The sequence below is a fragment of the Tasmannia lanceolata genome, unplaced genomic scaffold (assembly GCF_043159265.1).
Source record: "Tasmannia lanceolata isolate RefF3 unplaced genomic scaffold, GAP_Taslan_0.1 ptg000012l, whole genome shotgun sequence".
In the NCBI taxonomy this organism is placed as follows: Eukaryota; Viridiplantae; Streptophyta; class Magnoliopsida; order Canellales; family Winteraceae; genus Tasmannia; species Tasmannia lanceolata.
The window spans coordinates 11,227,399-11,299,487 of record NW_027518689.1 but is presented as its reverse complement, the minus strand read 5'-3'; the positions used below and the strand labels follow the sequence as shown (position 1 = coordinate 11,299,487).

The 72,089-nt window shown below is 43.8% G+C and overlaps 1 protein-coding gene across 1 annotated transcript; it reads left to right on the top strand.

The window, feature by feature from the left end:
- Positions 1–47,558: 47,558 nt before the first annotated feature.
- LOC143887620 (serine/threonine-protein phosphatase PP2A catalytic subunit-like) lies at positions 47,559–69,096 on the top strand. The gene is made up of 6 exons (XM_077391728.1): positions 47,559–48,110; positions 55,439–55,553; positions 62,501–62,609; positions 62,702–62,779; positions 68,351–68,542; positions 68,644–69,096. Exons 1-6 carry the CDS (start codon positions 47,858–47,860, stop codon positions 68,815–68,817), a joined length of 921 nt encoding a protein of 306 aa, XP_077247843.1. The 5' UTR covers positions 47,559–47,857; the 3' UTR covers positions 68,818–69,096.
- Positions 69,097–72,089: the final 2,993 nt, after the last annotated feature.

The window sequence follows — 72,089 nt, the reverse complement described above, 5'->3', positions numbered from 1 at the left end:
ACGAACTCCGCCGGGAACTACTCCAACGATTGCCTCCTCCGGCCCCAGAGAGACCCCGGACAACACAGGACCAGACAGAAGCCTATGACGAAGGCAATGAGGAACAACCAGGGGAGCGTCACCCCCAGCGAAAACAAGCGTCGACCCGCCGGACACCGTCCCCATCAACGAATAGCCCTCAGCCCCCCGCAGCCAGCGGACACCAGCGAGACAGTGGGAAGCAGGCTACGCTAAGCCGCGCCCCCCTATCCAAGCTGCCCGTCTCCAGGAACCAGCCCTGGCTCGGGCGGAAGAAGTGGCGATCTTAGCGCAACCACCCGGCATAGATCCAATAGCCGACCTACAGAGGCAGATTCGAGAGGTAAAACTAGAAATGAAAAAGCCCTACACCCATGGCATCCTCGACGAATGGGAAAGAGAAACCGCATCCCCATTCACCTCGGAGGTCTTGAAAACCCCCGCAGAAACAAGCATAGACCTCTCCCGCTTCGGTCTGTACGATGGAAGCACGGACCCCCTCGAGTTCCTCCAAACCTTCAAAAGGGTAATGACGCTCCGGGGCGCGACGGACGGATTCATGTGCAGAGCCTTCGCCTCCCTGCTAAGAAAAACCGCTAATGACTAGTACATGAGATTGGAGCCCGACTCCATGGCATCGTTCCACGAGTTCGGAAGAAAGTTCAGCGCAAGGTTCGCCAATAACCGCCTCCGCCATGATCTAGCAGACGCCCTCCTAGCCCTCCGGCAGGTAAGAAACGAGACCCTAAGAGACTTCATGTTAAAATTCAATGCCGAATTGGCCCAGCTTTCTAACATGGACGTCCAAATAGCAGTCGCCACGCTAAAGCACGCCACCACCGACCCGAATCTCAAGCTGCATCTCACCCTCAAGCCGCCACGGGACCTGTAGGAACTTGAGTCCAAGGCTGATAAGTTCATACGAGCAGAAGAAGCCTGCACCCGAGAGCAGAATCAGCCCGGCCCCGATGAGAGAAAAAACGACGGCCGAAGGGCCATAAGGCCACGCGCTGATGAGAGGCAGGCGGGCCGGAACCCCGTCCCCGTCTTCGAGAGACTGGGAAGCGCCCCCCTAAAGTTTCCCCTCTCTCACGTTCTACTAGCCATCAGGGATCAGGGTCTCCTGACCCCCCCCCAAGAGAATGGCCATAGACCCAAAGAAGAGGTCCGCTAGAAAATTCTGTGAATTCCACGGGGACCACGGCCACGAAACTGACCATTGCATCCACCTCCGCCTCCAGTTGGAAAAGCTCGCCAAAGAAGGGCACCTAAACCAATATCTTAGGAGCCCTAACAAAAGCTCGCGCGAGGTCCAGCACCCAACCGACGAGCCCAGAGGTAGGCATCGGTCACCTAATAGACGCCGGTCCAACAACCGTCGCCGATCCACAAGCCGACACCGATCCCCTAGCAGGCATCGCTCACGAAGCAGACGCCGATCCCACAGCAGACACGACGCGCACCGCCACCAGCGCCCCCGGAAAGAGGAGCCCCCCGAGGAGCCGAAGGCCCGCGAACAACCACCCACCATTATCGGCAAAATCAATATCATCACGGGCGGGCTGGCAGCGGGAGGGCCAACAACCGCCGGTCGGCGGGCATATGCGGAACGAGTATTCTCCATGGACCTGCCTTCCAAAAAGGCCCGAACAGATCCGCCCCGTGAGGACCAGATCATCACTTTCTCCAACGACGACCTCGACGGGCTACAAGCCCCGCATGACGACGCACTGGGCATTAGGCTAGTCGTCGCCAACTTCGACATAGGAAAAATCCTAGTGGACACAGGAAGCTCCGTCAACGTGCTGCACCTCGGCACTTTCGAAGAAATGAAACTGGGCAGGGAAAGATTGGGACCCGCGGAGTATTCCATCTACGGGTTCTCCGGCGCGTCCGTACGGGTCGACGGCAAGATCGACTTACCCGTGACCTTTGGGACGTACCCCCTCCAAAAAACCATCCTGACCACCTTCCTGGTTGTGGATATACCTTTTACTTACAGTGCCATTATTGGGTGACCCGCTCTCAGAGATTTGGGAGCATTAGTCTCCACCCCCCACCTCAAAATGAAATTCCCCACCCCAGCCGGAGTAGGGGAGGTCCGAGGACAGCAAATGGTAGCGCGCCAGTGCTACGCAGCAAGCCTGAGAGGAACCAATGCCCCGGCCGAAAATTTCACGATCGATAGCGAAGACCCCCGGCAGCGGGCCCGCACAATCAGAGGAGAGCCCGCCGAGGAGCTAGACTCCATCCCCATAGCCCAAGACCAGCCGGAGAGACAAGTCCGGATCAGTTCCCTACTAAAAGGCCCCCTGCGAGACCCGATGATCAACTTCCTCAGAACGAACAAAGACATGTTCACATGGTCCGCTAAGGACATGCCCAGGATACCCAAGGAACTGGCCGTTCACAAGTTAAACGTGAACCCAGCCCTTAAACCCGTCCGACAGAAAAAACGGAACTTCGCGATAGAGCGTCAAACTCACATAAAGGCCGAAGTGGAAAAACTACTACAAGTCGGGTTCATCAGAGAAATCCGGTATCCCGAGTGGCTGTCAAACGTCGTCATGGTCAAGAAAGCTAGCGGAGGATGGCAGGCCTGTATAGACTTCACAGACCTAAACCGGGCCTGCCCAAAGGATCCATATCCCCTCCCGCGCATAGACCAACTCATCGACGCCACATCCGGGCACGAACTTCTCACCTTCTTGGATGCGTTCTCAGGCTACAATCAAGTCAAAATGCACGAGCCAGACATCCCGAAAACAGCATTTATCACCGACCAGGGCATCTACTGTTACACTGTTATGCCTTTCGATTTAAAAAACGCGGGCGCCACCTACCAGCGGCTCTTAAATAAGCTATTCCAGGCGCAAATCGGCAGGAACGTAGAGGTGTATGTCGATGATATGCTGGTAAAAAGTCTCAAAGCCTCCAAGCACATCTCCGATCGTTAGGAAACTTTCAACACCCTACGACGAGCCCGAATGAAGCTAAATCCCGCAAAATGCGCCTTCGGGGTAACTTCCGGAAAGTTCTTGGGGTTCATGGTCAGCCAGAGAGGGATCGAGGCCAACCCCGAGAAGATCCAGGCCATCCTAGACATGGAACCCCCGACAACAGCGGTAGAAGTACGAGGCTCACGGGTCGAATCACGGCCCTCGGACGATTCATGCCCAAATCGGCAGAAAAGTGCCAACCCTTCTTCAAACAGTTAAAAAACATACGGGAATTCGAATGGACCCCGGCCTGCCAAGAGGCCTTCAACTCCCTGAAGCAATACCTTCAGACACCACCCGTACTCGCCAAACCCGAGCCGGGGGAAGAGCTATTTTTATACCTGGCCGTCAGCCCCACGGCGGTGAGTGCGGTGTTGGCCAAGCAAAGCGACAAAAAGGAACACCCGGTGTACTACGTGAGGAAGACTCTCCACGGTGCAGAAATTAGGTACCTAAACATAGAGAAGTTCGCCCTCGCAGTCGTCAGCGCCGCCCGAAAGCTCCGCCCCTACTTCCAGGCCCACCCCATTGTCCTTCTGACCGACCAACCCCTGAGGAAGATTCTCCAAAAACCAGAGACCTCGGGTAGGATGGTAAGTTGGGCCGTCGAGTTGGGAGAGTTCGACATACAAGTCCGCCCGAGGCCAGCTATCAAATCCCAAGCCCTCGCTGACTTTATAGTAGAATCCACGGCCCTGGCCGCGGAACCAGCGACAATGGAGAGCGGCGAGAGCCCCACCGAACAGACGGCTCGCAGCTACGTGGCGCCGGACTCAGCGGAACAAAGCAACGAGATTCGTTGGACCCTGCACGTTGACGGCTCAATGGGCAAAAAAGGGCACGGGGCGGGAGTGGTCCTCCACGGCCCAGAAGGATTTACACTAGAATACGCCCTCAGGTTAGATTTCAAAGCCTCCAACAACGAGGCTGAATACGAAGCCTTACTGGCAGGACTGAGTCTAGCCGCAGAGCTTGGCGCGGGAAAGTTAAAAGTCCATAGCGACTCCCAGCTCGTCGTCAACCAAGTGAACGGAATATACGAAGCCAAAGGCCACAGAATGAAGAGATACCTCCATAAGGTAAAAGAAAAACTGCAGGGAATAGGAGAGGTAGAGATCCTCCAGGTACCGCGAGACATGAACAATCGAGCGGATGCATTATCAAAAATGGCCGCCGAAGAGACCCATGACTTCGGCACCGTGCTCACAGAAATACTGCCCCACCCCAACATCGACGAGGTGCAAGTTTTGGAGATTCCACCTGGACCAAACTGGATGGACCCCATCATGAGATACCTGAAAGACGGTATACTGCCCACAGATAAGCTGGAAGCCCGGTGCCTAACCGCAAGAGCCGCCCACTACGTGGTCCACGGGCCCAGGCTCTACAAACGGTCATACACGTGGCCGTATCTCCGATGCTTGGTGCCCTCCGAGTCAGACTACGCACTACGAGAAGTACATGAAGGGATCTGCGGAGACCACGGGGGCGGCAGGACTCTGGCTCAGAAAATCGTGAGGCACGGCTACTTCTGGCCTACGATCCTCAGGGACGCTAAGGAGTTCGTCAAAAAATGCAGCCCATGCCAAAGGTACGCGACCACCCCCCGCCAACCGGCCACACCATACACCGCGATAGTAGGGCCCCTACCTTTCGCCATGTGGGGCATGGATCTACTCGGACCCGTCCCGAAAGCCCCCGGGGGGCATACAATGCTGTACGTCGCCATCGACTACTTCACCAAATGGGTCGAGGTCAAGGCCGTGGCAAAACCCAATTCGAAAGCAACGGAGAAGTTCTTCTATCACGACGTGGTTTGCCGCTTCGGCATTCCAAAGACACTTGTTACAGACAACGGTCCCCAGTTCGCAAGTGCCGAGTTTAGCAGATTCTGTGATAACCTAAGCATCGAACACTGTTTCGCCTCCGTAGCACACCCACAGGCCAACGGGCAGGTAGAGGTAACTAATAGGATCTTGCTTCAGAGCCTCAAGAAGCGATTGGGAGAAGCCGGGAAAAACTGGGTGGAAGCGCTACCTAGTGTCCTCTGGGCCTATCGAACGACACAGCGGACCGCGACTAGAGAATCCCCTTTTAGCTTAACCTTCGGGGCAGAAGCGGTCATTCCGCTAGAAATTGGCCTCCCCAGCTTCCGCACCGCGAATTATGACGAACAGGAAAATTCCGAGCTCCTCCGGAACACCCTCGATCTCGTGCTCGAAAAAAGAGAACAAGCTGTCCTCCGAACCACCTCCTACCAGCAAAAGGTGGCACGATACTACAACGCCCGGGGTAAAAAAGCGCTCGATAAAACCCGGAGACCTTGTACTACGGCGTGCGGAGGTATCCGACCCCCGCAACACCGGAAAACTCGCACCTAAATGGGAATGACTGTACAGGGTCGTTCGAGCACTCCGCCCCGGGGCCTACCAACTAGAACGCCTCGACGGGACCCCAGTCCCCCGAAGTTGGAGCATGGACAACCTCCGAGAGTTTTACCAATAAAAAGATAGGGTAAGTTTCGTGTTTTCCTTTAAAACTATGACGAGTGTTTTTGTTTCCTTTTTGTGTTTCTAGAAGCAAAGATGTATTTTCCCCAACAAATTAATAGAAAGGAATTTCTACCAAAGCAGCGCGTATCTCCACTCTCCGGCCCACGATAAATAAGGGACCCGAAAGAAGACAGGGAGTGAGACAGAGGTAGCATCGGGGCCGATCCCCCCGAGAATACCCTAAAACGCTCCCCGTGAAAAAAAGACCTCCCATTTAAGGGCAGGCGGGACCCATTAACCCCGAACTGATCACTCGAGGGGAAGATAGTCCTTCCACAAAAAGACGCCCTACGGGGTGCACCCAAAGAGCAATACCGAAAGCGCAAAGAGCTCACAGCACATCATATATATATAAAAAAATTAAAAAAATTAAAAAAGGGGGAAAGATAGCTCAAATGTTATTACAGACCAAATGCGACAGTAAGACCAAAAAAAAGGGGGGAGAGAGCAAACTTCCCGAGGCATCCGAACATTACTGAGACCCCTCGGAAGTCTCGGCCACTACGGGATCTACCAGGGCAGCAACCCCCTCCTCAGCTGACCCCGGCACTTCCGCTGGTACCGTCGGAAGACCCTCCGGAGCACCTCCCTCAGCCTCATGCATCAGCGTGTCAAGGGGGAAGGAAGGATCGACCTCGCGGACACGCCGCCGGCATTCAGTAAAGGCGTCTATCTCAATATCAACGCTGAAGGCGGCAGCGGCCCTGAAAAACTCCTCGGAGTCGCGCCACTCCTCCCGCGCCTTTGCCAGCTCTGCACCGAAGGTCTTTTGGGGCACAACTAACTGATTCGCCGTGTGATTCCTCACGTCCTCGGAAACCCCGAGTTCCGCCTTGAGTTGGGCAACAGTGTCCTCCAGCGCCGCCTTGTCGGCCTAGCCCCTCTCTCGGTCCTCACTCAACTTACGGACTCGGTCCTTAAAAGCGCCAATCTCGGACTCGTCCTCAATCATATACTGCAGCATCTTCCTGCCAAAAACTTGGGCCTACAAGAGCCCCCACCACAAGCAGAAAACGTCAGAAAAGTTGCCGCAAAAACAACAAAAAGGGGATGGAAGGAAAGCAAAAACAAAAGGGTCTACCATCTGATACTTACGCAGGACAGCGAATGAAGGTACCGAGCCCCCACGACCCTACGGTCAAAGCTCTCCAACTCAACCTCGTCACCAGGAAGGCCAGCCATCAACCCGAACTCCACCCCAACCCGGGGATTTGCAAGGATGTTGTCCTCTACACCGACCTTCCAGTCGGGCTTAAAAGGTTCCCCCCTCGACCGATAAAATTCCGGAGAAAGCTCCATCCGCTCCAGAAGCACCTTGGTCATAACCGACCCTTCCAGCCGACTCGGCATATCCTCCACGAAAGATGCAGAAGGACAGGCCCCCCGGCTAGTTTTTTCCTTACCAGCACCAAAAGAAACCACTCTCTTGGCAGGGGGCTCCGACTCCCTGGGAGGGGGCCTGACCACACGCTTCGCCCCGGCTGACCGGCCAGAGGAACTCCACGGCGCGGATGAGGGAAGCCTTGTTTGCGTCCGTTCGACCCTGGCCGTGGCCATAAAGTCTGAAAGAATCCTCTTACGGGCAACCGGACCCTCGGTCGCCGCCACCGCGACCCCCTTTCCCCTATCAACGCTGCCAGGAAAAGACGTGCCCACTGCCCAAAACAGAAGCATAACAATAACTCAGCAGGAAGCAAATGGCGAGCCAAAAAAGAAAAAAAAAACAACAAAAAAGAAAAAGAAGGGAGGGAAGCAAGGGGGGGGGGAGAGACCAACCCGGGGAAAAAGGCTCACCACAACGGCTGGCAGAACTCTCCCCCGCTCCCTCACCCGTACAGCGGACCTCCCGCTCTACAGTGCCCGCCAAACCAAGCCTCCTCAGGCCTCTCTCCCACTTAAACTCCGAAACGTCGACGGGCTCCCCAGAAACAAGCTTCTCCAAATCAAACCTGCTACAGTCAGACTCGTCAGGAAGGGCTTTCCTCCGCCACTCGACAGAACGCCTCCAAGAGTGGGGAAAGCCCCAATCCGCGTCCGACGGAGGGATGATGAATACGAACTCCTCCTTCCACTTCTTGATGGAGGAAGGCAAGTTCGTCGCGATCTTCACCTGGGGACGCTGGGTCAGGTACAACCAGCCGTTTTCCCCCTTCACTAATGGGCTGAGGGCCACGCAACTCCGAAGCAAAGGAAGGGTAGGCTGAACCTTGTGAAGGCCCGCCTTGGCCACAAAGGCCAAAAGAGTACGCCAACTATTAGGCGCCAGCTGGGAGGGAGCCACCCGGTAGAACTCGAGGGCCTCCACTACGATACCCAAGAGCGGGAACCTGACCCCCGCCCGAAAAGCCTCGACATTAAAGGCCACCTCTTCCTCCGTGGCACCCTCGCACACCCCCTCCCTAGAAGAAGGAACCCTAATCCCGTATTCATCGGGAATGTGAAACTCCCTTCTAATCTTCTCCGCCGCTCCCTCTCCCAAAGTGCTCTTATAACCAGCCACCAGACCAGGGCGAATGACGGAACCAGACCGAATGTCCCTAATCTCCGCCTCACGAGCGGAAGAAGCACGAAAGGGAGATTCAAGGGGAGCGGCCCCCAATGACGACCCAGAAGGCCCGGAGCTATCCTCCAACTCCCTGGGCTGCTGCTCGTCTCGGGAGCCACCCTCTCCACCCTTTACCAACCGCCTCCTTTTCCTTGGCAAAGCCCTCTCTACTACTTCTACTGACTTGGAAGACATCGAAAAATGACCAAAACGACGGACGAAGTAAAATGCACGAAACTCACCGAGGCAGACACGCAGGAAAGGACAAAAGGCCAAAGGAGTTGGTGAAGAACAGCGCCTAGAAGAACCAGCGGAGAAGGGAGCCCGCCTCACCCGAGAGAAACAAAGAAAAAGCAAGAATGAAATCCCCCAAAAGAGGTCTTAAAAGGAGTTAGGGTTTCGACACGCGTCGATTAGTCCCCCTCCCTGTCTAATCCGATGGGACGCGGACACGTGGCGCCAATTGGGAAGTTCGAGGGAACCGTCAAAACCGAAACGCCACTATCCCCTGGCTGAAAGGACGTCACTACCCCCCGCCGCTGAATGGCTTCCCTAGTAAGCCATCTATCCATCGCAAGGGCCCGCCATACAAATCCACTAGATGGAAAAACCCAAGTACACGAGGAAAGGCTCGGAACCCGTCGCAAGGGCCCGGCATACAAATCCACTAGATGGAAAAACCCAAGTGCATGAGGAAAGGCTCGGAACCCGTCGCAAGGGTCCGGCATACAAATCCACCAGATGAAAAAACCCAAGTGCATGGGGAAAGGCTCGGAACCCGTCGCAAGGGTCCGGCATACAAATCCACTAGATGGAAAAACCCAAGTGCACGAGGAAAGGCTCGGAACCCGTCGCAAGGGCCCGGCATACAAATCCACAAAATGGAAAATACAGCATACGGCAATACCACCAAACAAAAAATATGTCAAGCACGGCCAAAGGGAAACAAACACAAGATACAAGCCATGAACCAAAGAAAAAAAAGGGGGGCCATTCATAAACTACCTCCTTCTGGCCCGCAGGCCTACAAAAGGGGGGAGTAAAAACGAAAAGGCACGCAGGCCCGGGCCCCCAAGACCCCGACAAAAAGAGACCCCCTCCAAAACCCTGCTCTTCCCACCAACTCCAGCTCAGAGCGAATGGCCGCTAAAAGAGTTCTCCGCATCGGAGAGCTCCCTATCACTCTGCTCCTCCTCCGAAAAGCTCCCCCAGCGGCGATTCTCAGCAAATCGGGCCTGGTCGTTTAGCCAGCGCACCCGATTCCTCAACAAATCATTCTCCGCCCGCAAGGCCGCAATCTCCTGATCGATGTCAATCATCCGGCTGCAAACCGCCATTTCCCTACGGTGGACATGGGAGAAGAACGACCGGTGGCGATGGACAAAAGCTTCATGGGACTCCCTCTCGTAAAACGGAGGAAGGGGAGAACGCGGGGTAAACCCGGGAGGCGGGTTCCTCTCAGGAATCGTTGGCCGGGGCCCCAACCCATCGGGATTACTCTCGGGACTGCTGGGAGGACTCCCCTCGGTAGCAACTCTCCCCCTACCACTAATAGAGAGACCCTGGAAAGACGACGACATCTACGACTGGCCCGAAAATAGACCAAGAGAAAGCAAAAGAAGGGAAAAGAAACGAAAAGGCAATCTGCACACAAGACAGAAGGACTCGCTCCTTATAAACCTTATGAAGCCAGTGGGCAGGAAAACGAAGCAACTTGCCAAACGGCACCACGGTTCCTCGGGAAGGAACCACCGGGCAAAGCAGCGCGCCTTCTCGCATTCCAAGGCCCTCATAAATGCCTTCGTCCCGATATTCTTTGACCAGGCAAGCAAACCTGCTACCTCGATCCGCCCAACGGACGGAGACGTGATGGGACGTAAAAAACGGTGCTGCTCTCGCCACGCGTCACCCATGCACCCATACAACCTAATCTCCATTGAAGGCGATGGGAAACGGCAGGCCCAAACTTCGCGACCACAAATCACTTCTGACCCCTCCCCAAAAAATAAAGGGGGATGGGCCCAGAAGCAGGAAGCCAAGCAGAGGGGTCCGACCTCGACAGCGCCAGAGGAAAAACTCGCGCTTCGGCCTAGGGCCCCGGCGCGAGGCCACGGCACATGAGACGACCTAGTCCCCCGCAACAAAGACAATTTATGACAAACAGATGAAAAAAGCAAACACAAAGAGACACGACACAAATACATAAAGATTGCCCATTCACATCCTCCTGGCCCACAGGCCTACAAAAAGAAAAGGGAAACAAGGAACAAAGCACAGGGCACGCAGGCCCCAAAAAATCCCCAACAAGGAAGGGGAAAGGCACGCAGAAACACAAGAAGAGCCAGAGGTTAATCGGAGAAAGACTCCTCTCCCGAAGGGTTCCCCTCCTCCTCCCAAGAACTCTCCAGCAGGGGATCCACCTCATACTCAAAAAGCTGCTCATTGAGAAAGCGAACCTTTTTCTGCAAAGCCTCGTTCTCCCGCTTCAACTCCTCAATCTCCTTGCCCATCTTCAAAACACGGCCACGCAGTTTCATTCCCTGGTGATAGGCTCGGGAGAAAAAAGACCACTCCCTGGCGACACGGGACTGAGACGATTTGTCCTCCCTGGGCAAGGAGGAAAGGCGAAGAGGGGGGAAGCCCGAGGAAGGGCCCGGGTTCCCCCTAACCTTCTTCCGACGAGCCGCGAGATCCTCCCCCGGATCGGAGGACAAGTCGGGGTCACTCGACGATTCCTGGAAGAGGCGAGCCTTACCCCTAACTCGCGAAGGAAAACCAGACATGTTGTTGAAGAAGGCGCGAAAGGACACCTACTGCAAAGCGCCAGGGTGATCCCCCTTTTAAACTCAAGAAGGGAATCCTGGTGCCTCGAAACAAGGCAACCCATTTAACGAAGCTACCGTTCCCCGGGGACGGCCGCAGGATAAACGGCGCGTCTCCTCGTACCCCGGAGCCCTCGTAAATATCCTCATCATGACTTCGCTCGAGCAAAGGAGTAAGGGGGAGTTATGATGGGACACAAATACGGTTGCGTTCCCAGATATCGCCACGTGTCATCCATGCACGAGCAGAGCCCAACTGATGGGGCACAAATACGGCTACGCTCCCAAATATCACCACGTGTCATCCATGCACGAGCAGAGCCCAACCATCATGAAGAAGGGTAGGCAGGGAAGAAAGGCGAAGGGGGGGAAGCCCGACGAAGCGCCCGGGCCCCTCTTAGCCTTCTTCCGACGAGCCACGAGATCCTCCCCCGGATCGGAGGACAAGTCAGGGTCGCTCGACAACTCCTGGAGGAGACAGGCCTTGCCCCTAACTCGTGAAGAAGAGCCAGACATGTTGCTGGAGAATATACGAAAAGAACCCCTACCGCAAATGAAAGAAGAAGAGCGACGAGGAGCCACAAAAAGACACCAGGGTAATTCCCCTCTTTTAAACTCGGGAAAGAAATCCTGGTGCCTCGAGACAACGCAGCCTCCCTAACGACGCCGTCGCTTCCCAAGGACAGCCGCCGGATAAAACGACACGTCTCCACGCACCCCGGAGCCCTCGTAAATATCCTCATCATGACTTAGCTCGAACAAAACATTACTCCCTTGGCCCATTCAATGGACCAAAGGAGTAAGGGGGAGTTATGATGGGGCACAAATACGGCTACGCTCCCAAATATCACCACATGTCATCCATGCACGAGCAGAGCCCAACCATCATGAAGAAGGGTGTTGGAAAACGGCAAAGACCACACATTCATGACACATGTCGCTCTCTCACCACCTAGGCCTCATCATCACAAATTAGGGAAGGAAATGGCCGCCAAAGCCACGCGCGCCGGCGAGGCAGAGGGACGGCCCAATCCTGCAAAGGAAGTGTTTCCCTCCATAATGATGAAAAGGGCCGCACACCTCCCTTTAAAAGGGGAGGGAAAGGAAGAAGGAGTGGAACCCTTTTTTTTTTCTTTTGACCCCGGAAAAAGCAGGGAATTCACCCATCCTCCACCCCGCAACACCGAAAAAAGAGGCGAGGCAACAACAGAGGAGGCCAGGAATCCCATCCTGCCCTCCCTGCTAGTCCCCTCCGACTCACTCATTTACGCACCCAGAAATGTCCCCGCGCACCGGCCCTGGTAACCCTGGTCAAAACCCCCTCCCTTTCTAGCTGTTCTGTATATTGACTGGTCGAAGGATCTGACTTGGGTGTCGAAGTGGTTGTCCGGGACCCACCCTGGACCCCCTGACCCCCTTTTGTTTGTGATTGCAGACCCCGCGGAGGCCCTCTACCGGCCGCGCGATCGCAGACCCGGATCCAGACGCCATCATATTGGCGTCATCTGTGGGACTCGTCGAGTAACTGAACGCCTTATGGCGATGAGAAACCACACCCAACAGCCAGAAACAGGGGTAATAACCAGGAGTCAGGCCCAGCGAGCACAAGCCAGCTCCTCAAGCTCCCAGAGCGAAACTCACCGCCTTCGGACCAACCCCGACCCTCCTCCAGCACGCCGCAGATGGTCCCCACCATGGAGATGTTCAACGAACTTCACAACGAACTACTCCAGCGTTTGCCTCTCCCGGCTTCGAAAAAGCCCGGGACGACACAGGAACGGACAGAAGCCTACGACGAAGGCAACGAGGAACAATCAGGGGAACGACATCCCCGGCGAAAGCGAGCACCGACTCGCAGAACGTCGTCCCCATCAACAAATAGCCCCTTGCCCCACGCAGCCGGGGGACATCAGCGAGGCAGCAGGGGACAGGTTACTAATAGCCGCGCCCCCCCTGTCCAAGATACCCGTCTCCGGGAACCGCCCTTGGCTCGGGCAGAAGAAGTTGCAACCTCGGCGCAACCGCCCAGCTTGGATCCAATAGCGGACCTGCAAAGGCAAATCCGAGAGGTAAAACTAGAAATGAAAAAACCCTACGCCCACGGCATCCTCGATGAGTGGGAAAGGGAAACGGCATCCCCGTTCACCTCAGAGGTCTTAAAGACCCCCGCAGAAGCAGGCATAGACCTCTCCCGCTTCGGTCTATACGACGGGAGCACGGACCCCCTCGAGTTCCTCCAGACTTTCAAGAGAGTAATGACGCTTCGAGGCGCGTCGGATGGATTCATGTGCAGAGCCTTTGCATCCCTACTAAGAAAAACCGCCAACGACTGGTACATGAGATTGGAGCCCGACTCCATCGCATCCTTCCACGAATTTGGACGAAAGTTCAACACGAGGTTCGCCAACAACCGCCTCCGCCATGATCCTGCGGACGCCCTCCTAGCCCTCCGCCAAGGCAGAAACGAGACCCTAAGAGACTTCATGTTGAAGTTCAACGCTGAATTGGCCCAACTCTCCAACGTGGACGTCCAGATAGCGGTCGCCACACTAAAGCATGCCACCACCGATCCGAATCTTAAGGTGCACCTCACCCTCAAGCCCCCGCGGGACCTACAGGAGCTTGAATAAAAGGCTGATAAGTTCGTCCGAGCAGAGGAAGCCTGCGCTCAAGAACAGAATCGGCCCGGCCCCGACGAGAGAAAAAACGACGGCCGAAGGGCCATAAGGCCACGAACCGATGAAAGACAGACGGACCGCAACCCCATCCCCGTCTTCGAAAGGCTGGGAACCGCCCCACTAAAGTTCCCCCTCTCCCACGTTCTATCGGCTATTAGGGATCAGGGTCTCCTGACCCCCCCCCCCTAAGAAAATGGCCACAGATCCAAAGAAGAGGTCCGCCAGGAAATTCTACGAATTCCACGGGGACCACGGCCACGAAACTGACCACTGCTTCCACCTCCGCCTCCAGCTGGAAAGGCTGGCCGAGGAAGGACACCTAAACCAATACCTCAGAAGTCCTGACAAAAGCCCATGCGAGGCTCAGCGCCCGCTCGACGAACCCAGAGGTAGGCATCGGTCACCAAACCGCCGCCGGTCCACAAACCGACACCAATCCCCCGGTAGGCATCACTCACGAAGCCGACGCCGATCCCGCAGCAGACACGACACGAGCCGCCACCAGCGCCCCCGAAAGGGCGAGCCCCCCGAACAGCCACAGGCTCGCGAGCAACCGCCTACCATCATAGGAAAAATCAACATCATCGCAGGCGGGCCCGCGGCGGGAGGGCCGACAACAGCCGGTCGGCGGGCATACGCGGAACGGGTATTCTCCATGGATATACCTTCCAAGAAGGCCCGAACAAATCCACCCCATGAAAACCAGATCATCACTTTTTCCAACAAAGACCTCGACGGGCTACAAGTCCCGCATGACGATGCACTGGTCATCAGGCTAGTCATCGCCAACTTCGATATAGGAAAAATCTTGGTGGACACAGGAAGCTCCGTCAATGTGCTACACCTCAAAACTTTCGAAGAAATGAAGCTGGGCAGGGAAAGGCTGGGACCCGTGGAATACTCCATCTACGGTTTCTCCGGGGCATCCGTACAGGTAGACGGCAAGATCGACTTGCCCGTGACTTTCGGAGCGTACCCCTTGCAGAAAACCATCCTGACCACCTTCCTGGTCGTAGACATACCGTTCACCTACAGCGCCATCATTGGGCGCCCTGCTCTCAGAGACTTGGGAGCCGTAGTCTCCACCCCCCATCTCAAGATGAAATTCCCCACTCCGGACGGAGTGGGAGAGGTCAGGGGACAGCAAATGATAGCACGCCAGTGCTACGCGGCAAGCCTGAAAGGAACCAACGCCCCAGCCGAAAATTTCACCATCGGCAGTGAAGACCCTCGGCAGTGGGCTCGCGCAATCAGAGGAGAGCCCGCCGAGGAGCTAGACTCCATCCCCCTGACTCAAGATCAGCCGGAGAGACAAGTCCGGATAAGTTCCATGTTAACAGGCCCCCTGCGAGACCAGATGATCAACTTCCTCAGAATAAACAAAGACATGTTCGCATGGTCCGCCAAGGACATGCCCGGGATACCCAAGGAAATGGCCGTCCACAAGTTGAATGTGAACCCCGCCCTTAAACCCGTCCGGCAAAAAAAAGAGGAACTTCGCAGTAGAGCGCCAAACTCACATAAAGGCCGAAGTGGAAAAACTGCTACAAGCCGGATTCGTCAGGGAAATCCGGTATCCCGAGTGGCTGTCAAACGTCGTGATGGTCAAGAAAGCTAGCGGAGGATGGCGGGCCTGTATAGACTTCACCGACCTCAACCGGGCCTGCCCAAAAGACCCCTATCCCCTCCCGCGCATTGACCAACTCATCGACGCCACCTCCGGACACGAACTTCTCACCTTCTTAGACGCGTTCTCAGGTTACAATCAGATCAAAATGCACGAGCCAGACATCCCGAAAACAGCGTTCATCACCGATCAGGGCGTCTACTGCTACACTGTCATGCCCTTCGGGTTAAAAAACGCAGGCGCCACCTACCAGCGGCTCGTGAATAAGCTATTCCATACGCAAATTGGAAGGAACGTGGAGGTGTATGTCGACGATATGCTGGTAAAAAGCCTGGAAGCCGCCAGACACATCTCCGACCTTCAGGAAACTTTCGACACCTTACGACGAGCCCGAATGAAGCTGAACCCCGCGAAATGCGCCTTTGGGGTAACTTCCGGAAAGTTCTTGGGGTTCATGGTCAGCCAAAGAGGGATCGAGGCCAACCCAGAAAAAATCCAGGCCATCCTAGACATGGAACCCCCGACGACAGCAGTAGAAGTACAGAGACTCGCAGGACGGATCACGGCCCTTGGCCGATTCATGCCCAAATCAGCAGAGAAGTGCCAACCCTTCTTCAAACAATTAAAAAACATACGGGAATTCGAATGGACCCCGGCCTGCCAAGAGGCCTTCGACTCTCTGAAGCAATACCTCCAGACACCGCCCGTACTCGCCAAACCCGAGCCGGGGGAAGAACTGTTTTTATATCTGGCCGTCTGCCCCACGGCAGTAAGCGCGGTGTTGGCCAAACAAAGCGACAAAAAGGAACACCCTGTGTACTACGTGAGCAAGACTCTCCACGGTGCGGAAATCCGATATTCGAACATAGAGAAATTCGCCCTCGCAGTCGTCAGTGCCGCTCGAAAGCTCCGCCCCTACTTCCAGGCCCACCCCATAGTCCTGCTAACCGACCAGCCCCTCAGGAAGATTCTCCAGAAACCAGAGACCTCGGGTAGGATGGTAAGTTGGGCCGTCGAGCTGGGCGAGTTCGACATACAAGTCCGCCCAAGGCCGGCTATCAAATCTCAAGCCCTCGCTGACTTTATAGTGGAATTCACGGCCCCAGCCGAAGAACCAGCAACAATGGGGAGCAGCGAGGGCCCCACTGCGCACACGGTTTGCGACGACGGGATGCAGGACCCCTCGGAACAGAACAGCGAAACCCCTTGGATCCTGCACGTTGATGGCTCCGGCGGCAATAAAGGACACGGAGCGGGAGTGGTCCTCCACGGCCCAGAAGAGTTCACACTGGAATATGCCCTCAGGTTGGATTTCAAAGCCTCCAATAACGAGGCCGAATACGAAGCCTTACTAGCAGGACTAAGTCTAGCCGCGGAGCTCGGCGCAGGCAAATTGAAAGTCTATAGCGACTCACAGCTTGTCGTTAACCAAGTAAACGGAATATACGAAGCCAAGGGCTTCAGAATGAAAAAATACCTCCACAAGGTAAAAGAGAAACTGCAGGGGATGGGAGAGGTAGAGATCCTCCAGGTGCCGCGAGACATGAACAACCGAGCGGATGCATTATCAAGAATGGCCGCCGAAGAGACCCATGACTTCGGCACCGTGCTCACAGAAATCCTGCCCCACCCCAGCATCGACGAGATACGAGTTCTGGAGATTCCACCGGGGCCAAACTGGATGGACCCCATCATACGATACCTGAAAGACGGTATACTACCCGCAGATAAGCTGGAAGCCCGGCGCCTAACCGCAAGAGCCGCCCATTACGTGGTCCACGGGCCCAGGCTCTACAAACGGTCGTACACATGGTCGTACCTCCGATGCCTGGTGCCCTCCGAATCAGACTACGCGCTATGAGAAGTACATGAAGGGATCTGCGGAGACCATGGAGGCGGCAGGACCCTAGCCCAGAAAATCGTAAGGCACGGCTACTTCTGGCCCACGGTCCTTAGGGACGCCAAGGAATTCGTCAAAAAATGCAGCCCCTGCCAAAGGTACGCAACCACCCCCCACCAACCGGCTACACCGTACACCGTGATAGCAGGACCCCTGCCTTTCGCCATGTGGGGCATGGATCTACTCGGACCATTCCCCAAGGCCCCCGGGGGGCATACAATGTTATACGTCGCCATCGATTACTTCACCAAGTGGGTTGAGGTCAAAGCCGTGGTGAAACCCAATTCCAAAGCGACGGAGAAGTTCTTCTATCATGACGTCGTTTGCCGTTTCGGCATTCCAAAGACCCTTGTAACAGACAACGGTCCCCAGTTCGCAAGCGCCGAATTTGGCAGATTCTGTGATAGCCTAAGCATCGAACACCGTTTCGCCTCCGTAGCACACCCGCAGGCCAACGGGCAGGTCGAGGTAACCAACAGGATTTTGCTATAAAGTCTCAAGAAGAGATTGGGAGAAGCCGGAAAAAACTGGCTGGACGCACTCCCTAGCGTCCTCTGGACCTATCGAACAACACCACGGACCGCAACTGGAGAATCCCCTTTTAGCTTAACCTTTGGGACCGAAGCGGTCATTCCGCTAGAAATTGGCCTCCCCAGCTTCCGCACCGCGAATTACGACGAGCAGGGAAATTCCGAACTCCTCCGGAACAACCTCGATCTCGTGCTCGAGAAAAGAGAGCAAGCCCTCTTCCGAACCGCCTCCTACCAGCAAAAGGTGGCACGATACTACAACGCCCGGGTAAAAAAGCGTTCGGTAAAACCCGGAGATCTGGTGCTACGGCGTGCGGAGGTATCAGACCCCCGCAACACGGGTAAGCTCGCACCCAAATGGGAAGGACCGTACAAAGTCGTTCGAGCACTTCGACCCGGGGCCTACCAACTAGAATGCCTCGATGGGACCCCGGTCCCTCGCAGTTGGACCATGGACAACCTCCGAAAGTTCTATCAGTAAAACGACAGGGTAAGTTCCGTGCCTTTCTTTTAAAAATATGACAAGTGTTTTGGTTTCCTTTTTGTGTCCTAGAAGCAAAGATGTATTCTTATCAACAAATTAATCGAAAAGCACTTCTACAAAAGCAGCGTACATCTCCACTTTCCGGCCCACGATAAATGAGGGACCCGAAAGAAAACAGGGAGTGAGACAGAGGTAACATCGGGGCCGATCCCCCCGAGAATACCCTAAAACGCTCCCCATGAAAAAAAAGACCTCCCCCTTTAAGGGTAGGCGGGACCCATTAACCCCGAACTGATCATTCGAGGGGAAGATAGTCCTCCCATAAACAGACGCCCTACGGGGTGCACTAAGAATACTCTCACCAACACAATTCGCAAAGGCCTGAGGACCTCGAAAACCTCGCGGCGCATCGTGTATATGCAGAGATGTCAATACGGTTACACAACAAACAACACAAAATAGGTAGTTCAAAAGTTATTATAGACCAAATAACCAGGAACATTGAAAGAAAATAGCAAGCCATCCATACACCTCCACCAGATGGACAAAACTGTGTTCATAAAGAAAGGGCTCGGACCCTGTCACAAGCCCGACATACCCTTCCACAAGATGAAAAAAGGTACGACTAGATACCCCATACAAAATACCACCGGGCCGAAAATATCGAATGCAGCGACAAGGGCTCAGAAATGCGCGAGAAAGCAAGCATGCAAAAGAAAAGCAAACACGAAAGGAGAAAACACACATCAGAAACAGGAAAAAGAAAGGCACCATTCATAAACCACTTCCTCCTGGCCCAAAGGCCTACAAAAAGGGGAGTCAGGACAATAGGCACGCAGGCCCGAAGCCCCCAAGATCCCTAAGACAAAAAAAAAGAAAGCGCAAAGACAAGAGGCTTCCTCCAAAAATTCCGAACTCCCACCACAATCAGCTCAGAGGGACTGGCCGCTGAAAGAGTTTTCCGCATCAGAAATCTCCCTATCACTCTGTTCCCCGTCCGAAGAGCTTCCCCAACGCCGATTCCCAGCCAAACGGGCCTGGTCATTTAACCAACACACCCGGTTCCTCAGCAAATCGTTCTCCGCGCGCAAAGCAGCAATCTCCCGATCCATGTCCCTCATCCGGCTAAAAACCTCCATTCCCCTACGATGGACGCAGGAAAAGAAGGAACGGTTGCGATGAATAAACGCTTCATGAGACTCCCTCTCGTGCAGGGAAGGAGGATGATCCACGTCCCCCTCCGGAACCCCTCGCTGAGCCCCCAGCCCGCCAGAATTTGCCTCGGGGTTATTCGGACGACTCTCGTCGCGATCAGACCTACGATCGCCGCCCGCAAAGGGACCCTGGAAAGGCGACGACATCTCGGACAAGCCTGAAGAAAGGCCGGAAGAAATCAAAGAGGCGAACAAGAGACAAAGGGCGATATTCCTGACTTCAGGAAAGCTCCCCCCTTTATAGAACCCTTATAGGAAACCCCGGTGTGAAAAAATGAAGCACTTACTACCCGCGTGTCCGTTTCCTACTGAACAACCAAGCGGCGCCTCGGGAAGGAGCCGCCGGACGGAGCAGAATATCCGCTCGCACCCCAATGCTCCCATACACGCCTTCACCACATTATCCTTTAACTATGCCAATGGGCCCCCTCCCCGAGGCCAATCAATGGACTAAAGGTCACATCACGATAACATGCAAAGACGGCGCTATCACCGGAGCACGCCACGTGTCGCCTCCAGATCTACGTAAAGCCTAACCTTCATAAAGGAAGTAGAGGGTAAAGGGCAAAATCACACGAATTCGACACGCCTCGCTATCCCGACTCCACGCAGGTTCGCCCCCCCCCCCCAAAAAAAAAAAAAAAAAAACAGAGATAGCGCCCGGAAGGGTCGGAGCATCGCCAATCCTTGCAAACACAGAGATTCTCCATCACAAGCCAAGAACAACATTAAGAGATATGGCCCAAATACACATAAACTACCCATTAACATCCTCCTGGCCCATAGGCCTACAAAAATAAAGGGAAACCAAAAAACAAGCACAGGGCACGCAGGCCTCAGAGATCCCCGCCAGAGAAGGGGATAGACACGCAGGAAAAACATAGAAAGCCAAAGCTTAATCGGAGAACGACTCCTCCCCAGAGGAGCTCCCCTCCTCCTCCCAAGAGGTCTCCAGCAGGGGGTCCACCTCATATTCCAACAGCTGCTCGTTGAGAAGATGAACTTTCTTCTGTAGAACCTCGTTCTCCCGCTTCAAGTCCTCGATCTCCTGACCCATCTTCGAAACACGCCCACGCAGTTCCGTCCCTTGACGATAGGCTCGAGAGAAAAACGACCACTCCCGGGCAACGCGGGACCTGGACAATCTGTCCTTCCTAGGCAGGGAAGAAAGGCGAAGGGGGGGGAAGCCCGACGAAGCGCCCGGGCCCCTCTTAGCCTTCTTCCGACGAGCCACGAGATCCTCCCCCAGATCGGAGGACAAGTCAGGGTCGCTCGACGACTCCTGGAGGAGACAGGCCTTGCCCCTAACTCGTGAAGAAGAGCCAGACATGTTGCTGGAGAATATACGAAAAGAACCCCTACCGCAAAAGAAAGAAGAAGAGCGACGAGGAGCCACAAAAAGACACCAGGGTAATTCCCCTCGTTTAAACTCGGGAAAGAAATCCTGGTGCCTCGAGACAACGCAGCCTCCCTAACGACGCCGCCGCTTCCCAAGGACAGCCGCCGGATAAAACGGCACGTCTCCACGCACCCCGGAGCCCTCGTAAATATCCTCATCATGACTTAGCTCGAACAAAACGTTACTCCCTTGGCCCATTCAATGGACCAAAGGAGTAAGGGGGAGTTATGATGGGGCACAAATACGGCTACGCTCCCAAATATCACCACGTGTCATCCATGCACGAGCAAAGCCCAACCATCATGAAGAAGGGTAGGCAGGGAAGAAAGGCGAAGGGGGGGGGAGCCCGACGAAGCGCCCGGGCCCCTCTTAGCCTTCTTCCGACGAGCCACGAGATCCTCCCCCGGATCGGAGGACAAGTCAGGGTCGCTCGACGACTCCTGGGGGAGACAGGCCTTGCCCCTAACTCGTGAAGAAGAGCCAGACATGTTGCTGGAGAATATACGAAAAGAACCCCTACCGCAAAAGAAAGAAGAAGAGCGACGAGGAGCCACAAAAAGACACCAGGGTAATTCCCCTCTTTTAAACTCGGGAAAGAAATCCTGGTGCCTCGAGACAACGCAGCCTCCCTAACGACACCGCCGCTTCCCAAGGACAGCCGCCGGATAAAACGGCACGTCTCCACACACCCCGGAGCCCTCGTAAATATCCTCATCATGACTTAGCTCGAACAAAACGTTACTCCCTTGGCCCATTCAATGGACCAAAGGAGTAAGGGGGAGTTATGATGGAGCACAAATACGGCTACGCTCCCAAATATCACCACGTGTCATCCATGCACGAGCAGAGCCCAACCATCATGAAGAAGGGTGTTGGAAAACGGCAAAGACCACACATTCATGACACATGTCGCTCTCTCACCACCCAGGCCTCATCATCACAAATTAGGGAAGGAAATGGCCGCCAAAGCCACGCGCGCCGGCGAGGCAGAGGGACGGCCCAATCCTGCAAAGGAAGTGTTTCCCTCCATAATGATGAAAAGGGCCGCACACCTCCCTTTAAAAGGGGAGGGAAAGGAAGAAGGAGTGGAACCCTTTTTTTTTCTTTTGACCCAGGAAAAAGCAGGGAATTCACCCATCCTCCACCCCGCAACACCGGAAAAAGAGGCGAGGCAACAACAGAGGAGGCCAGGAATCCCATCCTGCCCTCCCTGCTAGTCCCCTCTGACTCACTCATTTACGCACCCAGAAATGTCCCCGCGCACCGGCCCTGGTAACCCTGGTCAAAACCCCCTCCCTTTCTAGCTGTTCTTTATATTGACTGGTCGAAGGATCTGACTTGGGTGTCGAAGTGGTTGTCCGGGACCCACCCCGGACCCCCTGACCCCCTTTTGTTTGTGATTGCAGACCCCGCGGAGGCCCTCTACCGACCGCGCGATCGCAGACCCAGATCCAGACGCCATCACCAACCATCATGAAGAAAGGCGTTGGAAAACGGCAAAGACCACACAATCGTGACACGTCTCACCCTCTCGCCGCCCAGGCCTCATCATCACAAATTATGAAAGGAAATGGCCGCCAAAGCCACGCGCGCCGGCGAGGCAGAGGAACGGCCCAATCCTGCAAAGGAAGGTTTTCTCTCCATAATGATGAAAGGGGCCGCACACCTCCCTTTAAAAAGGGAGGGAAAGGAAGAAGAGATGGATCGACCTTTTTTTCTAAAGAAAGGACTTCCCCCACTCTCCACAACACCGGAAAAAGAGGCGAGGCAACAACAGAGGAGGCGAGGAACCCAATCCTACTCTCCCTGCTAGTCCCCTCCGACCCACTCATTCACACACCCAGAAAAGAGCCCGCACGCTGGCCCTGGTAACCCCGATAAAAACCCCTTCCCCTTCTCGCAGTCCTCTATATTGATTGGTCGAAGGATCTGACTTGGGTGTCGAAGTGGTCGTCCAGGACCCACCCCGGACCCCTCTGACCCCCTTTGTTTGTGATTGCAGACCCCGCGGAGGCCCTCTACCGACCGCGCGATCGCATACCCGGATTTAGACGCCATCATATTGGCGCCATCCGTGGGACTCGTCGAGTACTGAACGTTGCATGGCGATGAGAAACCACACCCAACAACAGGAAACAGGGGTAATCATCAGGAGTCAAGTTCAGCACGCGTAAACCAACAGCTCTGGCTCCCGAGAGCCCAACTCACCACTCTCGGGCCAGCACGAGCCCTCCTCTAGCGCACCGCAGATGGTCCCCACCATGGAAATGTTCAACGAACTCCGCCGGGAACTACTCCAACGCTTGCCTCCTCCGGCCCCGGATAACGCAGGACCAGACAGAAGCCTATGACAAAGGCAATGAGGAACAGCCAAGGGAGCGTCACCCCCGGCGAAAACAAGCGTCGACCCGCCGGACACCGTCCCCATCAACGAACAGCCCTCTGCCCCCCGCAGCCAGGGGACACCAGCGAGACAGTGGGAAGCAGGCTACGCTAAGCCGCGCCTGTAGACACCCCATTTTGATCGTGCCCTAAACCCTCCAAGTTTGAGCAAAACCCCATCAAATCAATGAGCTAGGGTCCCAAATTTTACCCCAAGCTAGCTTAGGGTCCCACCGAGGTCCCTGTAAAATTTCGTCGAAATCCGAGCGCGTTTGCCTAGCGAACGAGCCAAGAGAGGACCATAGTGTAGAACAGAAAAGGGGGGTGTGTATATCCTGAGAGGGGGGCGAATTTATTCTGGAATAGTGCGATTTTTATCCGAATGGGACACGATTGTGTCGCGCGCTCATCAAAAAAATCGCGCAAAACCGCGCGCTTATCAAATTCGTAAGTGCTGATATTCACCACCCCAGATTTCTCTATAAATATGAGTTTTTAAGTCTTTTTCAAAAAATAAATAAATAAATAAATAAATAAAACTAGTACTTATCAGATTAAGAAGCAGATTCAGTCTCTCTTCGAGTCTAAGTCATTGTGTCCATCGAAGTCTTCATTTGTGGTTAGTCCAAGTCTTTTTCTCTGTCAAGTTAAGGTTAAGCTTCAGAGTCATGTGTGGGGAAGCCTGTGTAGTTTAATATCCCTCCCAAAGCTGGAATAGCAAGAAGCAAAGAGGTAAAAGTGAAAATGTGATGAATTTGTGTCTCCTCAAAGGTGATACACAGCAGAGTGAAGTTCAGAAAATGATAGATTCTGCAATCCATCTGGCAAGTTTTTAAGCTCATCCGGAATGGCAGAGATCATCAGAAATGCAAGGCGGTTGTTAGGTAGATGCAGTCTGTTGTAAACGTGAAAGCTCTGTAATTTCAAATATTCAAGAAATGAAAACATTTTAACCTTTTCCCTGTGTTTTGCTCTCTTATGAATTTGCCATGGAAGTATAATAGTACTAGGGGCATCTTTTATGCCCTGAGTAATCAGGTCATAAAAGATATCAAATGAGCAATGATCGAGATGGCTATTCTCAATAAATGAAGATAAGAGGAGTTTGAACACAGTCTTTGAATTCAACTTCTCAGTCAAAATTCCTTTGAGAGTCTGTCTTGGCAATCCTCCGGGGTTTTTTCTCATCATTTCGTTGAGAGTTTACCTCATTATCCCCAGCGGAGTTTCTACTCACAAATGAAGTTTGTAATCAAATCAAGCATTTCGCTCCAAGTGTAAAGCAAACTTTTCTCCCTGTGAGTATTCACCCCGAGTGAAGATAACAATTTTTCTCCCTAAGAGCATCCACCCCGAGTGAAGATAACAATTTTTCTCCCTGAGAGCATCCGCCCCGAGTGAAGAAATTAAATTCTCCCTGAGAGCATCCGCCCCGAGTGAAGAAACCAAATTCTCCCTGAGAGCATCCACCCAGAGTGAAGAACCATTTTCTCCCTGAGAGCATCCACCCCGAGTGAAAATACCAAATTTTCTCCCTGAGAGCATCCACCCCGAGTGAAAATACCTGATTCTCCATAAGAGTATCCACCCCGAGTGAAGAAACCGAATTATCCCAGAAAGCATCCGCCCTGAGTGAAATAGCAATTATCTTTAAAAGTTTTAGCTCCAAGCGTAAAATCATTTTGTATCTTTGAAAGCATTCGCTCCAAGCGTAAAATCATTTTGTATCTTTGAAAGCATTCGCTCCAAGCGTAAAATCATTTTGTATCTTTAAAAGTTTTCGCTCCAAGCGTAAAATCATTTTTTATCTTTAAAAGCTTTCGCTCCAAGCGTAAAATCATTTTGTATCTTTAAAAGCTTTCGCTCCAAACGTAGAACTTAAGTTTTCCCCAAAAGCATTTCGCCCCGAGCGTAGAACCAAAGTTTCTTCTTTGGGAGCATTCGCCCCAAGCGTATGAACTATTTTCTTGAATAGCATTCACCCCGAGTGTAAAGCCAAAAATTTTCTTGAAAGCATCCGCTCCAAGCGTAGAACCATTTTTTCTTTGAAAGCATTCGCTCCAAGCGTAGAACCAAAATTCTCCCTGAGAACATTCGCTCCAAGCGAGAAATTATTTTTTCTCTTTGAGAGCATCCGCCCTGAGCGTAGAAATCTGAGAAGTACCAAAAGCCTATTCCATTTTCAAACCCCCCGAGGCATCCTTTCCATTCAAGACCCCCGAGGCATCACTTCCTTCCAACAATTCGATCATTCACAAAATCATCTTCTTCATTCTTCTTTCTCTTCAATCAATTTTGGGCCAGTCAAAATGTGTTGTCTGTTCAGCTTTGACATTCGCGCGACAAGCACGCTCTGCCAAAGAGGGGCATCTGTAGACACCATTTTGACCGTGCCCTAATCCTTCCGAGTTTGAGCAAAACCCGACCAAATTAGCTAGCTAGGGTCCCAAACTCCACCCTAAGCTAGGTTAGGGTCTCATCTAGCTCCCCGCAAAATTTCGTCGAAATCCGAGCGCGTTTGCCTAGCGAACGAGTCGAGTAAAGTCGTAGTACAAGTTCGCAGAAGGGGGTGATTTATCCTGGAACGGTGCCAAACCTGGGCTGAATAAGACGCGTAATTTCGCGCGCATATCAAAATTTTCGCGCGCTCATCAAATTTCCGCACGCTCATCATTTTTGGAGTGCCGATATCAATTTCCCGAAATTTCTATAAATATCAGTTTTCTCTCATTTTAAAAAAAAAATTAAAAAAAAAGAAAAAAAGAAAAATCCGAGAGAGAGAGCGAGATCCATCTTCTTCGTCTGCGATTGAGCTCCGGCCAAGTTTTCTTCACTCTCTTATTATTTCTTCATTCTCTGTTAGAACCTGTTTCCTTTGTCTTAAACCCTTGGATCTAACTCAAAACCTTAAATCTTTTTTCCTAAATCAAAACCCTAGTTTTTTTTTTTTTTCGAGAAAGACTTAAAAACTCATATTTATAGAGAAATCTGGGGTGGTGAATATCAGCACTACCGAATTTGATAAGCGCGCGGTTTTGCGTGATTTTTTTGATGAGCGCGCGACACAATCATGTCCCATTCGGATAAAAAATCGCACTATTCCAGAATAAATTCGCCCCCCCTCTCAGGATATACACACCCCCCTTTTCTATTTTACACTATGGTCCTCTCTTGGCTCGTTCGCTACGCAAACGTGCTCGGATTTCGACGAAATTTTACAGGAACCTCGGTGGCACCCTAAGCTAGCTTGGGGTAAAATTTGGGACCCTAGCTCATTGATTTGATGGGGTTTTGCTCAAACATGGAGGGTTTAGGGCACGGTCAAAATGGGGTGTCTACAGCGCCCCCCTGTCCAAGCTGCCCGTCTCCAGGAACCAGCCCTGGCTCGAGCGGAAGAAGTGGGGACCTCAGCGCAACCGCCCGGTATAGATCCAATAGCCGACCTACAGAAGCAGATTCGAGAGGTAAAACTAGAAATGAAAAAGCCCTACACCCATGGCATCCCTGACGAATGGGAAAGAGAAACCGTATCCTCATTCACCTCGGAGGTCTTGAAAACCCCAGCAGAAACAGGCATAGACCTCTCCCGCTTCGGTTTGTACGATGGAAGCACGGACCCCCTCGAGTTCCTCCAAACCTTCAAAAGGGTAATGACGCTCCGGGGCGTGACGGACGGATTCATGTGCAGAGCCTTCGCCTCCCTGCTAAGAAAAACCGCTAACGACTAGTACATGAGATTGGAGCCCGACTTTTTGAAAATATTAGTCCCTACATGGCGAAATAATTGCTTATTAGTCCCTAAGAAAAGCATATTATCTTATTAGTCCTACTTTTTGAAAATATTTGCTAAAAGGTCCCTAAATCTCACCCACGTCAATTTTCTCAGTTAAAAATTCTAATATGGCAAATTTACCCCCAACCAATTTAATCGGTTTTAGAGTTTTTTTAATTTCTCTTCCATTATTTTTGGAAAAAAACTAGGAAATAAGCAAAGTATTATCTCTTTCAATATTCTCTTGGAAAATCCTTCAACAAAAAAATCATTTTAGGAATTAAATAAATTGAAAATATCTCTAAAATATTAAATAGGGTCGGAATAAAGTAAGAAATTTTAGGAAAAAATTTCCTTTCTAACTTTTCCAGAATTAAATAAATTGAAAATCTCTCTAAAATATTAAATAGGGTCGGAATAAAGTAAGAAATTTTAGGGATATTTTTCGTTTCTAACTTATCCAAGAAATTCCTGTCCTGGTTGGATTGCAAGAAAATAACTCTGATGGAAAATTATTTCTATGGAAAATTTTTTCATTCAATGATTTAAGAGGGGAATTATTTCCCATGTCAGACTTCACTTTTGAAGCGAAAAACACCCTTAATGAATATTTACAAAACCAAACCAAAACAAAGGGTCTACAACATGAAGATCAACCTAAGAAGTACGGGTGCAACTTGGGTTGGGTCGGGTTGAGGCCAACCCGAACTCGACCCGGGCAACCATTTGCTCAACCCGAACCCGACCCGACCCGAGGAACCCATTTTGCCAACCCGAACCCGACCCGACCCGAGATTTTAAGCTTAAAAAATAAAAATAAAATTATTAAAAATGTCGGGTTCACTCGGATCGGGTTGCCCAAGCCCTCAACCCGAACCCGAACTCAACCCAACCCGACTTTTTTCCGTGTTGAACCAGCCGAAGTTGCACCCCTACCAAGAAGGAAGAAAACACTCATGTCGATCCCCCAACCTTCAAACACTTGCAGATCTCTATGTTCTAGATCACGGCCACCGGTTGCAATACAGTAGGGTTTTTGTTTTGTTTTGGGAATAAGGGTTTTGCTTCTTCTCAGGAGAAGAAGAAGAAGGGAGAATGTCAAAGGAAAGTCAAAATGGGCTAAAACGTTAACTTTGAAAGATTTTACAAGATTTTCGAAGAGAATATTGGAAGAGATAATATTTTGCTCATTTCCTAGTTTTTTTCCAAAAATAATGGAAGGGAAATAAAAAAAACTCTAAAACAGATTAAATGGGTTGGGGGAGGGTAAATTTGCCATATTAGAATTTTGAACGGAGAAAATTGACATATGTGAGTATTAGGAACCTTTTAGCAAATATTTTCTAAAAGTAGGACTAAGAAGATAATATGCTTTTCTTAGAAACTAATAAGCAATTACATGTAGGGACTAATCAGCAAAAATCCCTTTTCTAAAAGTACTGTACGGCCTACACCATAGGGTGATCCAAACCGTCCATTTGATGGGCCATAACATAAATAGGTTGTGCCCCAAAAATTATTCTCATAAGATGATCATAGCCCTTCGATCTATTGAAGAAATGCATATTATGGATCAAATGGCTATGAACATCTTATGGAAATGATTTTTGGGGCACGCCCTATTAATGTTATGGACCTTCAAATGGACGGCTTGGATCATCGTATGGTGTAGGACGTACAATACTTTTAGAAAAATACAGTAATATAAGGACTTATACCATATAAAATCTCTTTAGTTTTTTTCTCAAATATATTCCTTTACGTTTTTTAGAAAATGTGTCCTCCTTGGATCTGATGTTGGAGATCATGAGCCAATCCTTCACCGATTGGTTGGAATCAACCACGAGGGAATTCAGCACGTGGCTCGCGAAGGTTTCGATCCCCCTCACCTCGATGACTTCAATCACAAAATCAATCGCCATGAGGGACACGAGGGAAATCGGCACGCTGCTCGCGAAGGTTTCGATCCCCCTCACCTCGACGGCTTCAATTACAAGAGCAATCACCAAATCGACGCAGAAGGGTTAGATCACCATCACCTCCTCAAATTCCACCGCCTTCGATTCCAACATCACCTCCTCAAATTCCGCCGCCTCCGATTCCACGATCACCTCCTCAAATTCTGCTGCCTCCGATTCCGGCGAGTCCACTGGTTCCACCGAATCTCCCACAGGGTCCACCGAGTCCATCAAATCTGCCACTTGTTCCACCAAATCTCCGTCCAATTCTTGGGCCAAATCCAATTCCGCACATTCCGCACATCCCCAGTTCCGAGTACCTTAGTGATATGAGTCTCCCAACAACACTTTCTTGAGTACCTTAGTGGTATGAGTCTCCCAACAACACTTTCCTTTCACTATCAACATACGTCGTGAATCATCTCCTGTCATAAAACACATGACTAGAAGCGGCCGTGTCGACCCACCATCCTTCAGACCCACCAACAACATTCACTTCAGTGATCATAGCCACAAGTGGCTCTTCGGTCACGTTGACTTTAGGAATTGGTGTACTTTTGTTACGCCGACACATCCGAGCAATATGCCTTTCATACCGCATTTGTACCATACAACCTTAGAATAATCATTCTTTTTAGAGTTCAGGGTCTGAGTCTTCTTCTCAGGCTTCATATTCACTTGCAGTTTCTGGTTTGTGTTTCTTACAGCAAAAATGGCATTCACATTAGTCACATTTTCAACATATTTCATATCTCGATTTCAGTTTTCTTTTTCAATCCGAGGACGAACAAGAAGACCCGCCGTAGAAAGTTCTTTAGTTTTATGCAAAAGAGAATTTCTAAATTCTTTCCATGCAGGCGGTAATTTATCAATCACAGCTGCAACTTGAAACGGTTCACTAATAATTATCCCTTCTGCAAGGATGTCATGAACAAGGTTTTGCAACTCGTGGGTTTGAGAAATTACTCTCTTCTCATCGACCATATAAAATCTAAAATATTTACTAACAACATACTTTTTAGATCCAGCATCTTCCATGTCATATTTTTTTTGTAAGGTATTCCAAAGGGTTTTGGAATTCTTACAATCACTATAGAAATCATACAGTTCATCGAAAAAACAATTTAAATAAAGTTTTGGCATAGAAAATCAAATTCCTTCCACCTATTTTTCAACACCAAACATGTCGGTTCAAGTTTTGATTTCCATGGTATTGGATCTGTTAGAAAGTGCACCATCTTTGTGGATAAATAGAAGAACATCTTTTTTTTCCATCTTTTAAAATTAGAACCACAGAATCGAAATGGTTTATTTGGATTTAAGGAATCCGAAGCAATCTCATCATGGGATGCCATCTCTAAAAGGACGAATTACATAAACACAAAAATTCACCTTAAAATTGTTGTTGATTTTTTCTCCAAAATTGAAATATGGTGTACCTCATTCCTATTAAAACATAAGATAGATGAGTTAGATAAACCTTTTCGATGTGGCGAGATGAGGCACGGAATATGTCACTATCTTTAAGATGAATTTGTACCTCTGTAGAAACTCATTCTGATGCAGAGATTACTGACCACAATCACCCTAGGATACAACAGCCTGACACACCATTGTTCTCTAAGAACTGCACGATCCAAGAGATTCGAACCACAAGAACACTCCAATTGTCCAGCAAAATAGATAAAGTAGGAAAAAGAAGAAAAATGTGAAAGGACACTTTTTATAAAGAAAACAGAGAACATAAGAGAAAACAAAGGGGTTTCTGTTCAGTTTTTGTGTGTCAAAAATACAGATAGCTCTCTATTTTTTAGAAGCCAAAAGTGTCCGTTCAATGCACTAGTAATAACACTCTTTAAGAATAGAGTTGTTTAAAAGATGTTTCAGATGTGAAAGGTCGCATTCCAAAAGTTACAACACACAAGAACGAACTTCGAAGTTTTTAGTCGAAAACAAATAAGTTCTTCACTGGGAACTTCGAAGAAACAAAATTAAGATATAGAAAAACCTTGGATCACATGCGCGGCCGGCCGAGTAGAACCGGGCTGGGTGGCATGCGTGTGTAGCATATTCAAAAGCCCACCGGGTCCACTTAGTGATTTATGCGAGTAGGCCTTCTTTTCTCCTCTTCTCATTACTAGAGTAATGGATAGCTATATAAGCCCGTGAACCTTTTCTCCACTTTCCAATATGGGACTATTCTCTTTTATGAAGGAAGAGAGAAAACTCACTTTTCAGACCAATGTGACGGTTTTGTATATAAAGCAAACATTTAGAAATACAAAAGAATGCTGCGTTTTGTATTAAAATACTGACACCTTCATTTATAATGATATCCCTAGATTTTATATGGTGTGTGGGGACGTAAAGTCCATTATTTAAAAAAAAAAAGTGCAGTGGCCCCATTTCATAGGATCACCCAACGGTTCATTGGTTGTGCCAGGCAGTATCCTGTAAATCATTTTGATAGGATGATCCTAACCTTCCAATTTGCAAAGGTGTGGTCTTTTTTGCAGATTAGATGGTTAGGTTCATCCTATCAAAATGATTTAATGGATACAAGCTATGTTGTGGCACTACAGATGAACGATTTGGATCATCCGTGATGTGTTTAAAATGCATTGTAAGCAGTTTAAACACACGGAGTTTTTTTTAGGCTGTTTAAAACGATTGCTAACTATTGCGGCCATAACCATATCATCTATCCTCAGATCTTTGAAAGGGAAAAAATTTACAGAGAAATATTTTTCCTGCAATCCAAACAGGGATGAAGTGTAGGATATAGTCTCAAGGGAGGACGGGGCCCACCTGGTGTAAAGATCGATTGAGGAGTTTTGACTCTGGTGGAGATGAAAAAAAAAAGAGAGAGTGAGTGAATTACTGAATTTCATTTCAGAATTTTTTTTGGGCAAAAATGATGAAAAAAATGCAATGTTTATTCGAAATTCTGAAAAAAGGGTAGTAATTTGTAAATTATAAAAAAAGCGTGTGAGGTGAGAGAAGATTTGTATGAAGACAAATATACCCTTATTTTTTGTTTTAACCATTTACACTGTTTGTTTTTTCTTACTTTCGTTTTTAACATTTTACACTGTTTGTTTTTTTTACCTTTGTCTTCTCCGACGAGAGTTGTCACCGCCGGTGGAGAAACGACCTTTGTCACCGTCGTACGTCGGCGTGAATCTCGGTGACGCACGAGCTACTCACCGGAAAGCTTCCCCTCTTGCCGGAAATCTGTTTCGTGCACTATTCCAAGGTAATTTTTAAACATTTTCATCTAGGGTTTTGTTAATTTGGGGTTTTTTTCGTCATGGGTTGGATCTCACATAGAAAGGTTCCCCTCTTGCCGGAAATCTGTTTCGTGCACTATTCCAAGGTAATTTTTAAACATTTTCATCTAGGGTTTTGTTAATTTGGGGTTTTTTCATCATGGGTTGGATCTCACATACCAGGAACTAAGTTTGTTGGTATGTGTAAGCCCATGGGTCTATTCTCCAATCTTGTTTTGATGATTCTAAACATAATTGATTGTGTTTTTGAATACTAATCAATTTGCTTTGAAGTGTTGTGTTTAAGATATGATTGATCATTGAAGAAACCAACACACAACATGGTCATGCTTGAAGATGTACCCAACAAGAGTCAAAGGAGCTCACATCATCACTCAAGCAAGCATACAAAGATGGAAGATCATTTGAAGACCAAAGCTAAAGACGAATTGAAGGTTGCATAGGTATAATTGTACATCCCTTTTCTTTAGATTTTCAAGTCAAGGCAAAACGTTTTCAAAGTGTTTTCAAATTGTTTTTCAAAGAACACTTAAGAACTTAAAATGGATTAGTGAATGGTTATGTGGTGGACCAACATGTTGGGACCCTCATAAACATTCCAAAATAATTATAGGAGTCAAGTTCCAAAAGCCAAAAATCAATCATGCAATAAAAATAGAATATGCAGATTTTTTAGGCTTCTCGGAACTCCGAGATTTTTCTCGGAGCTCCGAGCTCGGAACTCCGAGAGTTCCCTCGGAACTCCGAGAAATGGTCCAGTAGAAAAATTCCATTTTCTGGCCGTTCTCTCGGAACTCCGAGATTTCTCGGAACTCCGAGAATGGTTCTCGGAACTCCGAGAACCTTGCGACAGCTCAAAATATAGCCGTTGGGATTTGCATTAATTTGTGAAAATTGATATCTACACCCCCAAACGGTCATATTCTTTGGAGAGGCTATATATACAATATCTAGATGATTCATTTCCTCTCTCTTGATTTTTGAAAAACCCTCTTAAGCACTCAAGCTAACTTGCAACCCTTTTAAGCTTAAGATTTTTGGTTTTTCCCAAACTTGCCTTTCACTTGTGAACCTATTGAGTTTGGATATTTTAGAGCTATCACTTGCAAATCTTTGTTGAAGAGCAATCAAGGAACTACAAAGGGCATCAAGCTTTCAAGAAGAAGCCAAGCTATCAATCTTTCATATCTTGTATAGGTGGCTAGGGCATTCCGTTTTTAATTCCCTAGAGAGCAACCGCTTAGAACTCGGCGGAGAAGGAGTCTTTGTAAAGGTGTAAGGGCATCCTTGTTTAATATCCCTTGGAATTGTAACCGCCTCGGAGCCGGGCATCGTGGAGGTCTCCAATAGTGGAATCCCTCAAGTGCGACCTTGAGTAGAGTGGAGTAGGCCGTTGGCCGAACCACTATATATTGGTGTGTCATTTCTCACTCTTGCATTTCCATTATTGTTTGGTTTGGCATTTCATTTTGTTTTTCAATTATATTTGCACTAACCAAATATTTAATTAAGTGAAGAAAATTCCAATTAGGGTTCATAGGTAATTTTCAAAAGGCCTAATTTTGAGTTAAAATCAATTCATCCCCCCTCTTGATTATTTCAATTAGTATCAGAGCCTCGTCTCTAATTTTTAGAAAACCCTAACTGGTCTAGAGTAAAGATTCTAAAATGGCAAACTACCCTCAACACCATGAAGGTTATTCAAACACTAGGCCACCCTATTTTGATGGAACAAACTATGGTTTTTGGAAAACCAAAATGAAAATCTTTTTAACCCAAGACTATCAAAGGTGGAGAGCAATTAATAATGAATACATCTTACCCACAAGAAATTTAAATGATTGGACCGAAGCCGAACAACAAGCTTCGAATTATAATGCCAAAGCCATGAATTCTCTTATTTGTGCTCTATCTCCCGGAGAATTCAATAGAGTATCAAATTTGAATTCGGCTAAGGAAATTTGGGACACTTTAGAAGTCACCCATGAGGGAACCAATCAAGTAAAAGAATCTAAAATGAACCATCTTTTTCGGCAATACGAACTCTTTCAAATGACACCCGATGAAACAATTGCCGACATGTACACTAGATTCACCAATCTTGTAAATGGATTAAGGGGTCTTGGAAAACAATTTTCCAATAGAGATTTAGTGACTAAAATCCTTAGGTCCTTACCTTTGTCTTGGGAATCTAAAACCTCCGCAATCACCGAAGCCAATGACATGAACACATTGAACCTAGATGAACTAATAGGGTCCTTGATCACCCATGAAATGATTTTCAAAACAAAAGCACCCGAAATCGAAACTAAAATCGAAAAAGGAAAAGGAATTGCTTTTGCTTGTAATGTAGGTGAAAATGAAGATGCAAAAGAAGACATGGAAGATGAAGTTGCCCTCCTAACAAGAAGGATCAAATTCTTGCAAAGAAACATGGGAGGGATGAAAAATAGAAGGACAAACCCTCCATTCAAGAAGAAAGAAGAACTCGGTGATGGATCTTCTCAACCACGGTTGCAAGAAGCTTGGACACATTCGCCCGGATTGTCCACTCAACAATGAACCAACTTCAAACAACCGCTTCAAGAGAAGAGATGGCAAGAAAGGAATGACCGCCACGTGGGATGAGGAAATTGATAGCGAAGGCGAACAAAATGATGGCGAAGATTGCTTGATAGCAAGGAACGTATGCTTCATGGCCTCAACAAACGACAACAATGGGGTAAACACTTTAAATGATGTTATTGTCTTAAAAGAAGTTCTAGATTCCTTACAAAATGCAAATGATGAACTTGAAATTCAATTTGATAAAATTGCATCACTTGAAAATTCTCTTGCTAACATGACAAAAGAATTTGGTTGGTTAAAAAAGGATCATGAATTTTTAGATGATGAAAATGAAAAATGCAAAGTAAAAATTCATGAGCTAAATGCTACCATTAAGACTTTGAATGAAAATCGACAAAATCTTTCTGTTGAAAATAACAAACTAAAGCATGAAAACGGTAAACTATCTTTTGAATATGATGAACTCAAGAAACTCTTTGAAAATTTTGAAAATAGTTCATTAAAATTAAATAGGCTTGTTAATATTCAAAGAATGTCAAGTGATAAAAGTGGACTTGGATACAAATGGAATACTACCATATCTAACTATAAAAACAAACTTGAAAAGGCTTCTTCTAGTGGTACCAAAATTTGTTTTTATTGTGGTCTAGAAGGTCATTACAAGGTTGCTTGCTTACATGCTAAACAAGATAAAATCAAATTGAACTCTAAAGTAAAAACAAATGAACATAGCAAGATTAGGAGGATTTGGGTACCTAAGGGATCTCACTTGCCTATTCATATGTAGGTATGCCTTAAAAGCCATAACAAGAAGAACACATGGCACCTTGATAGTGGATGCTCTAGACATATGACCGGAGACCTTACTCAATTCGCATCCCTATCACTCAAGGATGGTGGAGACGTTACCTTTGGAGATGATAAGAAAGGAAAAGTCAAAGGTGAAGGCACCATAGGTAACTCTACCTCTCCCATTCATGATGTACTATTTGTTGATGGCTTATCCCATAATCTTATTAGCATTAGTCAATTATGTGATAATGGTTTTGAAGTTGTCTTCAATCCTGATAAATGCATTGTTAAAAATAAGATAAATGGAGAAGTAAAATTCACTCTAGAGACAATAACATTTACACAATTGGACTAGATGATCTTAGACTTCAAAATGTGACTTGTCTTAATGCCATTAGTGAGGATTCTTGGCTATGGCATAGGAGGTTGGGTCATGCCGGAATGGATCTCATTTCGACCCTCTCCTCAAAAGAAAGTGTTAGAGGATTGCCTAAGTTAAAATTCATCAAAGATCACATTTGTAGAACTTGTCAATTAGGAAAACAATTGAAAAGCTCATTTGCACCTAAAAATATGATTTCAACTTCCTACCCCTTGGAGCTACTTCATATGGATCTTTTTGGACCAATGAAGACTAGTAGCCTAGGTGGAAAGAGGTACGTGTTTGTAGTTGTGGATGACTACTCACGATTCACATGGGTCATATTTCTAGGACATAAAGATGAAACTTATGAAAACTTTCTTACATTGTGCAATCAAATTCAAAATGAAAAAGGTATTGCCATCTCTCACATTAGAAGTGATCATGGAACGGAATTTGAAAATGTACATTTTGACACTTATTGTAATGAACATTGCATAAAACATAATTTTTCCGCACCTAGAACACCTCAACAAAATGGAGTAGTAGAAAGAAAGAATCGAACTCTCCAAGAAATGGCTAAAACTATGTTGCATGAAAATGATCTCCCTAGATATTTTTGGGCGGAAGCGGTTAGCACCGCTTGCTATATTATAAACAGGGTATATTTAAGGCCAATTTCTAAGAAAACACCTTATGAGCTTTGGAAAAACTTGAAACCAAATATAAGCTATTTTAGAGTGTTTGGATGTAAATGCTTCATTTTAAACATTAAAGAAAATTTACACAAATTTGATAAGAAGTCGGATGATGGAGTATTCTTAGGGTATTCGTCACATAGCAAGGCATATAGAGTATTTAATTCAAAGAACCCTAGTTGTAGAAGAATCCATGCATGTGACATTTGATGAAAGAGAGCCAACACCTCAAGAAATGCCACATGATGAGGATGAACCCATTGAACATCTTTTTCCAAAATTTAGTGCTCCTCCTCATGCATCAACAAGTCATACATTACCTAGTGAGGAAGTAGAAAATGAAAATGATGACTTATTGCCTAGGGATAGGAGAACATTGGTAGATCATCCTGAATCCCAAATTTTAGGTAATGCCACATTGCCAGTAAGAACTAGATCATACTATCGTAGTGTGAGTAACAATTTGGCGTTCCTATCCGAATTAGAACCAAAATCCATCAAGGAAGCTGAAAAGGATGAATATTGGTTGATGGCCATGCAAGAAGAGCTAAGTCAATTCGAAATGAACAAAGTGTGGAGGCTAGTGCCTAGACCTAGTGATCATCCAGTCATTGGCACGAGATGGGTGTATAGAAATAAATTGGATGAAAATGGAATTATCACTAGGAATAAAGCTAGGCTTGTAGCCCAAGGGTACAATCAGGAGGAAGGGATAGATTATGATGAGACATTTGCTCCTGTTGCCCGTATGGAGGCTATTAGGATACTTTTGGCATATGCATCTCATAAAGGATTTAAACTATATCAAATGGATGTCAAAAGTGCCTTCCTAAATGGCTATATCCAAGAGGAAGTGTATGTTGAGCAACCTCCAGGTTTTGAAGACTTCAAACATCCAAATCATATCTTCAGACTTGATAAAGCTTTATATGGATTAAAGCAAGCTCCTAGAGCTTGGTATGAGAGGCTTTGCACTTTCTTAGTTGAAAAAGGATTCGAGATGGGAAAGGTGGATAAAACCTTGTTTATCAAAAGAGAAAATCATGATATCCTCCTTGTCCAAATCTATGTGGATGATACCATCTGTGGCTCAACTAATCAAAAATTGTGTGATGAATTTGCAACCTTAATGAAAAATGAATTTGAAATGAGCATGATGGGAGAGTTAACCTACTTCTTAGGACTCCAAATTAAACAATACAAAAATGGAATATTTTTAAATCAAGAAAAATATACAAAGGAGTTATTAAAGAAGTATGGCATGGATAGTAGTAAGACATCAAGAATTCCCATGAGTACTACTGCTAAGCTAGAAAAAGATGAATTTGGCAAATCTGTGGATCAGAAATTGTATAGGGGTATGATAGGTAGTTTGCTCTATTTGACAGCCAGCAGACCAGACATTATGTTTCCTGTCTGTCTCTGTGCTCGATTTCAATCGGATCCTAAAGAATCTCACCTATCAGCAGTTAAGAAGATCTTCAAGTACTTAAGAGGAACTCAAAGTCTAGGACTGTGGTATGAAAGATCATCTTCCTTCACTCTCATCGGATATTCAGATGCAGACTTTGCTGGATGTAGAGTAGATAGGAAAAGCACTAGTGGGACTTGCCAATTCTTGGGTAAATCACTTGTTTCATGGTTTAGCAAGAAGCAAAATTCAGTAGCTCTGTCCACAACAGAAGCAGAATATGTGGCAGCTGGAGCCTGCTGTGCTCAAGTCCTATGGATGAAAAGCACATTGACTATGCAATCAAAATGGAAAATATTCTCATCCAATGTGACAATACTAGTGCTATAAGCTTAACAAAAAACCCCATACAACACTCAAGAACAAAACACATTGAGATTAGGCACCACTTCATCAGAGATCACTCACAAAAAGGGGATATTTGCTTAAAATATATCAACACTGAAGATCAATTAGCGGATATCTTTACAAAACCCCTTAGTGATGATAGAATTTGTTATATCCGAAGTGCCTTAAACATTTGGAGTGCGGATCAAGTCAAAGAAATTGCCAAATAAATACTTTGTGCCTTTCACCAGCTTATCTATATAGTACTTTATACATATCATCTCTGTTTTGGTAGTATCTGCATGAATGAGATGTCAAATATTAATCTTAAAAATCACTCAATTGATACTCTTAGCCTTCTTAGTTTTCTAAGTTGGAGAGGTATCTTCACTTTAATTAAAAATACCTAACAATTTGACATTTGTCAACATCTTGATCATGAACAGGTATATGTACATTACTTGGCTATATATTTCTATACCATAAGCATTAATTTAGGGGGAGTTATCTACTCCTAAATTTTTTTTACACCCTTTTCTGTCGATGACAAAAGGGGGAGAAGGTTTTAAATTGATTATCTATTCAATTCACCATATGCACCACATGCTAACAATTTGTATCATTTATCTATGTGCATATATTGAGGGGGAGTTCCAGCATTCACTTGCCTATTATGTCACTCCACACACCTCATAATCAATTTTGTTTGTCATCATCAAAAAGGGGGAGATTGTAAGCCCAAGGGTCTATTCTCCAATCTTGTCGTTTTCAAAGTGTTTTCAAATTGTTTTTCAAAGAACACTTAAGAACTTAAAATGGATTAGTGAATGGTTATGTGGTGGACCAACATGTTGGGACCCTCATAAACATTCCAAAATAATTATAAGAGTCAAGTTCCAAAAGCCAAAAATCAATCATGCAATAAAAATAGAATATGCAGATTTTTTAGGCTTCTCGGAACTCCGAGATTTTTCTCGGAGCTCCGAGCTCGGAACTCTGAGAGTTCCCTCGGAACTCCGAGAAAAGGTCCAGTAGCGTCTGGACATTTTCTCGGAACTCCGAGAAATGGTCCAGTAGAAAAATTCCATTTTCTGGCCGTTCTCTCGGAACTCCGAGATTTCTCAAAACTCCGAGAATGGTTCTCGGAACTCCGAGAACCTTGCGACAGCTCAAAATATAGCCGTTGGGATTTGCATTAATTTGTGAAAATTGATATCTACACCCCCAAACGGTCATATTCTTTGGAGAGGCTATATATACAATATCTAGAGGATTCATTTCCTCTCTCTTGATTTTTGAAAAACCCTCTTAAGCACTCAAGCTAACTTGCAACCCTTTTAAGCTTAAGATTTTTTGTTTTTCCCAAACTTGCCTTTCACTTGTGAACCTATTGAGTTTGGATATTTTAGAGCTATCACTTGCAAATCTTTTTTGAAGAGCAATCAAGGAACTACAAAGGGCATCAAGCTTTCAAGAAGAAGCCAAGCTATCAATCTTTCATATCTTGTATAGGTGGCTAGGGCATTCCGTTTTTAATTCCCTAGAGAGCAACCGCTTAGAACTCGGCGGAGAAGGAGAGTCTTTGTAAAGGTGTAAGGGCATCCTTGTTTAATATCCCTTGGAATTGTAACCGCCTCGGAGCCGGGCATCGTGGAGGTCTCCAATAGTGGAATCCCTCAAGTGCGACCTTGAGTAGAGTGGAGTAGGCCGTTGGCCGAACCACTATATATTGGTGTGTCATTTCTCACTCTTGCATTTCCATTATTGTTTGGTTTGGCATTTCATTTTGTTTTTCAATTATATTTGCACTAACCAAATATTTAATTAAGTGAAGAAAATTCCAATTAGGGTTCATAGGTAATTTTCAAAAGGCCTAATTTTGAGTTAAAATCAATTCACCCCCCCTCTTGATTATTTCAGTATGTGAAGCTCTTTTAAGTACCTCTTTGGTAGTTTGTGAGAGGGATTTGCATGAGTATGTAGTTTTGAAGCCTTTGAAATGCTTTGCAAGGGGTTTCATTTGTATGGATTTAGAAAATTTTAGGTTTTAATGGGCTGGAACCATTAATTGTTAGAAACAAAATATTTTGATATAGGGTTTATAGGTTTTCAATGGTTGGGCTTTGATTTTGTGTTTGAAAGGGTTTCGTTGAGGGCTTTAAATGGGAATAATGAGTAGGAAAATCAGAGGAGATCTAAATCCCAAGGGGATTGCCAATCTTCCGCCATTTTTCCTTCGCTAACGATTTGGGAGTATTTTTGAGAAGCAATTGCATTTTGAATCTGTCTCCTTGTATGTTCCTTCTCTTTTGCTGAATGAACTCAATACTAGTTATCTACAAAGCACCTACATGCAAATACACAGATATGTATGTGTATTAGGAATTTAGGAGTAATATTACAGAGAATGTTGTTTCTTGATATGAATGGGTTCTGGTTTTTCTATTATTTATACCCAGTTGCTATCTGATCTTCTGTAAGTTGGGATGGTTTAAGGTTCTCTACACAAGCACATACATGCAAAAAAAAATTTGCTTTTAGAGTTTCATATTGGAAATGTTTTTTTTAAATGTTAAATCATGAAAGCCCAATATTTTATTGTAGGGATTTATAAGTCAATACAACTTTTCCAGACCTACTTACTTTTAGAAGCATTTACCAAAACTTTCTTGAGAGAGATGTCTTCACTTAATATCAGTTCCAAGATTAGCTTACCCTTCAAGTAAATATAAGAAAAAAAGGAATATTTTCCATCTCAAACTTATGACAACCTATGCAACAATTTAGCACTCTAGCAAATGGAAACAGAAGTAGACAAGAACCATCTCAAACTTGTTCTATATTACCCCCTCTCAAACTTGTTCTGTATTACCCCCTTCAATTCCATAAAATGTTTAATCCATGCCATAGTTTCAAAACTCCCCCACATCATCATGGACTCACCCAAGTGAACTCTTTTTAACTTGGCTGTGTTCTTGTCCGAGTCCGCATTTTGTCCTACAAAATCCATCAAAGCTCCTCTGATTCTCCTGATTTATGACCCCGTCAACCGAGTACTCAGTCGCATCAACCAAGTACTCAGCCGCATCAACCAAGTCGACTAGGATTCACTTTCGCTGCATTTTCACCCCATCGGTATTTTGAAAAACTGATCCATACTGAGTTACAGAACAACCTGCTAATCATGGAGCAACTTTGCCTGTATTTTTTCCCTTTTAAGATTCCCTCCTGTTCTTGAATCTCTTTTTGTTGGTTAAGGTAATGCTAGCCTCGGACAAACTTGATGATTTGAAGTTCTAATTGCCATTGGGATGAATATTTGTTGTCCCTTTTGTTCTTCAACATCTATAATGAAACTTTGATGTAGTTAATGTATTTTTTTTTAGAAAGGGAAAAATACAGATACACCCCTTGTGGTTTGGCCATTTTCCACTTTTAACCCCGTGGTTTGGAAGTTACCAATGACACCCCCTCAACTTTATGAGATTTTTTAGTAGACCCCCGCTGTTGACGGTCCGTTAGTTTAACCTGACGGAATGACTAAAACTAAACATGGTTAGTATTTTGAGGACAGAAATACCCTTATCACTGGTTTTAAGCCATTTGCAGAGGGATTAGGGTTACGACATTTCCCACTGCCACCTCCTTCCACCGCCACCTTAGCCATCTCCGGCCACCGCCGTCACCTCCACCACAGACAATGAAACCCCACCCCATGGGTACATTAAACCCACATTTTAAGAAAAAAAACATTGATAAAAACAAAAAAAAGCCCTAAAATATTAGGGTTTTTGTGCAAATCATGATAATGATGTGAATGAAGAGAAATAAAACCCCTAAATCGAGGGTTTGTGTTGATAAATAAATGAGTTGAAAACCCTAATTTTTAGTTGGGGAAGATGGGGGCAGTATAGCCATTTCCCCCTCTCCATCCACTCAGTCACGTTAAAAAAACCCATGGAAAGTTGAGGGGGTGTCGTTGGTAACTTCCAAACCACGAGGTTAAAAGTGGGAAATGGCCAAACCACAGGCTTCTCTCTTAACTCCACCAAAAACAAGAAATGTAACACCAAAATAAGAACTCTTTATATATATCAAAACAACTTACAAAAGATTTCTACACTTGTTCTCCCTTAAGCCTTCACCCTTGAAGCTTCTCTCTTAACTTTCCCTTGAAGTTCTTAAGCTTGCAATCTCTACAACACTACTCCATATTTGTAGACTGAAAAGACTCATAAAAATAGTAAATACATTAAGCCATAGTTGTAGTTCCCATGAGTCATCTAGGAAGTGTAAGCAACTACATAGGAATTCCACATTTGTCTCTATGATAAATTAGCTACATAAATTCTCCTTACATTTTCCATGCATAATAAATAACCTAGAAGACTACATAGACTTTCCACAAAACCATACTAATATTAATTTTGATTTACTATATCCAACACCCCTCCTTAAATGAAAATCCCAAAATATTTCTAGTCTTCATCAACATGATCTTCATCTGAGCTTGATGAAATCTTCATTTTCAACATAACAATTTCGCCACCAAGCAACTTGATTCGATTCTTCAAATCCACCACACGATCTCTTTCTTCAACTTCAACCGAGGCTTTGAAAAAAAAAGTTTGAGGTCCGGTCCTTCTTTCCAAACACTGTAAATGGGAGGTTTTAACTTAAACTTTTCTGAAGCTTCCATTAGAAATGCTTTGAACAAAACTTGCACAATAATTGTTTCCATCATGGTGCATCAAACATCATAACCGTTGCCTTTTTGCAACACCAACGGTATAAAGAAGAAAATTGTTCTTTTCCCAACACTCATCGGGCCAATAAGAGAAAATCGTTCTCTTTCCCGGAACAGAAAAGATGACACTTCTCCTTCCAATCTTGAGAATAAGAGAAGAGTATCGTTCTCTTTCTCACACCATAAATTTTGCACCACCCAATTGAATGAAAATACCACAAATAGATATAGAGAAGAGAGTCGTTCTCTATTGTAACAAAAAAAAAACCCTTAAACAAAACCTCCTCGTTAAACCTTTAAATGGACCATAATCCTTTCAACCCAAACACTTGAAGGAACATTCAGATCTTGAACAACAGTCAACTTTCACATATGTGTGCTCTTTTGACAATAACTCTTTGTAGGAAATTCTGATTGACGATAACACGCCCTATGCACTGATACCACTTGTTGGCCCCAATAAACATGGATCGATTATATTGTGTTGAGGTCAAGAGAGAAAGGTAAGGGGGCTTGGAGATACACGGGCAAAGGGGACGCGTAGAGCTCCACAAAAAACAAGAAATGTAACACCAAAATAAGAACTCTTTATATATATCAAAACAACTTACAAAAGATTTCTACACTTGTTCTCCCTTAAGCCTTCACCCTTGAAGCTTCTCTCTTAAGTTCCCCTTGAAGTTGTTAAGCTTGCAACGGTTTCATTTGGGGTTTCCATGGTTTTCAATGCTTTTCAATGGTTGCATTGTTTTGAATTTGTTTGAAGGGTTTCAATTAGGGGTTTGAAAGTTAGAACTGTTATTCCATTGAAGTTTGATCCATGAAACCACATATTCTGCCCAAGTTGGAACTAGTATTCCATGGACCCTGTATCCAGTATTACTGGTTCAAACTGTGTAATTTGTGGTTCCGTACTTCCTCTATCCAGTTATTGTGGTTTGAACTTTCTAATATGTGGTTCCACTAATCGTATTTGTGAACTTTCTAATATGTGGTTCCGTAGTTCCTCTATCCTAACATTGGTTTCAAGTGGTTCGAAGTCTCTAAATAGTGTGTTTTGTACGAACTTTCTGAAACATAGTTTTCTTCGAAGTATCTTTAATTTCAACTTTTCAACTGTCTTATTCTCCTAGTTTATTCTCCTCCAAATTTCAACTTTATACTTGAAGTATCTTCCCCTCCAAGTTTATTCTCCTGGTTTCTGCAGATAAGGACCGGAAGCGGCTCCCCTTTTACTTTGTGAACCCCACTAGGGACCTAACCCAAAACCCCTATAGTCATGCAGCGCGCGAAGCAAAGAAAGAAGAATGTGAATGTAGATGAAGGGTCTTCCACCCGCAAACGGCGTGAGAAGGCTATCCGTGAGCCCTCCCCTAGTCCTCCTGCCTCTGACGAGGATATGGGCAATGAGGATCCAGATGTAGAGGTTGGGTCCCTCGGTCGTATAGAAAGGAAGGGTATACTCCGAGGTAGGAAAGTCATTTTTAAAGATGTCGAAGTTTTTAATGTGAAACCCTTATTTCTGGCCGGAACCACTACGGAACCACATTTTATACACCGGAACCACTACGGAACTACATTTTATAACCCGCAACCACGACGGAACCACATTTTATACCTCGGGACCACTAGGGAACCACATTTTCTACCCCGGAACCACTAGGGAACCACATTTCATATACCGGAACCACTAGGGAACCACATTTTATACCCCGCAACCACTACGGAACCACATTTTATACCCCAGAACCATTAGGGAACCACATTTTCTACCCCGGAACCACTAGGGAACCACATTTCATACACCGGAACTACTACGGAACCACATTTTATAACCCGCAACCACTACGGAACCACATTTTATACCTCAGAAGCACTAGGGAACCACATTTTATACCCCGGAACCACTAGGGAACCACATTTTATAACCCGCAACCACTACGGAACCACATTTTATACCTCGGAACCACTAGGGAACCACATTTTCAACCCCGGAACCACTAGGGAACCATATTTTTTACCTCGGAACGACTACGGAACCACATTTTCTACCTCGGAACCACTAGGGAACCACATTTTCTACCTCGCAAGCAGTAGGGAACCACATATTTTACCCCATGACCACTCGGGAACCACATTTTATACCCGGGAACCACTAGGGAAACACATTTTATACCTCGGAACCACTACGGAACCATATTTTCTACCCTGGAACCACAACGGAACCACATTTTATACACCGGAACCACTAGGGAACCACATTTTATACCCCGCAACCACTACAGAACCACATTTAATACCTCAGAACCACTAGGGAACCACATTTTCTACCCCGCAAGCAGTAGGGAACCACATTTTTTATCCCATGACCACTCGGGAACCACATTTTATACCCCGGAACCACTAGGGAAACACATTTTATACCTCGGCACCACTACGGAACCATATTTTCTACCCACTACAGAACCACATTTTATACACCGGAACCACTAGGGAACCACATCTTATACCCCGGAACCACTTCCAAACCACATTTTGAGCTCCGGAAGCACTACAGAATAACATTTCATACCTCGGAACCACTAGGGAGCCATATTTTATACCCCTGAACCACTACAGAACCACATTTTATACCCCACAACCACTACGGAACCACATTTTATACCTCGTAACCACTAGGGAAACACATTTTATACCTCAGAACCACTACGGAACCACATTTTTTATACACCGGAACCACTAGGGAACCACATATTACACCCCGGAACCACTTGAAAATCACATTTTATACGCCGGAACCACTACGGCACCACATTTCATACACCGGAACCACTAGGGAACCAAATTTTATACCTCGGAACCACTACGGAACCACATTTTATACCTCATAACCACTAGGGAACCACATTTTCTACCCCAGAACCAGTAGGGAACCACATTTTTTACCCCATCATTACTCGGGAACCACATTTTATACCCCGAAACCACTACGGAAACACATTTTATACCTCAGAACCACTAGGGAACCATATTTTCTACCCTGGAACCACTACGGAACCACATTTTATACACCGGAACCACTAGGGAACCACATCTTATACCCCTCAACCACTACGGAACCACATTTTATACCCGGGAATCACTACGGAACCACATTTTATACCCCACAACCACTACGGAACCACATTTTATACCTCGTAACCACTACGGAAACACACTATTAAACAGTTGGAATGAAAATAACTGCTTACAAGGATCCTTGGAACCATACTTACTGGTTTCAAGGGAAAGAAAGTCTCAAAAATCCCAAAATAAATGGTTATGCCTCTTTCCCTTCTTTCAAAAGAGTGCAAAACAAAATCGATAACAGTCATTCTCCCAACAAAATCAATTGAAACCCTTTGAAAACAAAAATAAAACCCTTACCCACCAAAATTAAACCCCTCAAAACCTACAAATCATGAATGAAATCCTAACAAACCACAGTTACACCTTTCAAAACAAATGGAACCCTTTCGAACCCTAAATGAAACCCTTCAAAACATAGAAACCCTACATTAAATCCTTCGAAACCATAGTCAAATACATGGAAACTAAGAAAATATTTGGTTTCTAAAATTTATTTCTTTCAATCCATTGAAACCCTAAAAAAACGAAAATCAACAAAATCAAACCCTTTGCAAACCATGGATAAACTAGAAATCAAGTGAAACCATTTCAAACCCTAACACATGAACTAATTATAGCCTTATAAAATTTCATTAATGATTCCAACTATTTCATATCCAACACCCCAAGAAGAAAACCCAAAAAATGAAACCCTACATTAAATGGTTTAAAAAATACCTTGGGAGAGTTGAACTACTGTTTTTGGCAAGATGAGCTACACTTTCCGGCGGCAAGCTTAACTTTCCGACGCGTATGCAACCTTTCCGGCAACAATAGTATTTTCCGGCGAGGTAAAAGGGAGAGAACGACTGAAAACAACGAGTGAAAAATGTATAAAACGACTGCAAAATGGTAAAAGATGGTGAAAGTGTAAAACGAGAGGTTAAATGGATGGAAGGGTATTTTAGTAAACTTCCTCTCCCAACCGTACGTAACAGCCCTTTTCTGCTGAATTTTAAAACCCCGCCCTTCATTCACAATTTCACAGAAGCTTTGCATTTTTTTCATCATTTGCCCTTTTTTTTTTTTTGGGCAATGATATTTTCACTCCCCCTGCAGTACGCATCCGCTCCCCTTTTTACGTGATTTGACGTTAAAGTTGCCCACTGTTCACAGTATAAGGGGAGCGAATGCGTACTTTAGGGGGAGTGAAAATATCATCGCCCTTTTTTTTTCATCCCCCGCCTCCCTTCGATTTTCCAAAAATTACATTTACACCTCATTATGATATAATATTGTTGCGGAGTCTCTCAAGGGGGTCTTACATTACAACCATTAAACAGAAGAGAAAGCAAAAAACGTCTCTCTCTCTCTCTCTACCCTCCTCCCTGAAAAGGATTTCCCAAGACGAGGAATGAGCGAAGAAAGAGAAGGAGGATCGAAATCAATTCCCCAATTTCCCCATCCCAAAACCCTAACCCTAACCCTAACACCCGCCAGATCTCCTCCTCCGGAGATGTCCCACTGATCTTAGGAAACCCTAACCCTAACATCCACTGGTACATAGATCGGATCTTGAAATCAGAAGAAAAAGGAGAAGAAATAGGGATTAAAGATGCCTACTCTAGCGGATCTAGACCATCAGATAGAGCATCTGATGGAATGCAAATATCTTCCAGAGGCAGAGGTGAAGGCTCTATGCGAGCACGCGAGGACAATCCTCGTAGAGGAATGGAACGTGCAACCGGTGAAATGTCCGGTCACCGTTTGTGGGGACATCCACGGCCAGTTCCACGATCTCATCGAGCTTTTTCGGATCGGTGGAAACGCCCCCGATACCAATTACCTCTTCATGGGGGATTATGTAGGTCTGTTCCCCTATTTCCTATATCCCTTCTATTCTTGATTTCTATTATCTCTTATGTGCCTAGATGGGTCCACTAATTTATTTAGAATATATCAGATTGTCTTTGGATTATTTGGATGGTAGATTAGGCAAGTAAGATAGATTAAGCAACTAGGATAGATTTGGATGCTAGTCAATATTAGGTTAATATTTATTTAGTTATATAAACACTTATTAGTTTCTCTATAATGGAATGAAGAAGAATTTTATCCTTTGAGTTGAGTTCTTGCACAAGGAGGACTGACTCTTCCCTCGAAGTGGTTCAAGAGGCTGATCTTCCCTTTAAGAAGATCAATCACGTTTCGAACTGATTCGGCTTCGTAACATCATATGCAACAAGTTTGAGGGAAGGATCAGTCCTCCTTTGTGCTCAAAGACGCATTTAATGCAACAAGTTTCTTCATTGATTTAAATAAAAACTATTACATGTTATGTATAGAAAACCCACTTGACTCCTTCCCCTAAAACTCCTGCGCAAGCCAATCTAGATCTCTTATCTCTAAGACTCTTCCTGTCCATAACAAACAACTAGAGTGGGACCCATTTAGGTACGTAACATTGGTTATGACATATTGGGAATTTTGATTTCTTATTGTTGTTTTCGTACTGAATTTAATTTGAACTTGGTGTAATTAATGGGTTAGATATAATATTTGATCCTGATCTTTGCATGATTGATGTTGTAGTTGTAGAGATTTTGAGGTTTTTTATGTTTTGCGCTTTAATTTCTTATATAATTAGAGGTTTGATAGCGAATCATTCTAGAAGTCATGTTTGTAAGTTGGGTAAACAACGGCAATTTTCTTTAGTATATTGTCTTCTCTGCATGAATTTTTCATGTACTGACCTTAATTAGCTTTAAAACTTAATCCCTGTGTAGGTGTGACTCCGTCCTTAAAAAAATTATCCTGCTCTAGGAATAGAATTCCTTCAACCCCGCCATAGGCCACCAATAGCATTTCTCCCCAATGTTCTTCACCAATATCAATTTGTTATTTTGATATTTATCACACATAAATTTGTGGGCTGATCGGCATCAACATTGCCTTCTCTATAAATGTGGGGGAATCTACACTGCACCACTCAACACATTGGAAATATATCTGAACAGATGTTTAAATCTTCAAGGGGAGTAGATTCCATCCGAAGCCATCAAATAGTGTTGAGGGAGTCACCTTCAATCCATAGTTGAGTAGCATTGAGCAATGATATCAACTTGGCTTAACTCCAAATTACACGAACCTCTGCCTCCGCCGGATTACAACTCTAACACGGGCATGCATAGGAGCAGATAACCTCAGAATTATATTGGAGAAAATTCCTCCAATTCCAACTGAGCAGATTGTAAGTACTAATTGGATTAGCTTTATTATTAAAATTGATCATTCACGTCCTTTTAGATAATCTATAATGTTGTAGGGAGAAGGATTTTCCAAAGGCAATCAAGTCTCGTATTTCTTGCTAGCTTACACCACACCTCCACATGGACAATAAAACCGAGCCATATGGATTATGGACTCACATTGAACAAACCTAAGAAGTAACTCCATACCTGGATTTTTCTGCGGAAATGAGTAAATAATCGAGAAGGGGACTCCAACATGAAGCCACAATGGACACAATCTTGAGCCTAATAATGATGTCTCTTCACTAATTAGTCACTAATAAGAAATTTTACCATGAAGAACACACCATAGGAAAGCTGTGGATCTAGAGGATATGGGGAATTTTGGGCTCAAAATGGAACCTATGGCCAAAATAGAGAAGGATTTAATAGAAAGATTGCGCTTCGAAGACTAGTTCAACTAATCCTCATAATCCTCAAGAGGAAAATAGTGCTTGCAAGCCAAATCAGAAATGCATGGCCAAATCAGAAATGCATGAAATTCATTCGCTATCCTAAGAGAGTTTCCTTCATGCCATAATAGAGTAATAACTTTCTGGGCGATATTTCCCCCATAGCAGTCCACGGTTGAGGCTCTGGGGTTGACAACAAGAGCAAAAAGTTGGGGAAGGACCTGGCCGTAAGACACCACACCACTCATCCAACTAAAAGAAAGTTTCTAAGTGTTGACTCTATATGTCAAGGGAATGCAAACCGTTCATTCTACGGATCATTTGCATTCCCAAAGAGCTCTCCAAAGCGAGCCCTCCTTCCCTCACCCTGAAGCAGAAGGGAGCCCTCTGGCTCGGGTCTCCACAGCAATGACGTGAGCGAAGAAAGATTGCAAGACCAACTTCCAATTCTTCCAGATTTGCCTCTTCATACTCCCTTTCTCCCAACTGAAGGCATTCATCAAGATATTTGTACTTAGAGATGATCGCCTTGTTATTGAAGGGTCTCTACCACCATTTTGCTAGAAGAGCATCATTTTGGGTTCTTGCATTCTTGATACCAAGATTGCCAACAAACGTTGGTTGAGACACTCTCCTAGTTAATCAGGTGAACTTTTCTAAAAATTACATCATCATTCCAAAGTAAGTTTCAAAATTTTTTGTTAATTATGTCCTCCACCGAAGGAGAAATCCTATAAAATTATAAAAAGGAGGCCTTGAGAAGGGTGATCCTTCTAGGGAGAGATTGATACTAGCATTTCTACGTTTGTAGGCGGGATTCAAATCTCATTTACTAGGTCCCTATGATGAAGGCATAAATTCCCATCCTTAACGGTGGAATCCCAAAGTATCTGATTGGCAAAGGTTATGTGTTACAACCAAGAACTGCAGCAATGAATTCAACCTCAAAGAAATAAAGATAAATGCCACGCATGAAGGATTTCTTCGTTTTGATTATTTGCCCAATGGTTTTTCTCATTTAGGGATATTAAAACACTGATCTTAGCTGCCTAAGTTAGTGATGCCTCAGCAAAGACTATAGTGTCGTCAACATAATGAAGATGATTGATGAGGGATACGAGGATCGTCGGGACAAGTGGCAAGGCCCGTAATATATCCAAAGTCATCTGCTCTAGCAATAATGTAAACAATGTTTATTGTCGCCAAAGTGAGCAGGAAGGGAGATGGGTCCCCTTGCCCTAAACCTCTGGATATACCAAAATAACCCTTTTGATCACCATTAATGAGGATGGAAAAATGGTGCGATCCACCTTTTGAATCCTTTCAACTATCTTTGCCATCCCACATGAATTTTAATTGGATGGGCAAATAAAGTGAACGGGGTGGCTGGAAAGAGACGCTTTAATGAGGGTGATACTAGACCTTTCCAAGTTGCTTCTAATTTTAAAGCACTTGCAACAAATGACTACTAGAACATGCTAGAATCATGTAAGAACAAAAGTTGAAACTTAGGTGAAATATATCCAACACTCCTCTAGAAATAAACTTTATATCCGAAGCTATTTCTGACTATAAACCGATCCCAATTCATTCTCTTAGTTCAATTGAAACCTCCTCAGTTCAAAACGGAAACTCTTGACGCTATGACAATATTTAATAAAGAAATTGCAGTCACGAATCTTAAATCCAAATGAAATCAAGCGCATATCTAAACAAGAGACATGATAGAGAGCAGGGTGTGGTAAGCTCTCTATTATCAGTTAGGATCTATCTGAAAAGGAATCTTGATGTTTTTTTTTATGATAGACCTTTTTTGCAAGTAGAAGCAAAATGCTTGCAGCCATATAGAGGAGGGTGGAATCATTGCGAGACGGTTTGCTCCTCACCCAAATTCCATAGAGTGGAATTGTGGTGGTGGTTCTAGAGGAATGATTAGAGATGTGGAAGGGAGGAATCATTGATTCATTCTATTATCTGATTGGGTTACTAACTCTATTGAAGCCATCCAGAAAAATAAATAATAAAATAACTCTAATGAAGCAGAATTACGTGCTCTATTTGGGCTCCATTCATGTATGACCTCTTCGATTCTCTTTTGGTTGAAGGTGACTGCTAATGCCACTGCATGGCCCTCAATGAAAAGCTTGGCCCTTGGAGGTTAGCCAATTCCATTTTGGGAATCCATATTTGAGTCACCCCACGTTCTGTGTAGTGTATATAATGTGTTGGATGGTTTTGCAAAGGAAGATGTAAATTGCTAGGCTTTGATCTTTGGAACTTCAATAACATGTAATGTATTTTTTTATTTGTTTTACCTTTTGTGAGCTTTGCTGTTCTTGGGACACTTGCCCCCGCCATCTTTCTTTCGTATTTTCTGACGTTTTTAATGAAAATAATATATACAGTTCAAAAAAGAAAAGAAAAGAAAACAGTTTACAAGCCATTAATTATGCACGCATACACTCGCATTTTGACTGAGTTAAACAAGGAAGAAAATCTCTTATATATACCCTGAGCAGGGAGTCCCATTCAAAAAAAAAAAAAAAAAACCGGAGCAGGGAGCTTTTATACCCATGCAAGAGACCATGGATAGGATGCCATGATACCACTGAAGTGAATCTAGTAGTCTTCCTACTCAATCTCAATATCGAAGGATATAATCAGCATTTCCACAATCTCAAGCATATAATGTGCAAAAACTCATATACAAAAGAAAGCAAGTGTCGGTTAAGATGGGAGTAAACCAATCTAGGGACCATTTCTTCAAGCGATTATATCCAAGATTACAAAAGAAATCAAGTGGCGGTTAATATGGAAGTAAACCAATCTATGCACCATTTGTTCAAGCAATTATATCCAAGATTACAAGTAAATACTAAAAGGAAATGATTGGAATAATCTTCCAATAACTATTACAAGTCAGTAATGGAAATATTTAGACTGATTTAGTATTAGGTGGTTCATCCAAGTTATTCCACCTAAGATTAGCAAGATATCAACAGCTTCTCAATTTGAATTTCATTGACCAAAGATGACCCAATGTATATGATTAGAAGATGTGTGTAATCAACTCTCAAACCAGCAGATACATTGCAGCTATCATTCACCCAGTATAGAGCCGTTTAATGATAGATTCAATCAAGAATCAAGGACAACAATAATAGTAGTGGCTATACATTCCAAGAACATGTTGGTATATGGTGCAAACCTGAGAACTCTGGATTTGAATCCACAAACCTGCACAAGTGGGGATGCCCTCTGGATTATCTTTGTCAAGCAAAGCTCTAACTCCAATCCACATAGGATCCTTGTTGCAATGAGATTTCGAACAGTGAATCTACAATAACTACTTCTAAATACATGAACTGAAGAAGCTCTTTCCATACACCACATCTTTGATGATAATCCACGAGGAACTCATTATAACTGTTTTCAATTCACAATCTATAAGGAGCAAAGCAACAAGAAGCTAGATGCTCCAAACCTGGATGAATCAAATGGAGATAACAATCTTACACTCGCTGCTATCAACCGACAAGTCGACTGGATACAGCAAACCCAGAATTCCATGGTTTTGGTATGATAAAATGCCCAATCGCACGATCTGCTATGATGAATCTAACATTGACAAATCAAGCCAAAACCCACTTTTTTCAACGACGAGTCACACCAAAATCAATGTGGAATCCATGACTTGATCCAGAGAATAGATTTAAATCGTTACTGCTCTAAACCTTGCCAAAAACAGCTAAAATTCACACTGATATCCTTTCCAATCTAACAGATAACAAACCTCATACGATTCAGCTATAGTTCAAACCCGAGAAAGTATGAATGTGGACTGCTATACTCTGAACTGGACGATGTTTATTTCATAAATAACATGCTGCTGAACTGCTCGTTGCAACACGAATTTGCAGAGATGGTATTCACGTTCTAGTTGCAGACTATTTCCAGCAAAGAGGATCTGCCTTTTGATTGCATACAATTAGCCCGGCAGTACTAGTGAATGTTTTGCAATGATCCAAGGCTGAAAATCACCCAAAAATCCCATAGATCATGTTTTTCATCGCTTGCTATCCCCTGTTCAAACAAGGCAGGAAACCGTGAATCTAATTCATGTTTTGGTGCTACATATGGCCTCCTGTTTATTAAACCAAGCTATTTATAATTTGCTGGAGTAGTTCCTTGATGAGAAGATCTGAACCAACTATTCTGATTCCAAGCAAATTTAAAAGGCGACAAGGCTTCCATTTCTGTTTTTATCCAGTTCACAAATGATTGAAGGCAACCAACCCGGAATTTATATATGATAGCCATGTCCGTAGGCATCAAAGCCTAAAGAAGTCATTTCGGTTGCACCCTAAAATGGTATATAGAAAGGCATGTGCATTACTAGCCACTTAGAAATAGGAATATAGATATAGATCTAGACCCATATCCATATGTAAGTAGTAGATCGTATTGATCCATAAGTGTCGTTAACAGCGGCCGGAAGGAAATAAGTCATGGAATCTTTTTGTAAAATCCAGGAAGGGGATTCTCTCAATGTCATCCTATGGATGCGGCAGAGAGCCAGTTTCCCTTGGAGATTTGCAGATGAGATTGAGGAGATCCTTGACCGTATTGAGCACCATTCCGTTATTTTCTAACAGAATAGTGTGGCCGGAAGGAAGTAGTAGATTGTATCCATATCCATATGTAAGTAGTAGATCGTATTGATCCATAAGTGTTGTTAACAGCGGCCAGAAGGAAATAAGCCATGGAATCTTTTTGTAAAAAGCCAGGAAGAGGATTCTCTTAATGTTATCCTATGGATGCAGCAAAGAGCCAGTTTCCCTTGGAGATTTGCAGATGAGATTGAGGAGATCCTTGACCGTGTTGAGCACCATTCCATTATTTTCTAACATTCATGGCCCTCAGCAAATAGCGAGGCAAACCGGTTGGCCAGAACCAGAGTAGACTCATCAGATCTTGAGTTTTTTTTTATTCCATCCCTCTTTAAGTGTGTTATTTTTTTTAATCTTTTGTTGTCTCTTTTGATTTCTTGTTTGCGACCATCTCGGTCCCCGGACTATGCTCTTTATACTATGCATAGTTAACCTTCAAAAAAGAAAAAAACCGTGGATGTCTTCCATTCATGTTGCTATCCCGCTCAGTGAAAACTATGAAGGCAAGATCAACCATTTTACACTTTAGTTTTTGAGGTAGGGCCCAGTACCATTTCACACCTCATGTTTTGATAGGTGGGTCCCATTATCTCTAGTATATATATATATATATATATATATATAGTATGCCTAACTTTGTCCTAGTTCTATATTTCTTTTTTTAAAGTTGATTGGTAAGCGAGCAAGTGATGTTTTCCTGTATCTAGTTTTAATCAAATTGCTAGTCTAAACCTATCTTTGCTTCATTTTTTTATATAATTTTTATGTTACAGTATTCGCTAGTACCTCGTCTCGATAATATTTTTCTGTTGCTCTAATGCAGATCGTGGATACTATTCGGTGGAAACTGTCACGCTTTTAGTAGCATTGAAAGTCCGTTATAGAGATAGAATTACTATCCTGAGGGGAAACCATGAGAGCCGACAAATAACTCAAGTGTAAGATCTTTGCTTGCTTTGTGGTCTGTCATAGTATTTCTTTATTATCCAATTAATGGATTCTGATTTATTCTGATTTACTGATTATAAGAAGGAAATTCAGACATTAAGAAATGTTCTTATTTTTTTGCTGGTGAGTAAGCTAGGATCACAACTTTAAGGTTGAATAGCATTGAACTTTCACAAAGATAAAGGGCAGGAGTGATAAATGGTAATGCTTTGTCAAGTGAATAATTATATTTCCTTTCAAAAAAAGTACATAATTATATTCTGCATCATTTAACAGTGTCAAGTATGATCATATAATTTCCAGTCATAAACATTAGCTTGGAAATCTCTGTTCAATTGTTTATTTGTTTTGACTTCCATCTTTGTTCGGTAGTTGAAATGCCTTTCCTGTTTGAACAAACTGCTGATGTACTACTGAGAGAAGTTATCCATTTGATTCACTAAATTGTGACCCAGTGGGCAATTGGCAAGTAATTTAATGACAGGTAAGTTGCAATAGTACCTTTCAATTTGAATTGTATGTGCTTCCTCTTTCGGTTCAATTTCATTGTTCCTATTGCCATTTTGTGCTAGTAAAAGAATTAAAATTCTTTTCCTGAAATCAGATTTTAGACTAATACCATCAAGGTTCAGAGCTTTTGTATGTGAGCTTCCAACATTAAATATTGGGGTTCACATCAACAAAGCTAATATTTGTTTGATTGCACCGTCAGATTTGAAATGGCAGCATGGCAACTATTTGACCCTTTTAGAGGCAATTAGATTGTCCTCTACTTTATTAAATTTATGCACTTGAATGTTAAAAAGGACATACATGTATACTTCATTGAATGCTATAGTATTTATAGCATATTTGTATATTTGCATTTATTAATACCATATTATGATAAATGGACTACCTCACGCTTCTTCATTTTGAGTGACTATTTTGTTTAGTTCGGCATAAACTTGACATAACAAAATATCAAATTACAAATTGGATGCTACTCAAATGGAAAAAGCTTGGGGACACAAGTTATCCTTATGAACTAACTATTGCTCCATTCTATCATGTTGCCAACTAACTATTGCTCCATCTGTTTCATGTTACATGCATTATTGGTTATTTCTTCTCTATGAAAGTCATCTTATCGTATTATCAACTTACCGTTGGTTCGTTTGCTCGTTTTTTTTTTTATACAAAAGCATTGGAATATATTTGATTTCTACTAGATTCATTGCAAAAAAGGATTAGTTGAGTGCCAATGGTACACTAGTACTTTCTTCTTCTTCTTTTATTATGATTATCTTTTTCTTTTATTTTTTTTTAGTGGTGCACTAGTATAAAAAAAATTAAAATCTCATGTTATCCTTATGCTCTACAAGTCATCTTATCGTATTGTCAACTTACTGTAGGTTAATTTGCTCGGTGTTTTTATACAAAAGCAGAGGAATATATTTGGTTTCTACTAGATTCATTCCAAAAAGGATTGGTTGAGTGCCACTAGTACACTAGTTTTATATTTGATATCTCTGGAGGATTTATAGCTGGGTGGGTGGAAAGTGTCATGAGAATGGGAGTGTGTGAAGTCTTTCATAGATGCGGTAATTGCCTTATTTCTTTAGTTAATTCTCTAAAGGTTATTTATATCTGTTCTCCTCCGGGCAAGATGATTTGGGCAAGTGACCCCTAAGGTTGTTTTGAGAGTCAGTTCTTACTTCTTTTGCGCCTCATTTTGCCTCTAGTATATAGCCTCCACTTTCTAAGTTCCAGAGAACCCCAATGCCTTCTTGCATGGAAGCCTTTTTTTTTGGCACTAGCCAAATATGTATAGCACATGCCATATGCTCCAAAAACAAGAATTCTAGTATGCCAATTGGCATATGCTTTGCAAGGAGGTGGAGGAATTTTCAAACCACATTCAATGTAGATGAATACGATGATTTGGTCAGATTTTTTCTCATGTTTTGGGGTGTTTTCAAAACAAATGGTCAATTTCTTCTCTTACGACCCCATTCCAAGATAAATGGAAGAGCTCGTGGAAAGTTAGATCTGTTTTGTCCTTTTGGTGTTAATCGAATGAGGGGAATAAGAGGATTTTTGAATTGTGATTCCAAATTGGTTGTTTTTATTTTTTAAATGACAAAATTGGTCTGTTAATCATCGGTATCCATACATCATTCTTTTGACTTGAACGGAATTTCGAGAAAAAAGTTTGGAAATAATTTTGGCATCTTTTAGTGGGGGAAATCTTTTGGAATTTTTAAAGGAGGATAATAATATATTAGAATAAAATACAAAGAGATATTACAATGAGGGGGAAGATTCGTAATTTTGGAAAGTGGATAATATTATATTAAAATAAAATACAAAGAAATATTACAATGGGGGCAAAGGTTCCCCCAATATTTAAGAATCCCTCATTCCCTCCTAACATTAGATTTAGCTAGTAGTTCACTAGTTCATTAGTACTTCTATGAGACATTTCGTTGCAAATTTGGGGACATCCTTTGGAAGTGGAGAGTTATTCCTTTGTTGTGCTCTAAGTTGCAGAAAATGGTTTCTCAATAGTCCTCTCTCTCTCTCTCTCTCACACACACACACACACACACATTTTCCTTTTTTTCCCATCTTTTTTTTTTTGAAATGGTAATTGATTTATTGAGGGGAACGGAGCCAAAATTACTGCAAATGGATTGATCAGAGGAGTTGCCCAATGACTAAGGTCCATCTATTTGCACACACTTCGCAAGCCTATCTGCTAAGTTGTTAGTATTTCTTGGTATAAGTCTGACTGTAAAATGATGACGCCCTACATCCGTCCATTGTTTTTGGGGTGAAAGCCTCCAAAGAGACCATTGCTGTCCCAATTAGCCCAGGCAATAATGTTAGAGGGGTCCCCTTCCATCCCAAGCCTGCATGCCGTTGACAACAAATGTGATGTCCCTTTCATCGCTTGGTTTTTAAATGTGATGAACAACGGTTGTCATGCCATTTTGACCCACTGGACATTGGACAAATGACTCGTTGGAGCCGCCTAGCTTGTGCGATCAGACCTGTGCTAGATTCGGCCAATTCTAGTGGCTTGTTGTTGGTCTACAGATTCTCCCTGTGAGGGTTGCACCATTAGAGGTTCAACTTGAGACCTCATGCCCACTTGTAGTTGCTCGTGAGTGCTACTCGGTTTATTGCCCTCTCGAACTTTGGTAGTACCTTGTACCACCATATGACTGTAGTCCGAGAGTCTCAACCAATTTGTGTTTCAATGAGCCCAGAGACATGGTTTTAAATTTCTGCCAAAATTGGCACGAAACGATTGAAATATTTATGTTTCCCTCTGAAACACATTCCGAAACCAAAATCAAAAGTGTATTTGTTACATCTAGGGGTGTAAACGAGCCGAGCCGAGCTTGGCCAGGCTCGGCTCGGCTCGTTAAGCTCAAAAGCCAGGCTCGGCTCGGGCTCGGGCTCGAACCAGGCTCAGCTCGGCTCGGCTAGGTCAGGCTCGGCCAGGCTCGCGAGCCTTATCGAGCTCGAATTATTTTAATTTTACACCCCTCATTTTCCCTGGACAGCCCTATCTAGTGTTTTTTTACTACTTTTTTTACACTAGGGGGGTGGTCCAAGTAACAAATGGGGTTCCAAAAAAGAAGTGACATATTTTGCCTCCCCATTTCACTCCCTAGACAACCCTTTTAGTGTATATATTAATATATAATATATATATTTAAACATATTAAATTCTTAACGAGCCGAGCCAAGCCGAGCCTGGCCTAACTCGGGCTCGGCTCGTTAAGGATTCGAGCCGAGCTCGAGCGAGCTTCCGAGCCCGAGCCAAAATTGACACCCTTAGTTACATCATTTCGGTAGAAACTTGAAAACATGTAGGTGAAATTTCAGTGAAAATCTTATAAAATTACGAAAAGCTCTGGAAACCTATGAAAATGATGGAAATTTAAAATGAAACTTAAGAAAATGCTACAAAATTATTTATTTTATTAAAAAAGAAAAGTAATTAATTTTTTGTATTGAAAATATTAAAAATGATAAGTAATATTTAAAATTTATAAAAGATTAAAATGGACAAGAAAGTTATATTAAATAACACAATTCATACTAGGGAGATGATATTCCCCCCCCCCCCGGCAGTACGCGTGCGCCCCCCTTATAACGTGATTTGACGTCAAAAAACATTGAAGTTGCCCACTGTTCACGTCAAATCACGTTATAAGGCGGGCGCTGCTTGCGTACTGCTGGGGGCGTGAAAATATCATGTCCCTTCATACTATTGTAGTATTTTGTACTACATATACTCATGGTTTAAAATTTCGGTTTCGGTAACCGTTTCGGACCCCACCGAAAAACGAACCAAAATTTTGTAACACTTTTTTTTATTTTAATAAATAATGGCATTTAATCGAAATTTCTGACTGAAATTACCGAAATCCGAAATTTCAGTCCGAAATTTGGTAAATGGCGAAAAATGAAATTTCGGTTTCGGTCGATTTCGGTCCGAAATTTCGGATTTCGGTCGAAATTTAAAACCATGCATATACTATATTTAATAATATTATAACTATTTTTTATTTAAAAAAATAAAAGATATTAAACTTTCAAAAAACTAACAAAGTCAAGGCAATTGTAGATTTAGCCCTACGCTGTTATGCATAAAATTTATGTTGTATTTTCTCACTATTTTCCATCTTTGTTATATTTTTATTAAATATTAAAAAATATCAGTCTCTCTTACATAAGTTTATTCATATGAATTGCATCTAAAATGCGGCATACGTTTGATGTATAAATATGTATATGAATTACTTGTGAAATGTGGTGTGTACTGAATTAACAGGCATCCATGACAACACATGTCACTTGTTGTTCGATGTTATTAAGTGATTATCGGTAGTTTTCTTGCTTATGTCGTCCTTGAACTATTTTTTATCTAAAAAAAATAAAAATATTAAACTTTCAAAAAACTAACAAAGTCAAGGCATTTGTAGATTTAGCCCTACGCTGTTATGCATAAATTTATGTTGTATTTTCTCACTATTTTCCATCTTTGTCATATTTTTATTAAATATTAAAAAATAGCAGTCCGTGTTACATAATTTTATTCATATGAATTGCATCTAAAATGCGGCATAGTTTGATGTATAAATATTTATGAGTTACTTTTGAAATATGGTATGTACTGAATTAACAGGCATTCGTGACAACACGTCACTTGTTGTTCGATGTTATTAAACGATTGTGGGTAGTTTTCTTGCTTATGTGATGGTCTTTGAGTGTGTACTTGTGATTATTCTGGCATTTCCTTAAGTTTCGTCATAAATGTTCCTCATTTGCATATGTTTCCATATGTTTATACTTTATCTACTGAAATTTCCATCCGAAACTGACATGTTTCCATTTCTGCCACAACTGAAATACATACCAAAACCGAAACCTAAAACCTTGCCCACTGAACCACATAATTTTACTCTTATCAAATGCGTTATTCAAGGCTTTTCAAAATCGGATTCTGCGGGATTTTGGTGTAAATCCATTATATTTTTTTTTATGAGAAATGATAAATCCTACCCTTTATTTTCCAGGGCTGCCCTTGTAGTGGTTTTATAGCGGAAAAAATAGTTGTAGAAACATTAAAGGGAGTTGCTATGGTTAAAATAGAGGGTGTATTTGTACCATTTAAAAAAAAAAGAGGATGTATTTGTAATCACCCTTTTCCCTTAGAAAACTATGGGGCCAACTTTTTGTTTGGTTATGGTTATAATCAATATGTTTGGTACCCTTTTCGGGCTTTTATCATGATTAGTCATTTATATGATTTTGGGGCCCATGGTCACTGTTGTCTTGTTTGGACTGTCCACCAATGTGAGGGTCTACCAAAAGTCTTACAAGTAATGGTAGAGCACATCGAATTTTGATGATTATTAGAAATGTCCCCTTAATGTGGAAAATTGAGTATATTGGGAGTCTCCAATGTTTGTAACTACTGTTTCAAAACTTCTCGCCCCCACATCAATCTCCCCTTAATGTGGAAAATTGAGTATATTGGGAGTCTCCAATGTTTGCAACTACTGCTTCAAAGTTTCTCGCCCCCTACATCAATCGTCGAGTCTCTACCTTGTTGGACCACCTTAGTCAAAACTTTGACTCTTCCGAGTTATCACCGTTTCAACCAAGTACTCGGCCTCGCTGCGTCGAGTTGACTATTATTTGGTTTGGCCACATTTTGGCTTGTTTTGAAACCCTATTTGAATCCAATAGCTCATTGTTGTCTTCAATTTAAATAGGGTTTCCTTGAGCTTGTAGAGAAAGGTGGGCTCCACCCATTCTAATAAAGTATTTATGGGATCTTGTATGTTTTGATTTTTTGTCTTATGCATGCTTTCTTAGTCGTATTGCACTTGCTAGGCAAAGACAAAAAAAAAAAAATGCATGAGCGGACCCACACTACATGTAATTAGATGTTGTTAGCGCACTATGCACATGGTTAGCCATACATATGCTATATTTATGATACCGAACTCGTGCAATTATGCACCCAGATGCACATGGTTAGCCATACATATGCTGTTTCTGTGATACTGAACTCATGCAATTATGCACCCCGATGCACGTGGTTAGCCATACATATGCTATTTCTGTGATCCTGAACTCGTGCAATTATGCACCCAGATTATCTGATCATGGTACTTTCTAGCATGGCTCATTCTTTCTATTATATTTTTGTTAAATTGCATGTTTGAAGACCAACCAAAGCGACACAATGGCTTATGTGAAATTGATTTGCAATTTAACATATTATTTATAAGCCACCCAATAACACAACTTTCTAAAACAAATTTTATGAATATTGCATATGGCTTTCTGAAGTTTTTAATATTTTACATCCAAGAACACCCTAAAAGTTATTCATGTTTTCTACTAACAATTTGGGTTACGGTTTCAGGTATGGGTTCTATGATGAATGCTTGAGAAAATATGGAAATGCGAATGTTTGGAAGTATTTTACTGATCTTTTTGATTATCTACCCCTTACAGCCCTTATTGAGAGTCAGGTCTGAGTTTTAGAATGATGCTGGTTTTTTACTTGAATTTAGCATATGATCACTTCTGGCAAGTGCTTATTGTATGCCTTCGTATGCTCTAGGTCTTCTGTCTGCATGGTGGTCTCTCCCCATCCTTGGACACATTGGATAATATTCGTGCTTTGAATCGTATACAAGAGGTATGCATGGAGGTTTCTCCTTATTGTTTTTTAAGGATTTAATCATGCATGCACCCGTTCTTCTTCCCTTGATTTTGGGGTGAAGTCTGTTTTGACAGTAATAAACACATCAGCTAACTAATGTTAGGAAAACAACTAATAATTAAGAATCATTACTTTGTTTCAATTAATTGGCAAAACTCTTGGAGAAAGGATGGAAACTATCTAGACCAGGGAGTTTATACTTTATACTAAAAATGGCTCCTCATGCTCTTCCTTAGAGAAGTGAGCCTCTAGAGATAAGAACTCCCTGCAACTGAAAGGCTTGAGAGATCACCTCTCATAATTCAGACAGTCTATTGATTTAGATTTGAAGACCCTTCGGAAGAAACCAATTATTGTTGCCTCCATACTCTTCTTCTAATTTTCAAGCCCTTAATTGAAGTTCTTCGCATATTTTCTTCCCCTTGCGAAGTCGCTGTATAGTGAAAGAAGATTTTGTTCCATTCAAGTTTGACGAAACAGGTTACACTAAAATTTTAATGGTAATGTCTCTTGGTTAATTATGCTCAACATTCCTGTTCGAGAGTAAACCCTTTGCATAAGAAAACAGGCAACTTTTTAGTGTCTAATGTTGCTACTTTATCCTTAGCCTGACCTTTTCTAAATTTAACTCTATCAAAACTTCCTTGCTTTCACTCATCATGGTTTGCCTTTTTAGGGCCTTTAATTTGATAAGCCAACACATCCTCATTCATCTGTAAGTCCTAGAAAGAAGTTGTGAAAACAACATTTGTTCAAAAGAAAATGCCAACGGATTCCTTAAATCACCCTTGGTCTCTAGAAAGTTGGCAAGTGAAGACAAAAATTTCTTTGGTAATAATCTGCAAACTAGGTTCAGGAAAATTTTAGGATCTTAATTATTTGATTAAGTTAATTCACTCTCCCCACTCCACGCCTTATTTGCTTAGAACAAAGTCCCAAGGTTCTACTACACGCCAAAGTCCATTGAATCCACTTTATATTTCCTTTACTTCGACGGGTGACCTTGTTTCTTCATCATGAGAAGTGTCACTGCTGATGTTCACCAAGTGATTGTTGGTGAGGACAACTCTGACGGAATGATTTTTTTTTTCTTATACATTTGATGACTAGAGATTGGCTTTGAATCCTACATGATCCAAAACACCTTTGCTGGCGAGGCAATTGTTTTTGCATCATACCCAATGATTTGTGGACACGGACACGGAGTGTCGGACATGGCAAACCCCCAAACTTTAGAAACGGGGACACAGCTAAAATAGAAAGTATATGTAATCATGATTTGTGGATATGGATTCGTGTGTCCAGTTTCAACATGGATACGAGTTGTCTAAATGAGGTAAACACAATATTCAATAATAAACAGAATGTCACACTTGACGCGGTAGAAAAACATGTCCACACACCCACATTAAGCTAAAACTTCCAGCAATACAAGTAAAAGTGTCCAAAGGAGTGTTGACACGTGTGGACACGCGTGTCGTGTCGGACACGATAGGACATGTGAGTCGGCAATAAATTCGAACTGTCAGCCAAATCATAGATCATACCAAATTATGTTAGTAAAAAAGCACTTTCCTTTTTTTGAATGATGACTAAAACATTTATTAAAATGGAAGAAATTACAAGAAGGGTAAAGATTGCTGCAAAACAAAGGCCTCTCTAAGACCAACCTCTTTAGCAATTTAGTCTGCTACATCATTAGCTTCTATAGACATGATAGAAAGAGAAATCGTTTCCGATACACTGGCTAACTGCCAAGGTTTAACTCAATAATAAATCACCAAAGCTACTTTTTTTTGGACAAGTGATTCATTAACCTGCATAAGCCAAACTTAAGCTACAATTTGGGTCAAGATGATCCCTCAAGCGAGCCACTGTGCTAGTACTACCACCATTCTCTTTTACCTCGTTGGTGCCTTCAAAACTGAGCTGAAGCCATTCCACCATGGGAACCTCCTAAACATTCCGATGTCTGCGAGGATGTGTTAAGAACATACAAACACCAGCCCAAAATAAAATTAGGGAATTAAGAGAATCATCATTAAAAGATTAGTTGGATCTCCCAAGCAATAGGCTTTGTTCTTCACCCTTGAGTTTGGAGGTTCAAATCCAGCTTACCTATTAAAAAAAAAATAAAAAATTCCCAAACTCTCTGTTTGCATTCAACTTGATTTACAAACGCTTCCAGACATAGAAATTAAGAAAACGACAAATTCATCACTGCTAACCCACTCACCCCCCGACGCAGTCTCTCTCACACTCACTCTCACATACACTCTCTAACATATAACAATCTACAATCAAGGTTTTAAATTTCTGTTTCGATCGCCACGGGAACAGAAATGTTTCAATATTGGTTGTTTCGGTGTAATTCCTGTAAAATTCCGGAAACATATGCAGAATATTAAGATGAAACTTTAGAAAATGCTAAAATAATCACAAATACACACTTAGAAACCATCACATAGGCATGAAAACAATCCATAACGGGTTAAAAACATTGAACACCTAGTGGCATGCACTGTTGTGCAGATAATTCAATACATATCACGTTTCGCATGTATTTCTTATAAATATTTATATATAATACATGCACCACACTTCCCATACATTTCATATAAATATAATTATGTAACACATACTGATATAGTATACTAGTATTACACTTAAAGTTTTGGCTTATGCATTTCGATCGTTTCAGTTTCGGTAGGGATGAAAATGGAAACATTCTGGTTGTTTCGTGTCAGTTTCGGTGAAAATTTAAATAATTCACTACATGTCACGTTTCACATGCATTTCATATTAATATTAATATATAATGCATGCACCTCACTAATTCTTATAATTTTTTTTTTGAAATACATATTGATATAGTATACTAGTATTACACTTACGATTTTGGTTTATGCATTTTGTTTGTTTCGGTTTCAGTTTCGATAGGGATGAAAGGGGAAACATTTTGGTCTTTTCGTGTCGGTTTCTAGTGAAAATTTAAAACAATGCGTGTTAAATAATTATATTTTTTCTGTCAATTTAAAAAAAAAAATTATATTTATATGAATTGCATGCGAAGTATGGTGCATATATTATGTATAAGTATTTATATGAATTACATGTGAAACTTGATATGTGCCGAATAATCAGACATGTGTGTCACTAGGTGTTCGTTGTTTTTAAACCATTATTGATGATTGGCATGCCTATGTGATGGTTTCTATGTATGTATTTGTGCTTATTCTAGCATTTCCCATAGTTTCATCTTTAAATCCTATCATTTGCATGTCTCCGTGATTTTACAAGTTTTCCACCGAAATTTCCAACTGAAACTGAAATGTTTCCATTTCCATAGCGACCAAAACCAAAACCTGAAATTTAAAACCTTGAACACATACTGATATAGTATACCACTAATGCACTTACGCTTTTAGTTTCGGTATGCATTTGGTTTTAGTATCGGCAAGGTTGCTCCATTGTGACTGGGTGGTCAAAGGTTCGAGTCACGGAAACAGCCTCTCTGCAAAGCAGAGGTAAGACTGCGTACATCTAGCCCTCCCCAGAACCCGCAATGGCGGGAGCCTCTTGCACTGGGCCGCCCTTTTGTTTTATGCATTCGGTTTCAGTATCGTTTTGGTGGCTATGGAAATGGAAACATTTCAGTCCTTTCATGTCGGGTTTGGTGGAAATTTAAAACCATGTCTACAATGGTAACCTCCTTTTCATGGCCAATCTTAGGTAAGCATGCCTTGCAGAAGATTTTCACAAAACATAATCAAGCCCTCTCCATATGGCTACCTAAACTTAATCCATATTGTAGACTCATTTTGGCTTGACAAATGTATTGCTAACCTCTCTTCCTCTATCTATATCTCTACAATCTTACTTAGCGTCCCCATATTGAAACCTCATAACATTTTATTAAAGAGCAATTTGTTTCTAAACACTGAAATCCCTAAACCCCTAGCCCGCCTCCTCTTTTTGATTGGCACTCCTACTTTACAAGCTGTTGAATCATCTTCCATTCCTTGCTACCTTCTTGTAAAATTTTCTTTGATGTTTTCCCAATGTTTCAAAAATGCGGATGCGGGTCATAACGCGTCCAAAGCGAATCCTAGTTGACTCGGCACAACGCGGTTGAGTACTTGGTTGACTCGGTCATAACTGTAGAGTCAAAGGAGTTTAGATTCCTTTAAAAAAAAGAAGTTTAGATTGACTTTGTAGGACAAGGTAAAAGGGAGTCTACTCATGTTTTGATTATTGCGAATCCCTTACCCCTTTAGGTCTATGGAAGGGGAAGTGTTATTGGGCGAAAAAAGGCGATTTGAAGCGCTCCCTCCCTAGCTCGATGGAAGCCCTAGAGAGGGAGGTAGTCTCTCTCTCTCTCTCTCTCTCTCTCTCTCTCTCTCTCTCTTTTGAGTTTCGCCATCTCTTTCACGTCTCTCCTCATTGCTGGCTCTCTCTTGTCTCCCTCCATTTCTCTGTATTTTTTGAGTCTCGTCCTCTCTTTCTCGTCTCTCCCCATTGCTGGCAAAAGATGAGCCATGGAGGCCGGATCCGAACTGTGGAGGCCAGATCTGGAGTATGGCTCTTCCGTGGAGGCGGGATCTGGGGCCATGGAGGCCGTGAAGTTGAATCTGGAGCCGAGGAAAACCGTGGAAGTTGCCGGAGGCCGTGAGTTGCTGGACCTGGAGCCGTGGAAGGCCGGCTATAGGTGGAGCGAGGCCGTGGAGGCCGTGGATTATAGGATCTGGAGGCCGTGGAGGATCTGTGAAGCTATGGATTGCCAGATTTAGCAATAGGATTGCTCGGTTTGGTTGTAGAAGGCTGTGGTCATCGGAATCAAGATCGTGGGTGGTGGCCAGCAACAATTGAGGTTTGCCAGATTTTTTATGACGGTGATGGTGGCTGAGACTTTCCCGGCGGAGATGACTTTTGTGGAGGAGATGTAGGAGGGACTAGAGGTGGTGACCGTGGAGAAGGAGGTGGTCGACGGCGGGGAAGATGACTCGCCGGTGTTTGGTGGTGGTACGAGGTGGAGGCCTTCGAAGATCCGACGATGTTGTTGCGTGGTTGGCTATCATGCACGGTTAGGGGCGCACGACAGCTCTGGGCCTTCGAGCGGGATTTTTGAAAATCGAATTCGGAATGTGTTGGAGAAGTCTGTGTGACGTGGCAGGTCACGATCTTGACTTGGTGGCCCCACAATATCATACTTTTTGTTGGATTCGATACAATTGAGGCTATTGGGTAATGTAAAGGGTAATGGGTTTTTCTTTTGGGCTAAGGAGAATGCTCCTCGGCAATTCATACTATGTAAATCTGGTGGGACTACTGGTCCCCATTGTAAATTTTGCTGGTATGAATATATTTGTCAATTTTCAAAAAAAAAAAGGGAGTCAACTCGGAGGAGTCTATGGTGAAACTTTGGTTTTTCCAATTTCTTTGCCACATCCCTTGGGATTTTGAAGAGAGATAAGCCTTCTTTCGCTTGGCCAACTTCCTCTTAACTACACATCTTATTTGATGTTTTCATTGATGTGTCTAATGTAGGTTCCGCATGAGGGACCCATGTGCGATCTTCTCTGGTCTGATCCAGATGACCGATGTGGGTGGGGAATATCTCCAAGGGGAGCTGGATACACGTTCGGACAGGATATTGCTGCTCAGTTCAACCACACCAATGGCCTGACCCTTGTCGCGAGAGCCCATCAACTTGTCATGGAAGGTTACAATTGGTGTCAGGTCAGTGACGTGATAAGACATTTTAGACTAGATTTGTTCTCAACTCTATTGATCTTAACTTGGATCTCTGAATTTGTGATACTGGTGGTTGTGTTTTGCAGGAAAAGAATGTGGTAACAGTATTTAGTGCGCCAAACTACTGCTACCGCTGTGGGAACATGGCGGCAATACTTGAGATTGGGGAGAAAATGGATCAGAATTTTCTTCAGTTTGACCCGGCTCCCCGGCAGATTGAGCCCGACACAACACGCAAGACTCCCGACTATTTTTTGTAATCTCCTTATCCTTCTCACATGTTGGTAATGCACGCTTTCTGCCATGTAGATGTGTCTTAGAAAAGAGGAGTTTTGGTAAGTGGATAGATCATTCTCATTCTTTTGTTTGGAGTTGTGTTGCTGCTGCTTTGGTATGCCTAATTAGGAAGAAACCCTTGGAAGGCTTTGTTGTTCATTGTCTTGTAAAAAGAAGCAGCAATAACTTGATATCTCATATTTTCTTCTTTCATAATCCATTGAACATAATTCATTGAAAGAAAACACCAAAGTTGAAATCCAGTCTGCACCATTTCCTCCCAAGAGATTTTGAACCAAAATGACTTTTATTCTCTATCTTTTGCATTACAGAAAATTCATGTGGAACATGTCCACGTTGGACTTATCAACACCATTTTTTTTTATAAGTCTTGTTTGCAGATATTTTTTGATAAGTCTTTTTTGATAAGTCTTGTTTGCAGAAATTCATGTGGACTTGCCCATAAAAAAAAACACCATTTTTTTTCTCTTTTGTTCATTGGAACAAAATATTATTATGTCTTGTTTGCAGATGAACTAAGCAGGATCCATTGTTGACATGATCAGATCTGTTGATCTGAATGACGGGTGCAGTTCTTGCCCATTTCTGTCGGACCCACCTTCATAGAATGGTTATAGCCCCTTTATTTTTCCAATAAAGTAATTTGTAGGTCCTAATCTTGTGGTAGGATGTTACACATGGGACCAGGGCCATGTGGCTTTCAACTTAACACCTCAAAAAAAAAAAAAAAAAAAAAAAACTTTTTTGAATGGCATCTAACACACCTCAATTTTATAGCAATGTCCTTGTGTGGATCTCAACTGTTGATTACTAGGACTGATCTTGATGGCCCAGTACGTACTTGTATCATTTAAAATGAATTTTCAGTACAAATGAACTGCATCTGAGGAAAATGGTTGTTGCATCAAAAGAACACATCTTTGCTGATCATAGTTCCAAAATTTGAATTCGAGAATAAATTGGCGAGCATAATGTTTGGAAAAACAGGCAAATGTTTGGGAAGAGTTTGGAAAAAATTCTAAAACAAATCAGATACTTTTTCCTATTTACTATGCAAAAAACTACAACATATATTTCTTGCTGCTGTGCTATTGACTGAACTCTAAGGGCCATTAAGCTAAGGTCTCATACACCCCAATCTGACTCACAAACAGCATCGACGAAAAATGATAACTTGTCTTGAACCGTCCCAATTCAATTTTTACTTAGAGGGGCCATCCCTCTAAATTAACCATAATTTATCATTTCCATCTAAATCGTGGAAAGAAAAAACTCTATCTTGATTATCTATCTCTATGACTCAGAGAAAGATTCGCCCAATAGTCATCTCATCTACCCAACCAAAGCAAGCTAACACTGTAAATACTATAACAAAAGCAAGGAATTGATGGTTAACTGCATGTATTTGCTAGATTGGGATGCAAGTACACTGAATTTTGAGGGATTTTAATTTTTAATTGTTTTTGTTTATCACATACGTACTACTGGGCCTACCTCATTGGATGATCCAAATTGTACATTTGTTGGGCCACAACATAGGTTACCCCATTAATCATCCCCATAGGATGATCCTAACCCTGTCATCGGAGGGTTAGGACCATCCTATGGAGATGATTTACGGGGAACAACTGTGCCCCAACAAATGAACGGTTTGGATCATCCCATGAAGTGAGCACCACAGTACTTAGATATGATGTGTTTAGAAAACCATCCCCATAGAATGATCCTAGCCCTCCAATATGTTGAGAGATGGCACATTAAAGAAACCTTTCAAGATCGGACGTCAGATCATCTAATGGAGATGAGTTTTGGAGCACAACCTATTTAAGGGTCCAAGAAATGAATTGTTCGGATCATTGAACCATGGGAGCCCCCACTGTACTTTTGGAAAAAAATATGTACAAGTACGCATGATCAATGGTCTTGATCATCCGATCAAGTGATCTAAATAGCATTAAGATCATGTAAATGAATCAGAAGTGGGTCAATATAATGCCTTTTAGAAAGGGAGTTTTTATATGGTGTAAGCCAATTTGATGTATTTGAGGATGGAGAGGAGAATAAACTGGGTGAGGGAGCTAAGTATTTGAGGATGGAGAGGAGAATAAACTTCCTAAGAAGGTAAGGGTTCTCTCTTTCTCTCTCATTTGATGTTGACGAGAGACAGAGAGAGCTTTTGTTTGTTTGATCTCTATTTTTTTCCAGCTGTATAATTGAGTGGTGGAGTAGTTTGCTTACTGGTTCAGTGGTTTGCAGTATTTTCCATGCAATTGTTTTGATAATGGCACTCCTCACTTCATGTTAAAATTTCAATCCGAGTTTTTATATGGTGCCCGACCGTCAAGTGTTTGGATCACCTAGGCCTTGCAAAAGAGGTTTCCTAAATTTTTTTACATTTCCCTTCTACAAGATAATCCAGAATTTATTCATTTAAAATAAAAAGTGATTTGTTAGACAATTTGGCAGAAAGCCATTCCATAGCTCAATTTTAAAAGAGCGAACCACACAGGCTCACTAGGGGTGTCAATGGATGCATATAGTTCAATGGACCATCCGAATCCGAACTTAATCAGACCCGGATTTAGACGCACTAACATGATCCATAGACATTTCGGATTCCAATAGTAGGATCCATTATTTATCGGATCTAGACAACTAACGAAAGCATGACGGGCAGCCGAAATCTGATTTTATTATATTATTTCACTAAAATACCCTCCAATTAAGTATTATTTCAAGGATATTTTAGTAAAAATAAGTATTATCCATACTTTTAAGAGAAAATGACTAAAAAAAAGGCTTTAATGTGATAATGACGTGTCAGGAGGGGGGAGAGTTATAAATGACCAATGTAGAGTGATAGTGACGGGTTTGGGATTTTTAAGACAAATCTACCTCTCAGTCAAAATCGTAGTTTTTACTCCTTAAAAGTTAACTTTTTTATTTTCACCTCTCTCACTCACTCTCTCTCTCTCTCTCTCTCTCTCTCTCTCTCTCTCCGGCCTTCGGTGTGATCTCTCCGGCCCTCTCTCTCCGGCGTTTCTCTCTCTCAACGGCACCCTCTCTCTCCCTCTCTCCGGTAGCCTCTGATTCTGAGCGAACCTCCTCTCACAGGTTGGTAGTCTCTCCCTCTCAGTTATTTTTTGAGATTTTAAGTTAGGGTTTTGAGAAAATCAGTTTAGGGGTTTTGCAAAAATCAGCACTCTCTCTCTCTCTCTCTCAAAACCCCTATTTT

Coding starts and splice junctions, on each gene's coding strand:
- LOC143887620 (XM_077391728.1), top strand. CDS start 47,858: ATGCCTACTCTAGCGGATCTAGACCATCAGATAGAGCATCTGATGGAA. Junction 55,554..62,500: donor AGCCGACAAATAACTCAAGT/GTAAGATCTTTG, acceptor TTACGGTTTCAG/GTATGGGTTCTATGATGAAT. Junction 68,543..68,643: donor AAGGTTACAATTGGTGTCAG/GTCAGTGACGTG, acceptor TGTGTTTTGCAG/GAAAAGAATGTGGTAACAGT.